Source organism: Dermacentor andersoni, chromosome 3, assembly GCF_023375885.2.
Source record: "Dermacentor andersoni chromosome 3, qqDerAnde1_hic_scaffold, whole genome shotgun sequence".
Lineage (NCBI taxonomy): Eukaryota > Metazoa > Arthropoda > Arachnida > Ixodida > Ixodidae > Dermacentor > Dermacentor andersoni.
Window position 1 is genome coordinate 171954254 of NC_092816.1, and position 72089 is coordinate 172026342.

Consider the following 72089-nt stretch of genomic DNA (forward strand, 5'->3'; position numbering starts at 1 on the left):
AGCACTGTTTCTTGGCCTGAAATGCTTTGAAGCTGAATGCGTAATATGAAGTACGATTTCATGGATTTATTTTTGTTCCACGCTAAGCCAACAGACGTGCCACGAAAGGGATTTTTTGTAATTCCGTGATTGATATCGGTGTGTAATTTCATCTACATTGCGCAACCTCAACCGGCATGTAGGCCAGTGCAGTGGTAGAGACAAGGTCTGGTTGGTTAACTCGGAATACGCATGTTTCCGAGCCCGTACTGTGACGCACTTCTAGATTTGGCTTGTGCCGGGGTTCCTGCACGGTAGTGGTGTCTAGCAGGCAACGCCGTTGGTGCGTGGCGTGTTAGTGGTGGCTGGCGTTGTCTCGCGATGTTTCTACAAAAGTATACTCATGCAGTTTTGTGAGCTGCGGCACATTGAAAGTGTTTTAAAATTGAATCTTTTCTATCACAAAGCAATTTCTGTGTGGCTGTCCATGCGTCAAATTTTTTAGCAGACAGTCTATATAATATCTGTGAATATTCTGTTGACAAATGTGCACATTACTCAATAAATAGTCTATGGATTTATGGGCGCACATCTTTTATGGATTTCGGAAACAATCGCTCACGAATGCGCTTGGTCTCGATGGCGAAATATCATATTCGAAAAAAAAAATTTGAAATATTTTTTCAAATTGTTTCAAAATGTTTATAAAATGCTTTTCAAGCCGAGAATGAAGAAGTCAATGCTATATTTGTCAAGGACAACAGACCTACACTAACAAGTGAGCCTTAATTGATGTTTCGAATGCCACAAGTTCTACTGCGCTGTTATAGTGTGCTGTGATCGCGACTGGCTGTGATCGCGTCTGTGATCTTTGTGATTTTCTCTACTTATATTTACGCACCCCCCTTTTCCCCAATCACCCCGCACAGGGATAGCAAACCATAATTTCTGGTCCGATTATCGTCTCTGCCTGTCTACCTTTCTGCTAATTTTTCTCTTCCATTTAGGCTGGTCTTACAGTATCTTATTTCGTTCAATTATTCGACTATCCTAAACGGTATTCGCTGGCCCTGACCTTGCATTATGTGATACCGATGCTGAATATCACGGTTCTGGCGGATTCACCTGAATTGATGAAAACAGTATAAAAGGGTGTGTTTCGATAGCAGCTGGTCTTGTCAGAAAAAGCGTTGTTATAAAAATAGCTCATCACCTTACAAGCTTACTTAACAACAACACACTGCCTATCATCGCGTCCTTTAGTATCGTTATGCGGAACTCGCATTTCGCGATCAGCCGATCAGGCCAACAGCGAAACCGAAAGCTTGCCGCTTCCACGCGGTTGTCAACTTCTGCGATAATATCGCTTCCGCGTGACGTAGTGATCAACCATCCAAATCGCTCATCCGGTTTTGTTCATCCAGCCAATGAGCGACCCTTCGAGAATAAGCCCCCAGGCACAGCCGAGTGAGTTTATTCGAATAACTTTTGGCGCTACTGGTGCTGCGGCATAGGGGCGCGTATTCACGCGGTGCTTTTTCCATTTCCCAAGCTACCAGTAAACCATGGAAAAAATAATTACGCAGGACATAGCGAGCCAAAAATGATGATTGATGTGATATTACGTGCCAAAGCCACGGTTTTATTATCAGGCACGCAGTAGTGAAGGACACCGGATTAATTTTAACCACCGGAGGATCTTTAACGTACCCACAATTCACGGGACACGGGTGTTTTCGCATTTCGCCCGCATTGAAATGCGGCCACCGCGCCCGGCGTTGGATTCTGCCACCTGGTGCTTAGCCGAAAATGACTGAATGGGATCTTTAAGGAAGCAATAACAGATTTGCAATCGGAAGTCACGCCCCTAATTGAAAAAAATTAAGAATTTATTATTTGTTTTTCTTGAAATAGCCGGCTAATTCATGCACCAAAATTATCCTGGAAGTGAAAGAGGGCTGATGACCGAACACCGTAATTCTCATAATTGTGTACTGCACCAGTTTTTAGTTGTGTCTGCCAGCTAGGCTAGCGTTAGCTGGGACACCCTGTATTATAGATGCGGAGCATCTCTCATAAGTCGATTTTGTTGCCAAGCAGGCGCGCACTTTCCACCACTCTGTTTCTCTGTAGCTGTGTATCGGAATGGCTCTCGTGGCGTTGCTAGGGCACCGAAGAGAGCCAGATTACGAACCTGCGCAGCGGGCGAGCAATCGTTTTTTGTCCCGCCACGCCATGTGAAAGAAGGCGAATTCTCTGCACCGAAACCAGGGGCGCTATAACGTAAAACTATTCAAAACTTTTCTATTCCAATTCCGTAATCAGCCCTCCGCGATTGGTGAAAAATTTTTTGGACCAGCCCCACTTCACCTGTCTGTCACGCGACGTCACGAAAACCGCGATAGCTCCCCATCTGATATGACGTGAACACACTGATTATGCATGATTTGACAGCACAAAATAAATATAGGTATTTTGGATTCGACGCCTTTTCGCCATGAGCCCCCGGCTATTGGTCAAAAGTTCCCACTTCCCGCCCACTTCCCGCCCACTTCACCTGCGTGTCACGCGACGTCACAAAACCGCAAAAACTCACCGCGTCAAACTGACGTGTACGCATTAAACATGCATTAATATGCCGAACAAAACTGAATTTTCTTCGCAATAGCCGCATGCTGCCCCGTTCCGAAAGGAATAAAAGATGGCTGCCGCCGAAAGCTGATGCGCTGGCTGCTCGCACCAGCCGGAGAGCATGGGCTTATTTGCGTATATTCAAGCTTTTTGCGTGGCCGTGTAACGTTTTCGAGCACTTTCGGCATGTTTACGACCTAGTTCTGCCAACTCTTCTTTGCTGAGGATCCGTTTTAGCGCCATTATTACGGTTCCGTTGCATGCCGCAGCGATTTTCGACCAGGCACCGCAAGCTAAGTAAGGGAAAGCGGACCAATCGCAGACGCCAGCACCACCCTCTTCATCCTTCTATCGATTTTCAGTGCAGTGGCTCGGCCCCATCGAATCCCTCTTCACTTGAACGTGCTCCTCGCCTCTTGTCAGCCAATTAGATAAGACAAGCCGCTCAGTGTAGGCAATGTTATTCGTTTTTGAAACAAACAAAAGTGACCTCCTATGAACGAGGAGAGCATTTGATTGGTCTGTTCCGACAGTCCTGCAGGTGACCGCCCTGTGCATGCGTCGTCGGTTAAGCAAATTTCATGTCAGGAGGTTGGAATAAAAACATATTGGAATAGTACGTTATAGGGCCCCAGCTTGCTACACCCCCTCCCCATTTACGCGCACGTCTGCAGCTTACGGCTAGTTCGGTCCCTAAGTTCACAAGACGACTTAGAGAGGCATTCAAAGAAGAGCGTGGCCAGTTTGAAGGCTCCGACAGCGAATACTTATGAGCGTCTTGCACATATGCGGCTGGAACATGTTACTTCTCGTGACCGCGCAATGGCTAATGCGTTTGAAATACTGTTGGCACCGTGACAAACAGAGCAGGCAAGACAGTGTGTGGATAATGTTTGTTTAGCAACCAGGGTCCATCAGAAATGAATTGACGTGGTGTATCGGCGACCCTTCCACGTGTTCTCATCCGAGAAAGGCGCAGCGCATTGCGGAGATTGCTCAACGTGGGCATTCGAGATTCAATGGTACGGCCGACTGGCGGCACACGTAGGTCGTAGTCGATTGGCTCAGAGAGCGATGAAATAATTATTCGCGTGTTTCTCCACGTTAACCCTCATCTGCAGTTCATGAGCCGTGATCGGAAGCACCTGTATTCCATGGTCGCCATGACAGTCGCGGACCAGACATCTGCCTGTCCCGACAAGAAGGGGCCAGCAGCCGCCTCTCCGGGCAACGGAAAGAAGGGAATACCTCGCTATGGTCCGGACAGCGTGCACAGTTGGATGACGGCTGGTAGGAAGGAAGAGCTGCTATCGCTTGTCATTAAACTACTCGCTTTTAGGAGTGGCTTACGCGTAATCATTTAGATGGGCCAAATAATGTAATGCGCGAGCATAAAAAAAATTGATGCACTTATTTTGCACTCTACCTGGGCTTACTGTTTGCTTTGTTCGTTATTCCAAATTTTCACTCTTTACCGGTATTGGACATCATCATCATCATCAGCAGCAGCAGCCTGGTTACGCCCACTGCAGGGCAAAGGCCTCTCCCATACTTCTCCAACAACCCCGGTCATGTACTAATTGTGGCCACGTCGTCCCTGCAAACTTCTTAATATCATCCGCCCACCTAACTTTCTGCCGCCCCCTGCTACGCTTCCCCTCCCTTGGAATCCAGTCCGTAACCCTTAATGACCATCGGTTATCTTCCCTCCTCATTACATGTCCTGCCCATGCCCATTTCGTTTTCTTGATTTCAACTAAGATGTAATTAACTCGCGTTTGTTCCGTCACCCAATCTGCCCTTTTCTTATCCCTTAACGTTACACCAGTCATTCTTCTTTCCATAGCTCGTTGTGTCGTCCTGAATTTAAGTATAACCCTTTTCGTAAGCCTCCATGTTTCTGCCCCGTAGGTTATTACTGGTAAGACACAGCTAATATACACTTTTCTCTTGAGGGATAATGGCAACCTGCTGTTCATGATCTGAGAATGCCTGCCAAACGCACCCCAGCCCATTCTTATTCTTCTGATTATTTCCGTCTCATGATCCGGATCCGCCGTCACTACCTGCCCTAAGTAGATGTATTCCTTTACCACTTCCAGTGCCTCGCTACCTATTGTATATTGCTGTTCTCTTCCGAGACTGGTAAACATTACTTTAGTTTTCTGCAGATTAATTTTTAGACACACTCTTCTGCTTTGCCTCTCCAGGTCAGTGAGCATGCATTGCAATTGGTCCCCTGAGTTACTAAGGAAGCCAATATCATCAGCGAATCGCAAGTTACTAAGGTATTCTCCATTAACTTTTATCCCCAATTCTTCCTAATCCAGGTCTCTGAATACCTCCTATAAACACGCTGTGAATAGCATTGGAGAGATCGTATCTCCCTGCCTGACGCCTTTCTTTATTGGGATTTTGTTGCTTTCTTTATGGAGGACTACGGTGGCTGTGGAGCCGCTATAGATAATTTTCAGTATTTTTACATACGGCTCGTTTACACCCTGATTCCGTAATGCCTCCATGACTGCTGATGTTTCGTCTGAATCAAACGCTTTCTCGTAATCAATGAAAGCTATATATAAGGGCTATTTATATTCCGTACATTTCTCTATCACCTGATTGATAGTGTGATTGATAGTGTGAATTGGACATGTAAAACCATAACTCAAGCGTTCCTAACATGCACAATGAGCTCCTCCATTTAACGTCTTTATTTCATTGCAACGAACATAGATTCTTTTCTCGTACGAAGAAATAATACGATATCTTTTAGTCTAGCGCGAAGTTGCGAACTTGCACCCTAGCTGTATTTTTTCTTCTTTTTCGTGACATTTAATGGTGTACAATTATGGCGTAACCTCACTCTAGTTGTCACAATAAAGGATAATATGATGAGAGTGGCAACATCTGCCATGTTGATACAAAGCCACCTGGCTCATTAAAAAAAATGTTGCAATCTCTCAATCACTGAGGAAAGCGGCAAATGCAACGAGGACAGCACGTCTTTTAATTCCGTGCCTAAGGTTTGGGGCTGCAATTTGGGCGCGAATACTACGCAGGTGATCTGCAACCACTGTTGACGCGAGCCGAATTCTAGTGTACAAATGCCTGCAGTTCTCAAGCAATCATGACACGATTATACCTTCTCTCACAATGTCCGCACTCTGTACAGCAAGAATTGAATCAAATAAGGTGCACTTAATCGCTGTCCTGTAAAAGTTCGCACGACCGAACACTTTCCAATAAAGCGCTAAAAGACGTGCCACATCTTCGCGTGGTACCAAATGCCGTAAAGTTAATACTACCAGCTACAGAGGAGACGCTCCCCGTAGTGCCCGTGCATTGAAATCGGTAACTGAACGGGCGCCTCCATGTGCTTCCCTGTGCAGGCACGCAGGCGCAGACAACTCGATCCCGAGCCTTCATTATATAGTGGCGATATTGAGGCACTTGCAAATGCATCGTTTCAAGTACGGTAAATTTTACTTCGAAATGTACAAATAGTAATCTGATTGTTCTGAAAAACATGCGGAATCAATTTTACACATTGTCCTTACGTACGTTCTACGTGTGAGCGCTTCTTTTTGCATCATATTTTGAAAACTTTGGTGCCACAAAAATGAAAGATAGCAGCATGGTGGCGTGTCTCTGGTTCCCAGTTTTCCTGCCAATCTCTTTCTCTAGAGTTAATATAGTAACTCTACGCTGAATGTTAGTGCTACAGAAAACTTGTGGGTATATCTATAATCTATTGCTCTGGTGTAGCGCGAAAGAAGTGGGCCAAGAATAAGCATTATTTTAAAGTTTGAATAATTCTTCCAAAATACCGTGCAGACTCGTGTAAGGGCTGCACCCGCAATTTTGGTAGCCCAGAATTTAGGAAAAATGCATTTCCAGTGGAGAGGCAATCGCGTTTGGTGCCCCGATACTGTGCGCGCGCATCGGTGAAAGTTCGCGCCCTGCGTACTTCGTCGTGCCACCACTAGATCGCGAGAGCCATTTAGTAGTGGCATATAGTGTCTAGAACCACCTAGTAGCGGTCCTTATACAGGACCGAGCCATTTGGTTCGGTCCCGTCTAAGGGTCGCACCTCGTCAAAACTGTGAAAAAAAGTGCGGCCCTTACACGAGTCTACACGTTATTAGGCAAGAACGATTTAAGCTGCTTCAGTGAAATCAGCACCGTTTGAGAAGTTTACCAACTTTGTGGTGTTTCTATTTGTATCTAACCTTTTTCGCATACCCAGAGACCCAAGTCGTCTACTAGCGTGGACCACTAGGGAGGCCTATCTGCTGGCTGCTGTCTTGCCTAGCAAACAACACGGACCAACACTGGATATGTGTCTGAGTCGATAACTTGTTGCTACCTGCTGCGTGACCAGGTAGACAACTTGGGTCACTGAGCACGTGCCCGAACAGAAAAGTACGGCACATCGTATGTGATATCAGTGTGCGCCCATTCTTGGCCAGTTCTCCCGGATGGATGTGCTCAGAGAAAATCATGTATTATGAAACCACTACCATGTCTTAATCTTGTGGCAGATATTTGCCGATATTTTGGTGGAGCCGGAAATACATGAGTCCAGAACAAACGATATTCACTGAATTCAAAGTACTTTGCGAAAAGTATTACCTAAACGAAATTTTGGTTGTTTGTAGGGGGATAAGGAAGAAATGGTAAAATAGAGACATTTTCTGTGTGATACGTAAGGACCACTTGAATAGAAACACCGCCTTTCCGCAAGTGATAGCCCGTACCGTCCCATGTTTTCTAGGAGCATGCGCTCTTGCAACGTTTTTCGGTGTCGCTGGAAGAAGATCAAGCGGCTTCTTGTACGTGGCCATGTTGGATACGTTCAACGCCACCAGGTCACAAGCTGCATGGCCCATCATATTACTTGGCGGAGTCTTGCTACTCACAGGTAAATCTCGGGAATATTTTAAGTGGTAACAGTGCCAGAGTTGCACGGAAGAGCTCAGACAGAGCGTAATAATCCAGTATTTGTATCAATTATTTATTTGGCGCTTTCGAAAGCTTACTAAAGCTACTGGCATAATGAAGTAATATATCACAAGATGACTCAGACGCTTCTGAATTCTGCGCGCGCATGCGTTCATCTTCTTGCACAATGCATTATCAAAATATTAGGTCAAAAATGTATTTGGCACTCGGAGCAGGTCAATTTTTATGCAGACAGTAGTAAAACCAAAACATGTGCATTGATGAACTCGCTATGTGAACCAAAAATGTCCTCTATATGCCTACCTAAAAGTGAAAAAGAAACAAAGCAACAGATTATCGAGAACGTCGTCCTTTCAAAAACTCTATGCGATTGCGTATCTTCATTAAAGTAACACCCTTTGCGACAAGAAACCTCGTACAATATGCAAACTATGGATGCTCTTTCAGCACATGTAGCTGCCAAAGTTTGTTCGTTAAAGTTTCTGCAGGTAGTGTGCATCCCTACCTGCACAATATCAAGAATATTTCACCATCGTTGAGCTAGTGCCAATCTTTCTTAAATAAAACAGTAGCGTACGTCGTAGCATACTAACGAACATATACCCTTGATGTGCGAATTCTGTGCCTAACAAGCTGTACTTAAAGCTGCTGTAACTTTTCAGGTCTCGTTGCTGGGCCACTAGCGCACCGGTACACAGCCCGGCCGGTGGCCATAGTCGGCGGTACTATTGGAGCCCTCGGCCTCATCCTATCCTATTTCGCAACCAACATTGAATACCTCGTTTTCAGCTTGGGCATTGTCCATTGTAAGTACGCCTTCTCCTTGCATTTAGGCTAATCCAACGAACACTATCCAAGTAGGTTTTTACAGCCAATTTCGTAAGAGCTGAATATTTTGTGAAATTCATTTCGCAGAGGAACTTTGTGCAATTTGTTTGCAATAAAAAATGCAGAAAAATACGCCATTTATTCCACGAAATAAACACAGAGAGAGAAGCCTGGTTAAACCAGCTTAGCAGGTACACTAAGGTGACACACAGCAGGAACTGACAAGCAACTTTTACGGCTTCCAAGAGAAGATAATTGAGGTCTGTGCGCAACATACTTGCACGTCGTGTGCAGGTACTTCTTGCTTCCATTTAATTATGTTGTCAAAGTTGCGAAGTACAAATGCGATTTTATCTCAGGTTACCGATATATACAGTAGGGGTATCTCTGTAAAGTACACAATTCATTGCGTAATTTACACGTGAATACATAACTTCATTACGTACTTTATGTACGTAATAGCACCATTGAGGTGTGACCTCGCGAATAAAAGGTCACTTGTGTAGCGCACTCAATGGAATCAAAACGTGCAACTACCAAAACACTCACAAAAACAAAAGTGACGACAGTGTCGAGAACCGGCTTGCAGCGGGTCAGATACAAAAATAATGGACAACATAATTATTCTAATTCTTCTACGCCATTTCGGTGTAGCGTGTTCGCGCTATCTGGGTTTGGAAGCGACGCAACGCGCAGGGCGAACATCGCGCCTGGGCTTCAGGCAACCTTTCCTTTTATCGTGCCGTGTCTGCTGCCGTGTCGTGTCTGCTGCGTTTCCTGTTTGGTTGTTGTTGTGCAGCACACTTAACGAGCACATTCCGGAAGATTGGAATCTGCAACACAGGCACAAGGTGAAACGCCAATGAAAAGAAACAGGAGAACTCAGTAGGCGTGAACTTACACAATCACATCTAATTATCTGATTAGCATTCATGTTTAGGCCTGCTAAATGCAGGTAAAGTTGGAAGGGCACGAATGCTCAAATGGATACAGTGACGCCCTTGAACACTTTTCTTTTTTTTCTACATAGGCAGTGTTGTGCTCCTGGATGCCGGTGCGGCCCATACCGGCGCCAGTAGAGAACCACAAAACGGGATCCACTCACAGTACGCTACCTGAGGTTGTTTACCGGAAAGCTATTCCAATATGTTTTTATTCCAATCTCCTGACGTCAAATTTGCGTAACCGCAGACGCACGCATCGGGCAGTCACCCGCAGGGTTGTCTGAACAAACCAATCAAATGCTCCCCTCGTACATAGGAGGTCACTTTTGCTTGCTTGAAAAACGAATAAGATTGCCGGCACTAAAAAAAAAAAACTAAATAATGGGGTTTTACGTGCCAAAACCACTTTCTGATTATGAGGCACGCCGTAGTGGAGGACTCCGGAAATTTCGACCACCTGGGGTTCTTTAACGTGCACCTAAATCTAAGTACACGGGTGTTTTCGCATTTCGCCCCCATCGAAATGCGGCCGCCGTGGCCGGGATTCGATCCCGCAACCTCGTGCTCAGCAGCCCAACACCATAGCCACTGAGCAACCACGGCGGGTTGCCTGCACTAAGCATCTTGTCTTATCTAAGTGACTCTCAAGAGGCGAGGAACACGCTCAAGCGGAGAGGGATCCAATGGGGCCGAGCCACTGCACTGAAAATCAATCACCGGATGAAGGGGATGGTGCCGGCGTCTGCGATTGGTCCGCTTCCCCTTACATAGCTTGCAGTGGCTGGTCGAAAATCGCGGCAGCATGCAACGGAAGCTTAAGAATGATGCTAAAACGGATCCTCAGCAACTAAGACTTGGCACAACGAGGTCGTAAACGTGACGAAAGTGCTCGAAAACGTTTCATTGTCACGCAAAAAGTTTTATTACATGCAAATAAACCCATACCCTCTAGCAGGTGCGAGTAGCCAGTGCCTGAGCGATTGGTGGCAGCCATCTTTTATTCCTTTCGGAACGGGGCAGCCTGCGGCTATGCAGAAGAAAATTCAGTTTGGTTCGGCATATTAATAAATCTTTAACGCGCACACGTCACTTTGACGCGGTGAGTTTTTGCGGTTTTGTGACGTCACGTTACAGGCAGGTGAAGTGGGTACAGCTCGAAAACTCTTGACCAATAGCCGAGGGCTAATGGCGAAAAGGTGTCGAATCAGAAATAACTATTTTTTGTTTCGTTCGGTCAAATCATGCAAAATCAGTGTGTGCACGTCATATAACATGTTGAGCTATTGCGGTTTTCGTGACGCCGCGTGACATACAGGTGAAGTGGCGTTGGTCCAAAAAAGTTTTCGACCAATCGCGGAGGGCTGACTGCAGAATTGGAATCAAAAAGTTTGTAATAGTTTCACGTTATAGCGCCTCTGATGCACAAAATGTACTTAGTGGCGTTTGCTTACCTACATATAAATGATGGCGCTTTCATCTGTCGCGATGTTTAATTGAAGCCAACCAGGACCTATTGCTTGTCGTATAAAACCCCGCGCATTACGTAAACAATGGCATGTTTGCTTGAGTAAAAGTGACGTGCAGGGCGGCACTTCATCAAAGCCAGTGTGTTTTGCACAGCAGGTAGCCTGTTCTGCACTACGAAAAATGCTCCAGTAAATTTGAGCTATGCATAAAATACGGCTCATCATACCTTCCGGCTTTGTAAACACATAAAAACGACACGGAATGACACAGAGGTTAAGCGACCAATAGGAACTTTGCTAATCGGCAATTTCCTCAACGTTGGCACATTCGCTGTGCTGTGTGAGAAGCCGATATTTCGCAATGAAATTCGTGGCCAGTCATTCTGTATGTCTTTTCTTGAGCTAAATAAGCTCGCGTTCATTTCACAGATTGCTGTTTCTTTATCTTCTTTCGTTATCTTTACTTCTTTATCGCACTGGACCCTGACAGAGAGGCTACTCCGAAGTGGGTCTGTGTCTCCTTTATCGAAAAGGGGCGAAACTGTAAATTGGATCAACCCGTTCTGTTGGCATAAGGAATTATCGCTTCAAATCACCACGGGAAAGTTACGAAGGTCGTTAATGGCGTCATATTCACGAGGGAATTTCACGAGAACGTTAATTGGCTTGAAACACAGAAGGATCCCAAATAAAGATCCAGTGAACAACGAAACACGAATTTGACTTAACACTTTCTTCATGGTGTGATTTGCCTTAGCAGCTGCTATTCTTTCTACAATGTCTTTATTTTCAGCAGTAAAATTGCAAGTCCGACATTAATAACTGAGTAATCCAGACCCGTTTCGAGGAGTGCGGTAAACGAGTAATTGTCCAGGAAAGCTATTGGCATAAATATCATGACCTCTGTAAAACGATGGCGGGAAAGACGAGTGGTTGTCTTTAGTTTGTGGTGTTAAAGGAGGTTCCTTTCCACTCAAAGAAAGGACAGGGTCATTGTGAAAGCCATAGTTTCTTATTTTAGTTTTTGCTCGCTCGAGGACCTGTTACTCAGGACAGCGTAAAATGAGGCATGTCAGCTGATGCAGATTACCGAAGCAATCGGAGCCGGTACTGCTGAACCGAGAGGTTGAAAAAAAAGCGTTTGGCTACGAGGTACACTTCGATTTTGCATGACCAGACAATAAAGAGTCGATTACGCACATCAGAATAAAAACTTTGGAATCTGAGTCTGTGGTACGGAACCTCATCGTGCATATACATGAAACTCCTGGTGCCGCCTGCTTCACCGCAGTTGCAGTAGAGTGGGTGGCTGCCAGCCCTGCACCAGACATTGGCTCTGGTCTGTTTTGTTGTGTCCTCTCGGATCAGTCGGAGTTGCCCATTATGCGCAACAAATTCTCAAACCATTCATCCTCTTCTTTTCAGCTATCGGGAGTGGCATGCTCTTCGTCGCTATTCCGACTGTCATCAACGAACACTTCGTTCGGTACAAGGGCTTTGCCATGGGCATCAATTTCGCCGGCGCCAGCATGGGGACGTTTGCCTTTCCAAAGTTCCTTGAAATGGCGACCAACGAGTACGGATTCAAAAGTGCCCTTCTGCTCTTCGGCGCTCTTTGCCTCAATGCCGTTGCCTTCAGCCTGTTCCTGCGTAAACCTTCGTGGCTGAAGCAAGAGCTGAAGGAACAGAGGGAAGAGCAAGTTCAGTTGGAGAAGTTTCGCGGCGTAAAGGATACTTCGGGGCACCTCGTCAATGGCGGCCGCATCGCTATTGCCAACGGGTTAGCAGAGGACAAGACGAGCTACAAGAAGATTGAATTAGTGCCAGGATCATTTCGTCACGGGCTCACTGTGTTCTCGTGCCCCATGTTTTACGTGGTGATGTACTCTTACATTGCGTTCAGCTTCGCGTTCGAGTGCTACATCTCGCTGCTGGTGGACTTCGCCATTGACCGCGGAGTCAGTGTGTCTAACGCGGTGACCGTGCTCTCCACCAGTTCTGTGGCGTGTCTGGTTGGTCGGCTAACACTTCCTGTGCTGGCAGACAAAGGATACTTCAGTCGGCAAGCCCTGATGACCATCTGCTTAGCGTGCATAGGATGCCTCTACATCATCCTTCCCTTAGTCGAGAGCTACGCGATGGTGTTCCTCATGGCAGCTTCGATTGCCTTCTGCGTCGGCATCCCTTTAGTGCTTTTCTCTGTGCTGTGTGCAGAGTATGTGGGCATCGAGCGAGTGTCTATGGCCTTCGGCATGGTGTCCGCTTCGGCAGGGATGACGTCGCTAGCGAGGCCACCCGTCATAGGTGCGTATTGTGGTCATTATATGAAGGCATGCTATTCGTTATAGGGCAACTGTATGTTTCTGGTTGGTTGCAAATGATATGTGGGCTTATAAAGAACACAGATGATTGCGTGAGACATCATACATTATGTGTACATCTAAGCGTAGAAGGAGGCAACGTATTAACAAAAGGGCAGCAGTTCAATATCGTAGCAGCAGAGACCACAATTCACCTCTCATATTCAAGATAGCGAGGACACCGACTCATAAAATATAACATTGTGTTTCACAAGTCTTTAAAAACGCAACACTGAAACCCAATTTGCGCACGTCGGAAATCAGAAGAAATATTTCTTTTTGCACGCGTAAAATGAGGAGCGTAAGAATCACATTGTTAGCTCTAAGAACTAACCCCCTATTCAGAAACGCAACTGAGTGTGAAGCCCATGCTTCACTTGATCTACATGACGCTAGGCGTCAACGTGCTGAAGATCCTCACTGCATTTCCTCTAGTGCACTCATGACTGCCTTCATTAAGATATAGTCGAGCATTCGGTTCAAGCTAAGATGCAGTTCAGAATGCCGGGTTTAGTCAATATACCTTTCTATGTACGCATCCCATCCCCTGATAATTCTAGCTTATTAAACTACACTCTAAAAACAAAGAGAGTGCCGGGCACTGTCTTTGATGGAGTAGCGGCTTGTCCCATATTTCACTCTCTTTTCGAGAGTAGATCGACCCTCTTTGAGAGAGAGCAGGTCAACTCCTGTTGACAGAGTTTTGCTACTCCACCGCAAGGGATTCCAGTACTCTTCTGCAGAGTGATAATACTCTTCCCACAGGAAGTGCTAGTACTCTTCCGCAGAGTGATAATACTCTCACCGCAGGGGTAATGGCACTCCACCAGACCGAGTACTTCTACTCCCCCAAACAGAGTGTTAGTACTCTTCCCAATACCCTCTTAGCGAAGTCCTGGCCACGCATGCAGGCAGGAAATAAGATCAAATTAGGGTCGCTGATACACCGTTCCCTAGGCGGCTCCTTAGAGTCAGTGGTCCAATTCCAAGCGGCCTTCAGAATAGGCGTGAGCAATGTTATGCAGGATTTTAAAGTCATTTTTCCTGGCTATTTGCTGCCTACCATGAGGCGTGACTGCTCGGAATCGGCCTATGCGTATGTGTCCCGAACGCCACTGCGGAGAAAAAAAAAAAGCTAATTAACATTCAATTCGCAATTACCTTCGCACATTTCACAATCAGGAGACACATAATCTAATTAGAATTAGTCGAGGGAATCACATACTTATGTAGAACCACATTGCTCTATACATCACGTGGATTCGAACCCGCGTACAGTCGCATCTATATAATTCAAAGCGCACATCCTAACCAGTACACCACAGAGCCACCACGCTCAGTCGTGTTCTTTTAGAGGTTATATACATAACAAATGTATTTGAGGAATCGGCTGCGGTGGGTGGAGTTTCTCTGCAGTGTGCTGTGCTGTTATGTACTGGAATACGTTTGCGTTTGCATCATTTCCATTCCTTGCTACGGCTAACGAAGGAATACAACGTAGACGACGACGTGAGAACTATTCACGGCTTGTCGCCACCCCAGGAAAATAACAAATATGCCGTTCAGCTCACGATCGAGTGCTTTTCCAGTCCATGCATTATATGTTCTCCGAAAATACGCTGATACAAAGTATCGTGCCAACCATCCACGTATGTGAATTTAAGTCGCGCGTATACTCGTGAGCATTTCTGTTTATTTTTTCCGCCAGTTCCATTCGTATGTGGTCAACTGCGACGCCAGTACCAGGCATTTCGACGTGCCTCACGCTGCTGTGTAGGCGTTGTTTTCAAGTGCATTAGTTTAGAGTTTGGTTCAGTCCGCTGTGAGCTGTTGTCCTGCATTAGCAGCGGATCGTTAGCGTTTTGAAGAGCATGCATTCCAGCATTTGGAGACTGCTTATGCCGATAGCCGCGTCACATGCATTGGCACGCATGTTTAAATGACTAATGTGTCTACTTGTTACGCGTGCACTGCTCGTATCCTGTGGCAGTGCTCGTTCTAAAACCTTCGAAGACCATCTACATTCACGCGTGTGTTCAATATATATGCACAGGATGGACTTGCCGGCTAGTTGGTTGAGCATTTTAGAAGAAACAGCGCAACACAAGGACGACGCAAAAACATGGACCACACCACGAAGCGCTGGTGTGGTTGATGCTTTTTTTCGTCCTGGTGTTCGCGCTGTTTCTTCTTCCACGATACACGCACACCACAGGTACGCGAAAGTTTAGGAGCATAGGGCGTTAACTTTGTTTTCCCCGTTTCCTCTCAGTGTCAATGGCACAATGCGTTGCCCGGCATTGCGCACGCTTACCCCCATATTCAGAAATGAATCATAACTTGAAGCCCATGCTTGGCTTGATCTAAATGACGCAAGTTGTGAACGCACCAAAAGAAAGGCAGTGAGCGTCTGGGGGACGTTCGCACCAGGCGTCGTTTATATAAAGTCAAGCATGAGCTTCGTATTAATATACATTTCTGAATACGGGGGTTAGTCATTTACTTCTCACAGAAAATGTCGAAGAAACGCCCACCAAAACCAGGCACATTCGTAAACTTAACTAGGCAATACGAAGCTCCATAGAAAAAGAGTGGTATTAAAAGCTTTCAGTATTTTTGTTTACTCCAAAATGGTTGCGCTCTCGGGGCTTGAATGTACAGAGATAGTGCAGCGTTAGCTAAAAAGCATGAATTTCCGAACTCCATGCCAAAATAAGCTTGTAAAATTATTTAGGTGCTAGAATCCAGGGTTTGTAGCGATCCTTGAAAACCCTTTATTTCTAAAATGCCATTTTCAAGACATTAAAAACCCTGGAATTTTTAGAAGTACTGGAAAATCCTTAAATTTGTACACTTGGCTAGACTTAGCAGACATTGCCAAGCGTTTTTATTCCCTTCTGTGACACTCTTCGCATGTCACAGAGAATTGTCTGTGGAGGTAATAGAAGGAAAGCGACATCCTTAAAGTTGAAATTACAAAGGTGCTGCAGATACCAGTTTTAGGCACATGGAACCGGCGACAAATGTACTTGGAGGAGCAGAAGCAGGAAGCACAAGAGTTGTGGCATTCAAAGAAAAGCCGTGATGAGTAAATTGAGAGCTACAGACACAATAAAAGGAAATTACAAATGACTATTGCTTATTTGGTGGTGAAAAGCTGAGGCAACTGATGACATCCCATACACTGTCAAACCAAAGAGTATTCAAAAACTGCAAATGTTGCAGGTCCAAGTAGTTAATTGTGCTATTGCAGAAAAACTTTGAGCGTTTTTTTGAAATGCTTCCTTGTGTGCGTTTAGTGATGGGCAGTGAAGGCAAATTAGCAGTCTTTCAAATGTTTGAAATCAGTGAAATGCGATTTGTTTTGTATTCTTTTGTTTGCATTAAAGTTAACGATGTTGTTGAACAAGTTATTGCCTGTCCAAACTACTAAAAAAATCGCACGAGGTTCTTGAAGTTACTGTGTCGGGGCCTCGAAAGTTCTTGAAAACCATTGCATTTTTTTCTTCAATATTGCTACGAACCCAGTAGAACAACTGTCATGGAGTAAAAACCTTGGCTGAACAGGGGCTTATACGAAGAGCACAGGAAGACTAGAAATGCAGTAGTAGGCATGGAAGGCCCTGAAAAAAATGTGCCACATCTGCTCGTCTGCCTTATGTTTCTGTATTGACTGTCACATTTTTAATAGAAGTGCACTTCCTGTTCTACTCCAATAAACGCAACATTACCAACTCCAGTGTGGGGCAGTCCTTCAGCCAGTGCAAACTTTTTCTATACATCCCTGTTAGCTCTGTCATTTTTCCAGCATTGTAGTACAAGATTTGTTAAACTGGTTTCGCAGAATATGAGCAGTATACTCTTAAATTGGCTGTTTATTTGTATGTACAAGTTCAGGTTCTCAGTTTGGTTGCATGACAAATTGCCATACCTCAATAGATACAAGAAAAAATGTTATTAGAGTTTAATAAAATCCAAACAGTAATAATCACAACAATATCATGACATACATTTCTTTTGGTATGTATACAGCCCATGTCTTGACACTGTATAAGTTCAACTATACATCGCAAGTACTGTGTCCTGACCACTATGACTCACATGTGTAAAACCATCACAGCAATTCTTCAACAAATATCACAGTGATTAGTGACACACACATTGTAACTGCTTTACATGAGCATAATGTATACAAATGGTCCCTGTGTACCTACACATGACTAGTGCCACCCGAGTACTATTACTCACAGGTGTAAAACCAACAAAGCAGTTCTTTAAAAATATCACAGCGCTTAGTGATGTACATGCTGTAACTCCCTTGTAAAAGCTTAATACAAACACGTGAGCACACAGAAAGCTAGCAGTGGGCCTACATGGAAATAACACCGCCTCAATACTAATTCACAAGTGTAAAACCAACCAAGCAGTTCTTTAAAGAATATCACAATGCTTAGTGACATACATTTTGTAACTAGCTTATATAAGCTTTATACAAACATGAGAACATACACAAAGCTATCGGTGCGCCTACATAGAAGTGCGGTCATCTGAACACTATTATTTGCAAGTGTAAGCTCAACAGAGCAGTTCGTTATAGTGACGCCCATTTTGTGACTGCCTTATACAAGCTTAGTGCAAGCACAAGAATGCGGAAAAAAATAAATTAAGAACTTGCTCTATGAACACACAAACAGATCAACACAAATGGTAAACACCGCTTTGAAGACACTTGACCGTGACAAAGCGCAGTGCTGCGCCGGTTGAAACTGCCATCCACAAAAGTATTGAGCAATGCTTAAACCACATGCAATAAAGTGCAGAAAGACTGCGTCTCTAATGTACCTATTTTAATTCAAATTTCTTGAATATAGGGCTCTCTTGCAGATAAGGCATCTGATCCAACTGACCTGATTTTACACCTGCTAAATGCATACAATGCACTCAGATATAACTGGTAATAATAATTATAAAAGGCATTTAAAAACTTGACAGTATGATGAAGATGCATGACTAGAAAAGTTCTGTCCCCGTCGTACGTGTTAAAAAGGTGGAAGTACGGCACATGCTCTTTTTTCCCGCAATTTTTGCATTAATGGACACCCAGGAACCTCGAACCCACAAAAAAAGAAGATACTGCTTTGTTAATAGTGTTATGAATAATTTTTTGTGAAAGCTTTTTACAGACAAGGTGCAGTCTCGTTTCTGGAGGTTGAGCTGTATCATGCAAAATAACATGGAAAGTGGTCACATGGGAGCATGACACTATGCCATAATGTTCGTTTCAGTTGACTCTCTTGCCCTACAAGTCACTGCTCACTGTGACCAGTGATGGAACAGCAGTGTCTGTGTGATTTTCAACACACTTCTGTCCTATGCCATCCTTACCAGAGTTGGCGGCACATAGATACCCAAATTTCGATAGTGTTGCTTTCTCAGGTGGTTGTTTTTGATTTGCTCAATATCAGTTGGCACTTCAGCTGCATCAAACTTTTTTTTTACCTCTTCAACAACAACATAAACAACAATCTTATGACACCTGTGTTGTCCTTCTAGTTGCCTACAAAGACCAGTTAATCTAACAACAACACTGACAGTCTCTACTATCTTCTAATGGAGAAGATGTGTGTTCCACCATGTGTTCCACATTGTTGTCGCTATGTGGGCTGGCTGGGGAGGCAACAACTGTAATATGTTTTCATATCTTAAAGTGATGCTTGTACTGTGTTATAACACTTAACTTAGTCTTGCACTTGCTGTACAAGAACACTGGCTCACAGTCATGGTGAAAAGCTTTTGTATGTTGAGCAAATGAGTTGTATGCACTACAAAAAAAGTCACAGTGATAGCACACATGTTGCTCTACCAGGCCTGGTGCGGTTCCTTCTGACACTGCTGCTGATGCTGACACACTGCTGCTTGCCTCGTACACTGTTGCAGCTGCAGTAGACATGGCCGTCTCTGTATCTATTGCTGCCGTGGCACCTGTCATGGTAACTTCTGGTGGTATTGGGCTCACTTCTGCAACAGAGATGTCGTTTGCCCCTTGAGGGCTCTCGTCATCAGGGCCAATAATTTCGTAGGCATTGTCTCCTGCATCGAAGAACCAATAAGAACAGCCTGAATTAATAAACATAGCTCTAAAAAGTGCGGACATCAAAACTTAACCACAAGCTTTGCACATCAGTGACCAGGCTTAATGAATAATACTTGCAGGAGGAGTTACACAATTGTGTGTGCACATTACAGTTAAGCTTCATTAGAAGAGATACTCAAGAGGCACGGGAAACATGTCTCTCGAAACCAAAGATTTTAAAACACTGAGGAGCCAGACTAGACCACTTTATTATGCATCATCACTAAAGTATGTTTAGATATATCTGAACGAATAATTGCTCAGGGTGGCTTAAAGGGCCCCTAAACCACTTCTCGACATTTTTTTAACATTTCAAGTAAACACGTGCATCAAAATCAGAATGCCGTCACAATTGACGATGCCAAACGCCACAGTGCGTAGCACTGTGGGAGCACCACAATATGAAGAAAACGACCCCGTGCGCCTCTCTGGACCTATCCTGCACCCCCCAGTTTGTCCTCATCACACAAGGAAACAACTTGATTGCAGTAATGGCTGCATGTGATCTGAGTTGATTGAAACAAACAATACGTAAGGTTTCCCTGTATGTAATTTTATCAGAGTGCTTTTTAGATGTCCTGCTGGCGATTCTGGCTGCACGATGTTTCTCATGCTGTTTGGCACGATTCCTTTCTTTTCCACTCCACTCTTTTTCTGGTTTTCTCCTCTTTCCCTTCCCCCTTGCGTAAAATAGCACACCTGAGGTATCAAATCTGTTGAATTATTGTGTGTATTGTCACGTGGTGGTGACGTTGAAGAAAGAACACAGCAGCAATACTGTGAACAAGAAAACTAACTTTTATTGGGCGAACCTGTGCCCACAAAACAGGCTACACTTATAGCGCAACGATAGCGGCGAACACGCTCGGCGATCGTCGAAAATCTGCTCAGCGGGTCAAGCGCGTCGGCTTTTATAGAGCAGTCGTCGAATGTTCCAGACTAATCGTTTGGACCCGCGTGCTTTCCACAAAGTTCTACACCATTCGCGCTACGCAATGAAATCAGATAACACAAGGTTCGGCGACAACAGACAGCCGGGTAGAAGCATCGATAACTTTCCAGAAACGTCGGATACATGCAGGCGCGTCCCGCGCTGTGCGATTGCATTTGTTAAGCGGCGAAACGTGGTCGGCCGATAAAGATAAGCACACGTGTCAATACCCCCCTCTTAAAAAGCATCAACCCGATGCTGCAAACAAACGAAGTTAATAAACAAAAGCACTCGTAGCAAAGAAAAGAACAAAAATAACGAAGTTCGTCAGCGTCCGTAAAAGGGTTTGAGGCGCACCACGTGGACCACTTCAGATCGTGCGCGGCGCCGCTGTGAATGCGAAATGCCGTCTGGCACGACCTCATAGTCCAGAGCGCCAATACGTCGGATGACCTTGTAGGGTCCGAAATAGCGTCGGAGTAGTTTCTCACTAAGTCCTCGTCGGCGTATCGGGGTCCAAACCCAAACACGGTCGCCGGGCTGGTACTCAACAAAGCGTCGTCGGAGGTTGTAGTGTCGGCTGTCGGTCCTCTGTTGGTTCTTGATCCGTAGGCGGGCGAGCTGTCGGGCTTCTTCGGCTCGCTGGAGATAGCTAGCGACGTCAACATTCTCTTCGTCAGTGACGTGGGGCAGCATGGCGTCGAGCGTCGTCGTCGGGTTCCTGCCATAAACCAGCTTAAACGGCGTGATCTGTGTTGTTTCTTGCACCGCCGTGTTGTAAGCGAATGTTACGTACGGCAGGACGGCATCCCAGGTCTTGTGTTCGACGTCGACGTACATCGCTAGCATGTCGGCGAGGGTCTTATTCAGCCGCTCCGTAAGACCATTCGTCTGCGGGTGGTAGGCCGTGGTTCTCCTGTGCCTTGTCTGACTGTATTTCAGAATGGCTTGGGTGAGCTCCGCTGTAAAGGCCGTTCCTCTGTCGGTGATGAGGACTTCTGGGGCGCCATGTCGAAGCAGGATGTTTTCGACAAAGAATTTCGCCACTTCGGCTGCGCTACCTTTCGGCAGTGCTTTAGTTTCAGCGAAGCGGGTGAGGTAGTCTGTCGCCACGACGATCCACTTATTTCCGGTTGTTGACGTCGGAAAGGGTCCCAGCAAGTCCATCCCGATCTGCTGGAATGGTCGGCAAGGAGGCTCGATTGGCTGTAGTAATCCGGCTGGCCTTGTCGGCGGTGTCTTGCGTCGCTGGCAGTCTCGGCATGTTCTGACATAACGGGCGACGTCGGCGGTCAGGCGCGGCCAATAATACTTTTCTTGTATCCTCGATAGTGTCCGGGAAAAACCGAGGTGTCCAGCGGTCGGATCGTCATGTAGGGCGTGCAATACTTCTGGACGAAGTCCTGACGGGACAACAAGAAGGTAGTTGGCGCGGACTGGTGAAAAGTTCTTCTTCACGAGGAGATTGTTTTGAAGCGTGAAGGAAGATAATCCGCGCTTAAATGCCCTGGGGACAACGTCGGTGTGCCCTTCCAAATATTCCACCAGGCCTTTTAGCTCCGGGTCTGCCCGTTGCTGTTCAGCGAAGTCTTCCGCGCTTATCATGCCAAGGAAGGCGTCATCTTCGTCATCTTGCGGCGGCGGGTCAATGGGGGCGCGTGATAGGCAATCGGCATCGGAGTGTTTTCGTCCTGACTTGTAGGTTACAATGATGTCGTATTCTTGTAGTCTGAGGCTCCACCGTGCCAGTCGTCCTGAAGGATCCTTTATACTCGCTAGCCAACACAACGCGTGATGGTCACTGACGACTTTGAATGGCCTGCCATAAAGATAAGGGCGAAATTTAGCTGTAGCCCAAACGATGGCGAGGCATTCCTTTTCGGTTGTAGAATAGTTGCCTTCCGCTTTTGACAGCGACCGGCTAGCGTAAGCTATCACCTGTTCGACTCCGTTTCTCCTCTGGACTAGAACGGCACCGAGGCCTAGGCTACTGGCGTCAGTATGGATTTCTGTATCGGCGTACTCGTCGAAGTGCGCAAGTACCGGCGGCGACTGCATGCGTCGTTTGAGTTCTTCAAATGCGTCGGCCTGCGGCGTTTCCCACTTGAACTCAACATCACATTTAGTTAGACGTGTCAACGGCTCGGCGATGCGTGAAAAGTCCTTGACAAAGCGCCTGTAGTAGGCACACATGCCAAGGAATCTACGCACTGCCTTCTTGTCGGTGGGCTGCGGGAACTTTGCGATGGCAGCTGTTTTCTGGGGGTCGGGGCGTACTCCGGATTTACTGATGACGTGGCCTAGGAACAGAAGCTCGTCGTAAGCGAAGCGGCATTTTTCTGGCTTCAGAGTGAGCCCTGATGACTTGATGGCCTCTAGTACTGTGGCAAGCCGCCTAAGGTGATCGTCGAAATTTCCGGCGAATACAACGACGTCATCCAAGTAAACGAGACAGGTCTGCCATTTCAATCCCGCTAAAACCGTGTCCATCACGCGCTGGAACGTTGCAGGCGCCGAGCACAGTCCAAATGGCATAACCTTGAACTCGTAGAGGCCGTCTGGGGTGATGAAGGCGGTCTTTTCGCGATCTCTTTCGTCGACTTCTATTTGCCAATAGCCAGACTTGAGGTCCATCGAGGAGAAGTACTTAGCGTTGCAGAGCCGAACCAATGCGTCGTCTATCCGTGGAAGGGGGTATACGTCCTTCTTCGTGATCTTGTTCAGACGACGATAATCGACGCAGAAACGTAGGGTTCCGTCCTTTTTCTTCACCAGGACAACAGGGGATGCCCATGGGCTTTTCGACGGCTGGATGATGTCGTCGCGCAGCATTTCGTCGACTTGTTCTCTTATAGCTTCGCGTTCTCGCGGCGAAACTCGGTAAGGGCTTTGGCGGAGTGGTCGAGCGTACTCCTCGGTGATTATGCGATGCTTGGCGACTGGTGTTTGTCGAATCCTCGATGTCGTCGAAAAGCAGCTTTTGTATCGTCGGAGCAGACTTCTGAGCTGCTGTTGCTTAATCACTGGGAGACTTGGATTAATGTCGTAGTCTGGTTCGGGAACCATGGTCGTCGGGGTAGATGCGGCGGAATCCGAGAGGACAAACGCATTACTTGTTTCCAGAATTTCCTCGATGTACGCGATCGTCGTGCCCTTGTTGAGGTGCTTGAACTCCTGGCTGAAGTTTGTCAGCAACACTTCAGTTTTCCCTCCATGCAGTCGAGCGATCCCTCTTGCGACGCAAATTTCACGGTCTAGCAGTAGACGTTGGTCGCCTTCGATGACGCCTTCTACGTCAGCGGGTATTTCGGTGCCGACCGAAATAACAATGCTGGAGCGGGGCGGGATGCTCACTTGGTCTTCGAGCACATTCAAGGCGTGGTGACTACGAGGGCTCTCCGGCGGTATCGCTTTATCTTCCGACAGCGTTATTGACTTCGACTTCAGGTTGATGATTGCGCCGTGTTGGTCCAGGAAGTCCATACCGAGAATGACGTCTCGTGAACACTGTTGGAGGATAACGAAGGTGACAGGGTAAGTCCGGTCGTGAATGGTAATTCTTGCCGTGCACATTCCTGTCGGCGTAATCAGGTGTCCTCCAGCGGTACGAATTTGAGGGCCTTCCCATGCAGTCTTAACCTTCTTCATCTGGACGGCGATGTGTCCACTCATGACTGAGAAATCGGCGCCTGTGTCGATTAAGGCGGTGACTGCGTGGCCGTCTAGAAGCACGTCGAGGTCGGTGGTTCTTTGTCTTGCGTTGCAGTTGGGTCTTGGCGTCGGATCACGGCTGCGTCGTGTTGAATTGAAGCTAGTACGTCGCGTCGTGAAGTCGTCTTTCGTCGGTGCAGTCTTGGCTTCCTGACTTCCTCGGGACGGTGGCGCGTCGTCATTATATCGTCGAGATGGTTTCTTCGGCGCTTTCGTCGGCGGCGGAGGATCTTAGTCAGTTCGACGAACAGCAACCGCACCTCCATCGGTTGCTGCTTTTAGTTTTCCGGATATGGGCTCGCTGACCGGCCCCGGGCTGGGCCACTGTATGGTCGGCGCTGCGGCGACAGGTAGCGGCCTGGTGATGGCGAACGCGACGGTCGTCGAGAGCTCCATTGAGTAGCGGCGAGGTAGTCGGCGATGTCACGTGGGCGCTCTCCAAGCTGTGGACGCGGCGCGTTAACGGCGAAACCTCGCAGTCCCATCTCTCGGTATGGGCATCGTCGGTAGACGTGACCTGCCTCTCCGCAGTGGTAGCAGAGCGGGCGGTGGTCAGGAGCGCGCCAAACGTCAGTCTTCCTCGGGTAGCTGCGCTGGGCGACGGGTGGGCGTGCTGGCGGCGGCGGTGGTGGTCGACGGAATTGCGGCGTTACGGGGCCCTGGCGCGGTAGTGGAAAGGGACCTTGACGGCGGGCGACGGCGGCGTAGCTCATCGCTTGCGGCTGAGGCTGCGGTGGTTCTGGTTGCACCTCAGGAACTCCAAGCGATCGGTGCACCTCTTCTTTTACGATGTCGGCGATCGAAGCCACTTGAGGCTGCGACGAAGGCAAGACCTTGCGCAGTTCTTCGCGCACAATGGCCCTGATGGTCTCGCGCAGATCGTCCGTGGCCAGTGATTGAATTCCTGCGTAGGGGGTAGAGCTTGTACGGCGGTTGAATTGCCGGTTCCGCATTTCGAGTGTCTTCTCGATGTTCGTCGCCTCACGAAGAAACTCTTCGACGGTCTTCGGTGGGCTTCTTACCATCCCGGCGAAAAGTTCCTCCTTCACACCACGCATGAGTAGGCGAACTTTCTTTTCCTCGGGCATATCCGGGTCGGCGTGGCGGAACAGACGGGTCATTTCTTCCGTAAAGATGGCAACGTTCTCGTTTGGTAGCTGCACTCGGGCGTCCAGCATAGCTTCGGCCCTTTCCTTGCGCACGACACTTGTAAAGGTGCACAGGAAGCCGCTACGGAACAGGTCCCACGTAGTCAAGGTCGACTCCCTGTTCTCAAACCACGTTCTGGCGGCGTCTTCTAAGGCGAAGTAGACATGCCGCAGCTTGTCGTCGGAGTCCCAGTTGTTGAATGTCGCGATTCGCTCGTAGGTCTCCAGCCAAGATTCCGGGTCTTCAGTCGCTGCTCCATGGAAGGTCGGTGGGTCCCGGAGTTGTTGTAGGAAAACGGGGGACGCTGGGGCAGCCATTGAGGTTGTCTTGACCACGATCTTCTTTGTCGCCTCAGGTAGAAGTCCGTGCTCTGGGGGCAGGCCTTGCAGTCTGCGGCTAGCACGCTGGTCTTGGGCGGTGTCGGTTTTGTCCTCGGGCTTCGGGCTTGGATCGCGGCTTTGCGGGGGCGTTCGGTACATGAACGCACAAGCACCTCCACCAGATGTCACGTGGTGGTGACGTTGAAGAAAGAACACAGCAGCAATACTGTGAACAAGAAAACTAACTTTTATTGGGCGAACCTGTGCCCACAAAACAGGCTACACTTATAGCGCAACGATAGCGGCGAACACGCTCGGCGATCGTCGAAAATCTGCTCAGCGGGTCAAGCGCGTCGGCTTTTATAGAGCAGTCGTCGAATGTTCCAGACTAATCGTTTGGACCCGCGTGCTTTCCACAAAGTTCTACACCATTCGCGCTACGCAATGAAATCAGATAACACAAGGTTCGGCGACAACAGACAGCCGGGTAGAAGCATCGATAACTTTCCAGAAACGTCGGATACATGCAGGCGCGTCCCGCGCTGTGCGATTGCATTTGTTAAGCGGCGAAACGTGGTCGGCCGATAAAGATAAGCACACGTGTCAGTATCAAACCTGCTAACATGCAGGCTTCGCTGTGGTCTGTGTTGTATTTTTGCGCTGTACAAGTCAATTCAAAATGAAATATGGAATGTCCCTGCCTTTAGTTTAATTGTATATATATATATATATATATATATGTGTGTGTGTGTCTCTCTCATGTTTGGAATATATGTACATTCAGGAGTGCCTCCATGCTCTTCTCCCCTGCTCCAGTGACGAAAAGGAGAGCCTTTTTATGTACCATAGTAAAACATTCACAGGTTTTCGCTGTGCCCATTACATCACTTATCATATGCATCTGTCACAATACAGAGTAGCAGTGGTCCATAATACTAACCCATCCCAACATAACTATGAATTAGCACATACCGACATGCTGTGAAACAGCTGTTGCAAAGCCGCTGGTGCTGGCAATTTCTGCAGCACTGCAGTGGTACAGCCGAGCGCCACCTGTATAGTGACAAATGCATATCCATGTTAGCAACTCACTAGTTGCTGGTGGTATCATAAGCTTTACACTACACAATAAAGTAATCTAGACAACTTTGTTGGAACAAATACACATAATTATGACACCATTTAAAGACTAACACGATTAATTGCCCCCAATCTCTCACTCACTAAGAGATAATACTACTGAAACATCGGTGGAGAGCTCAGATTAACACAGTCCATAAAGGACAAGCTTTCTTTGAGGAAAACAGCTATAACAGCGGTTAGTTTTCTTGATCATTTTATGTGCTAGCTTTGATTTAAATGTCATGCAGTACTATAAAATATGAAGTGCCGCATTTCTAGCAGCAGAAGGCGTCGTCAGCCTCATGGTACAACAGATTTTTGCACTGTTTGTGTCAGTTAGCCGACACATACAAAGAAAACCGAATTCACACATACATATACAGTGCCAAGTGCACTCCTCCTTCTGAAAACGCAGCCGCCAGTTCCAATGCTGCTGAAAGGAAAGGTTATATAGAGTGCGAGACTGCATGGAACTACCACTTATGACTGTAAGTGTATGATCCGCTGATTGGAGAGGTAGTCACATGCTATTTCTAGTCTCTTTTAGAAGCATTACTAAAGGATGAATTAAAATCTATTCATAAGTCACGAATTTCACGCATCCACAGTTTGGTTAAATAACTTGTGAGAAAAAGACATGTTTACCTGGAATAGCAACCTTTTTTCCCGCTGCAATATTTTCCTTCGAATTAATGAAATAACTTTACAGCGTCATAATATATCGTGTTTCTCGCAACTACTTGCCGGCAGTGGCGAGTTACAGTGTTTATATCTGACTCAGTCGGCGACAATACTGCCAAACACAAATGCTTCGCGAACACGAGAACACGTCTCTCGCAGAGAATAGCAACCATATATGCCTCTGTGAGACATGATCGCACCTTTGTGGTCAAAATGTACATCAGAACGACACCACCATCTCATTAAAAAAAAAGCCTCAGTACAAGGCAGCAGCCAACTGCATAATGTGAAATTGCAACTGATGTCCACTTACTGGTGGCCTGTGTTCGAGTCGCTTCTGGCAGTTGACTGGGTGCTGAGAAATGCACGTCCTGGGTTGTTCCTACAAAACATACAGGGTTATGTCAAATGTTGAAAACATATATACACCGGCATTTCATAAGTTGCAAAACAAATGAGTAAACTAATAAACAACTGTAATGTAAACAGAGTACACATGATAAGATAGGCTGTCAACTGGTAATGCATTACGCGAAAAACCTAATGCATAGGAAATACTATATTTATACACGCGAAGCTGACACACAATTTAATTCGCTCTAGGTTTTTCCGTGCAGTATATTCAATTTATTATGTCTTGTGGTTAGAGCAAAATTAGTGTAAATTACGCACTAAATTATGTACCCTGGAAAACTTTTCTTCAATATGCACCTGTGCGCGCTTCGAATGAGTAGCGTTGTAAAATTTACATACATGGCATTTAACATAGTTGCTGAACACGGATTTCCTTTGCCCTGTGTCGTGTACAGTGAGCTACATATATCTGCCCCCCCCCCCCCCCCCCCCTTTTTGTACTAGCCATACTGCGTGCCATTGCACCTATACGCACGTCAATAAACCTCACGACACAGAAATAAAAAAAAAGCGCCGATCACCCATGCCTGCATGTTGTAGGGGGCCTAACCTAACCAAGCATGGGCTGTTGCTTTTTATAGTAAACACAAGCACCGTGCTCATTGCAAGTATGTATCATTTTCACTAAGCAAATATGCAATTTCATTGTACCACTATTTTTTTTATCACATGGATGCATCTGTTGAGAGGCAAGACAAAAAGCAGTCACTTCTCAGAACTAATCAGCTTTTTTAAAACACATTTCTAACTTCTCAATGACACTTGCTGCTATGTGTTTGTCTCCCGAGAGCATACTTGATTTGACTTTCAAATCGGAGACATTACATAAATGTACCATGTTAAGATGACTGCCTGGAGCACGTGAGAATTTTCATCTTGGTGTAACATACTGTATCTTGATTTTGTTTACATTTGGTCAAATGGTACACCCAATATACCCACATACTAGTTTTCTTGTCCAAATTGCATGCCAATGTATTTTGATTTTTTGACATTGACTCCTCTGCACTACGTGAAGTCGCGCTGCAATGGCTCTTTCACATCCTCGTGTCCTTGCAGCTGCCTTCTTGCGTTATATAAAGCAGATGCCTGAAAAATATCGTATGCAAAAGTCAACACAAGGGCATGGTGCAAAACAACATCAAGACAGTCAAGGCCATGGCAATAAAAGAAAGTCTTAGCTCTTAGTCTTCTTAGTGAAATGCATGCAAAACATCCAAATGACTGCAACAGTCAACTGCTAAATTAACTTCAATTTTAGATTTACACAAAAGAAATAACGGACAGTTCATCCTCGTTCGGCACGAATGTTCGAATACTCCTGCTAATGAATAGCATATTGGTCATTTTCAGACATCATAGGTCTGTCATGAGTCTGGTGTATCGCAACACCACTTGTGACACATCCTAAGCACGTGCCCAGTGTGCCCCCCACACCATCCCTGGTTGTGCCACTGCTGAAGCCATAATTTGAGGATTATAGCTGCAAACATGATGCTCAGTAGGGATGAAAATATTGTCCTTCAGTTCAATGGATATATGGATGTGCCTATAAAAAAGGGCAACAAGGCTTGTTATGGCAAGCTTACCCACATTTCAATACTAACAAGAAAGTTCATTGCGACCTGCATCTCAGCTTACTAAAAGGCATGAACTTATTTTCATGTATGAGGTGCGCAATGGAGTTCATTTTTTACAGACCCGACTTACTGCTGCAGTTTTAAATCTAGCATTTTAGATTCTTGAAGGCATGTAAAAGTTGCAGTTAAACCGCAGTTATTAGTTTATTACAGCAACCTATTGTTCTGTGTACGATAGACTGGTAACACGGAATTAAAGCAACATTTTATTTTGATATTTTATTTCTCTACTAAAAATATTCAAGCGATAAACACATTTTGACCTGCCATGCCATAGCAAAATGCACACATTACGCTTGTAACACCCAGAGGAAGGCTGATTTAGCTATTCCTATGACATAACTCTGACACGCCAACTCATATTAGCAAATGCAAAGGCATGTCCAAAACAACGAGCGTACGCAAAGCGCCCTTGCAATTGTAATTCCACACAGCAGCCGTTATATTCGATGCCGATGCATAACTAGCTGCTCGACAATTGACCGAGTTTGTAGACATAAGCATCCTTTCAGTTTCGCACCGTGCACGAAAACCGCAACAGGAGACAAAACCAGACCTACCTATAATCACATCATTTCAATACATGAGCAAAAACAGTTCAGTCTTAGGGATAAACACTGTGAGAGCGATTTAGTGCGCGACGGCGACGAGCGACGGCTTCGAGCGACAAAACGGGCCGTCGCTTGAACAGATGGCTCGGTTCTGGAAATCTAGAAATCGTCGCTCGTCGCCCGAAAGTGCTATGAGCGACTAGCCAATCGCGCGAAGCCGGAACTGGATGTGCATCGCTCAAATACTACCGATTGTCGTCCGGAACGAGCAAATGATTCAATTTTTATACGTGCAAGGATAAGAACCTACGGCAAGACCTCCGGAAATATTTTATGCTACTTTTTATAGTAAAATACATCAACGTAAATTACTAAAGCACGCGTCACGGGTGACTGCAGCCCTCATGCCGGCAACACCGGGGAGGCGTCGCTCAATATCGTCGCTCGCACGGAGTACGACTTGTAGGCGACGAGCGAACGCGACAGCCATCTCCATCGCGTCGCTTGTAGCTGCCGCGCGCAAGATCGCTTGTAGGGGTTTATACTTTTTTCAGCATAAAACATGGATTCCTCATGCGTTTTCAGTAAGTTCAAGATAACGCGCCCAATTGACCTCTTGCAGCATGCAGCTGAATGCCTGCGGCAAAGTTCCTAACTAGCACTGGTGCTGCACGTAACTTCAGTGGTCGCAGATTCCCCCTGCGCGAGACACCGTCAAGCGCGCGGTTTATTTATAAAAAAAGCATGCTGCCAGGAAAATGACGCCTTCTGTTATGTGATTCCTTAGTTCAACAGCGTTCCGTACAGAGTATACTGCCAAACTGAATAAATTCAAACACACAAAACGCACGCTAATCACGCTCCGCATAGGCTCGGCATCACAGGCTGGTGAGCGAACCATTTTAAGCGTCCTCTCGCCTGGCGTCTTATTGAACATACCATAGTTCTGGCAGCGTTTGCGGTCTTTAAAGCTCTTGCGGACAACGGCAAAGTGATAAAATCACATGCAGTTATCGCGACGACTGGCTTTTTCGATTGACATCGAGAGACACAGCGCGTATGCCTAGTCCTTTGTCAATCGCGTCGGCTAAGCGCAGCGACGACTTCCTGGCGATAGCATGACATATACGGACAATGTGCACCTTAGTTAGAATTCACTTACCGTGGAGGATTTGCTGTTATATCCAAGGCATGACGAACGACTGTCGTGTTTTCGTGGCGACGCTAGATGGCTGACATACGATCTCCCTTGGCTGGCCTTTGCTGCTGTTGTGCTGCTCGGCGGACAGACCACCTTTCTCCGGTGCTGTGTTGTTCCGCGATCTTGAGCGCGCGCGCGCGCGCGGTGGAGCAACTCCGAGTGAAAAAGTAGAGCGCTCGCTACGCGTTCCTTTCAACTGCGGCGGCCTGTTCTCTTAGAAGGAAAACGATGTGTTCTTTGCTCAGCGTGCATGAATGAAACATTGCCACGTTCGGGGCCAGCCACCTACAGTTGAAGCAGAAGATTACGCTACGTTTTGTTCTCTATTGCCGCAAGAGTAGAACGGGCATTCTACTCTCTCTCTGAAGGGGAGAGTGAAAAGCACATTTCAATCTCTCCTTGGTGAGAGAGTGAACAATGCATTTCACTCTCCTCGACATTTTGCGAGAGTAAAACGACGCTTTGAAGAGTGAACCGACCGCTTCACTCCTGCGATACCCTTCCTAGATTTTAGATTGTATGTGCGCGGAAGTGCGGAAGTACATGGCTGCGTTTTGATTTATTCTCGCTAACCTACGTAACGAAAAAACGCTTCAAACAGAGACGCAATGTGAATGTTGTCGCCTGTACTGATGTATCCGTTTTCAACCATATGTACAGTTGCGCGTGTGTGGTTTAGCTTCAAGCCAGTTCACATTCTCGCAGTCTTCGATTTCTTTCTGTGGCTGGCGTTATGAAGGCCACAAATGCTAGTGTAAGTACGGAACTGTTGTTTTCTTCTAGACATCACTCACAGCCCATGCGTGTGTCTGTTAGAGAGGTAAAATTACGAAGTATGCATTGAGCTCAAATAATTATCGTAAAAGTGAGGAGGATGAAAATATCTCATAGAGTATCATGAGCCATGCTGTCTGTGACTCGCCCGTAGACAATTCCTAAACTTTCAGCGACCTCTGTCGCTGAAAGTTTTCACGGCTATTTAAAAACAAACAGGGTTCACTCTTTCGGAGCCGTAGAAGGGGGCGTCTCTCACCTCTTAATTTAGGAAGAGCGAGCTAAGCATTGTGAACACAATAACACACTTGCTCGCACTTTTTCGATTAAAGTCGTGGGCTCGGCATTCGCGCACGCACGTGCGGGCAGCAACAAAGCTGGCAAACTAACAAGCCGTAAACTATGATGCATAGCATTCTCTTTATTGCCTCTATCATTTTGAGTTGCTTATAAACACTGCTTCATCAATTTCGACAATATCACGCAGGTTACTTCCGGGACAAGGTGGGATCCTACGACAACCTGTTTCGCCTGTGCGGTTCTGCAGTGACCCTGGCCGCCATCACCTGGATCTTCGTTCACGTCAGGCTCTGCGTCACTTCCAAGCATACCGTGACGTTGGGAAACGACACATTGTGTGGCTCCCAGGACGCCAGTGTTAAAAAGAAGAACCAACCTTCAATCAGCCATTCTCCAAGTGAACGCAAAGTATGTGCGCGGTGAGAAGCTTGCCTGCTGTAACACTGTAGCTTAGCTCTTTTTCTCGCTGTCAGGCACTGAAGGTCTGCATCACAAATTACTTGTATCTCCCACAATTGGTGCTGGCCCACTATCAGTGGTTTTCATGGATCGGAGACCTTGAAAAGTAGGTGGGTGTTGCGGCGGCATTTCTAGGCATGAAAGTTGTTTCTTAACTTAATATCATGGAAAGGTGTGTCCGACGAAAAGATTACACTAAAAAACTTGTATTAGCAAATATACATGCGTGCACGACACAGCAGGCGTTATTTACCTAATACACGGGGAATGTCTTGGGCCGTTTTGTCATTAATTGTACGGCATCTATCGCTCTTCATCGTAAGCTGAACAACAATAAAAGCCATAACTACCTTCACACAAGGAATTGCAATAAACACGAAATCAAAAGAATTCGCTGCCTCCATCCAAGTTGCTCTTTTAAGAAACTTTAAATGGTGCGTCCGGTACATGTCAAAGTAAACATGTGCTATTACAGTAATAGCTGTAGTGGGGTTATCCACGAGCCCCGAACAGACGACGCAATTTTCTGTCATTTACATTCGCTCTCCAATCTTCTCGACTGAATTTCTTGCCTTATTCTATGACGTTTGCTGCGTAGTCGTGCTTCCCTAGCTCGATCGGTTCCGAAAGCTAAAACACCGTTGCACTTAGATTGAGGCGCACGTCAAAGGATGCCTCTGGTCCAAATTATTCCGGAGTCCCCCACTTCGGCGTGCCTCAAATCAGATCGTGGTTTTGCCGCATGAAATCCCATAATTTAATTTTTTTCTTCTCCACTGATTCGTATTGCTGTGCTCACAGTACAAGTGTTAATAAAGATGGCCATCTCTCTATCATAGTGAGAAACACAATGAATGGTGTGGTATATTTCTGTTTATATCTGAAGTTTCAAATCGCTTTGAGCAATTAGAAAGAGAAGTTTGTTATATACGAAGACAAATAGGCATAGCGCTACTTCAAAAAATAAAAAAAAATGGAGGAGCTCCTTTCTCCAGGGCATGCTGCTACCAAGAAACCCGGCTCCGGTCGACAGCTGATCCTAGGAGGTAGACTCGAGACAAATGTAGCCAACGTATTGCAAGATGCGCAGACGCTGCGCTCAGAATTCTGTCGTCCCGACGCTCTCCTATTGTTTGCTTAAAAAAAAAAAAACCTTGCACGTTGTCTCCAGTAGTTTATCCATGGATGTCCCTAGCAGAGCTATGTTTCCGCAATCGAAGCGAAGCAAAGGAATGCCTCCAGCCATCGCGATGTGAACACCAGCATAGCTGTCTGTCTGTCGAAGTTGGCAGAATCGCAGTTGCGGAGCCTGAACTCTATATTTTAGGGGAGGGGGAGGGGGGGTGGATGCAGGAGAGGAAGGATGTTTTGTTTAACGGTGTCGCGTTTAAGTCAAGTGCTTAATGCGTAAACTGTGGAAAAGTTTCGCAAGCTTACTAAATACGAGCGGGTCCACTCTATGCTGGCCCCACTGGGGACGATGTTTGCTGGAGGATCAGCTAGGGGAAGCAATATCGTCCTTCACAGTGCAATATTGTAGATACGCTTTAATTGCTATGGTACGTTTTGAGACCAATCAGAAGGGCAATTTTCGTGGCAATTTCCCGCGAATTCTGCCTGTGGCATTCTGCCATTATTCAGTGAAAAAAAAAAGCAGATAAGAGCCGCGTATTCCAGGTTTCTTTTACTGTCAGTTACTCGTTGGAACGACTTGAAATGATCTGCAAATAATAAATCAATATTTTTTTATTGTGAACCCTAAATGGTAATCTATGAATTCTGGCAACAGAGTTACCGTCGACTGAGACGGAAAACATGCTGAAAAGGTGATAAATGTTTTTCTCTTCCAAATAAGCGCCGATGTGCTCAATAATGATGTGTTTGAATTGAGATTCGTCTGAAATCGGATAAGAAATTTTTGCTTCCAGCCTTACGTTCTGTAATTTCGCCTTTTTTTCATTACCTATGGAGGGTATTGATAAATAATGATCTAAAAGGTTATGTACAAGTATCCCTACCCACTCGGCGCAGCGAACATGTGTGGCATGTTTTCTGGTTCCTGACCTTTCTTAGAATATAAATTCATTTGCATATTAAAAATACCAGCTCTAGTTATTTGTATCTACTGAACTGATATACCTTTGTGTGTACCTACATGTGGCATCTTGCCGTCATGTTCGGGAAACAAAGACTAGTAATACTTAAAACATTAGGAGACAAGCAGACAGACAGACAGACAGACAGACAGACAGACAGACAGACAGACAGACAGACAGACAGACAGACAGACAGACAGACAGACAGACAGACAAACAGACAGACAGACAGACAGACAGACAAACAGACAGACAGACAGACAGACAGACAGACAGACAGGTACACAGACAGACAGACAGACAGACACAACGAACTTTATTTCATCCGGACGAGCTATTGTCAGGACACCCTAACGGGAGGCGGTTGCAACCGCTGGCCGCAACCGCATATAGGACAGAACGTTGTGACACTCCACTTTCCTGGGCCTTCTGGATAGCCTGGGCTTGCTTTTCGTATACCGTGCTTCTGATGGCCTCTTCCCATTCGGCTTCGCTGGACAAGAGTTCGTTAGGCAACTCAGGACATCTACAGAGCATGTGAGCCATAGAGCAACAGTTTTCACTACAGTCGGGACAACCAGGGTCCACATCCGACTGTATCCTACTGAGGAAGCCGCGCAACGGGAAAAATCCCGTCTGCAGTATTCTAAGAGTAGCTGACTGACGTCTACCGAGCTCCGCGTGACGCAGAAGTTAACCTCTCTTGCCAAGTTGGTAATGTTTAGCAATTTCAATAAATGTGAGAAATAGATCGTTCTACTTGAGACTCGTGTCCGCGATGTAAGCCTCCGTCTCGTCCAAAGTCGCTCGTAGAGCTTGCTCCATTTCCGCCAGCGAGTCCCCGGGCTCCAGATAGTGAAGTCATCTGCGTAGAGTGTTTGGCCTGTGCCCCGGAGGCCGCCCAGCCTATCTGAAAGACCCTTCATAACAATATTGAGGAGCAGTGGTGATATGACTGATCTCTGAAGGGTACCCTGAGCCCCCAATCTGTACATGCTCGACCAAATCTGCCCCACCTGAATAGTAGTGGTTCTATTCATGAGGAAGGACCTGACAACTGCCTGCAATTTGACTGCCAGGCCTATCCCCACCGTGGCCTGCAGTATGTATCGATGTAACACTGTGTCGACCGCTTTGCTTCTTCAGCATTACCATAACCTCCTGCGTCTATAGACGGGGCCAAAAACCAACCACATTATATGCGAAGAGGTCCCTGCGCTCTATGTACCCCGAAATCCTGTTCGATATCGTGTGTTCCGCTACCTTGCCTATGCTCGAGGTTAGCGATATCGGTCTCACGTTGTCCAAATCAAGGGGTTTTTCAGACTCAGACATGAGTATCACCGTAGCCGCCCTCCATCCGTCGTGCACCTATCCTGCCTCCGATACCGTGTTGACCTCCTTAGTTAGTAGTTCCACTGCCTTATCGTCCAGGATCCATAATTTGCCTGTAAGAAACCTTATTAGGACCCGCAGCCGATCTGCTGTTTAAATTGTAGAGCACCGCCCTGATCTCCGATTCTGTGAAGGGCGTGTCCAGCTCCTCCACCGTCACGCACTCAATCTGCGGATAATCCTCTTCCTGTGTCGGCCTTATGGGGAGGTATCTGTCCACGACCACATTCAAAAGTGACTGTTCAGTACCTCCCTCCTGTTTGGGTCTGTGCATAACTTGACTAAGTGCTTGCCTTTGATTCCCCTTAGTATGCGCGTCACCCAGGAGGTGCTTCAGGAGGTTCCACTTCCGTCCTGAGCACATGGACCCGTCTACAGCCGCGCAGACCTCGTCCCATTGTAGCCTAATAATCTCCGCGCAATATCTCTCGATCTCTCTATTAAGCTCCACAACCTTTCTCCTCAGCCTGCGGTTTAGCCGTTGTGTTTTCCACCTCATCAGACTCGAGGATTTAGCCTCCAACAGGTGCGCTAAGTGCGGGTCCATTCTTGGGACCTCCGCTTCGATTTGTACTACCTTGGTAGCCCTCTCTACGTACTCCGTGAGTGAGTCGAGAGCCTCGCCAAACGAGCAAAATGGGCTCGATCGCTCCTTCCTAAGTTTGCTGAATTCCTACCAGAGAGTGACTCCAATACCCTGGCCGGTCGAGTGCCCGCCTTTAATGGTGCCGTAGCTATGAAGTGGTCACTTCCCAGGTTCTCCTGCTTATTGGTCCCCGTGACGTTACCTATGTTCCTTTCACATTCTAAATCAGGCGTTGTGTCCTGCGCAACCGACGCGCCCATCATTGTGGGGAACCCTGCGTCCATGTTTACCGTAAACACGAGGTTGTCCAGGATCCTCTCCAAGTTCTCTGGTTTTAGCGTCTGTCTCACTTAGCCCCATTCACTATGAGGGACCTTAATGTCCCCGGCATTTATCAGGGGAGAGTGCTTGGCTATCGACATCACCTTCCTAAGCGGGGAGTTAAATGGCTGTCTCTGGTCCGACGGCGGGCTAAAGACATTAGGCACAAAGACACTCTGCCTAAGCCACCCGTGCGGTATAACCTCCACGAAAAGGGCGTCCCTCTTACCCATTCCAGATTGGATTGGATGCTCAATAAAGAAGAATTTTTTTTGATAATCGTGGCTAGTCCTGTGCCTCCCTCGTTCATGGCCGACACAGTTTTAAAGCCAGAGATGTAGTGACGCCACATAGTGCCTCCTGGAGTAACAAAACCTGCGGCTTTTCCCACTTGATCGCCAAAAAATGCCGTAACGGAGCCTTGCGCCCTTGAAAACTAGCGCATTTCCACTGCCAGATTAGCAGCTCTGTGTGATCTCCCGCCATGATGCTTGTCACGGCTTGTCACCCGTTCGCCGTCGGCGCGAAGTCGTCGGCGGAGTATACAAGCCAGTTGGTAGTTCCGTACTCAAGCGAACACCGTGAAGAGGTCATAGTCGGGAGAAAGAAAAAAAAAGAGACATTTATCGACTGACAACGATACACAAATTAAAAGAAACACAAAAGCCCTAACACACATGCACTTAATATAGATCATTGACGACGACCAAAGAAATACAGCGAGGAATTACCAGTGGACATAAAAACTAACACTACACAAGAATGCACTCAATGGTGTTACACTAAACAGAGTTCAAAAGAAAACAAATAGGGGCATACGCATGGCCGGGCAGCAGCAGCAAGTCCGTGAAAGCGTGGAGTCGACGGCGGGGCATTCGCGAAGAACGCTGGCGAGCTGATCTCGTTGCGGTTGATGCGATTACTGTGCTGGGTTTCCCCGGGAGTTTAGATCTGACGACGTCCCTCGAGCAGGTGCAGCTAACTTCAGGGGAACTACCATGAACTTCGTTTCAGACGTTGGTTCATCGTCTCTTACGTCAACTAGCAATTCGGAGTTCCGACGCGGCTAAGCGGCCCCGGCGATGCTGGACGGCATAGCCCCTGAACGCTTCTCGGCAGATCATAGGTGCAGCTTCTAGACTGCTTAGCTAGGTCTAAAACCTGCGTTTAAATAACTTCTGTTTTCCTTATTTCCCAGGGTCAGGGAACGGCAGATATTGGTGACGATCCAATCAAGTTCACCCGATTGCATCCCGGCCCATCCCAAGGCCTTGGCCGCGCTCCTTTTAATTAGGGGCAATGGGACGGGTGATTCCTCCTTGCTGTTAGAGGTCGAGCACTTGCATTGCACCACACAGGACCATACGCACACACTTGAGTGCGTGTGCGGACCTCTATTGTCCTTTGACAAACCCAGAAGAAACGACGGCAGCTGGCCATACGGCGCCAAACGCTCTGACACACATACACTGTCAGCAATTCGCGGACACAGGATTGCTCAGGCACCGCATATTTCGGGGTATTCGCGCAAATGCCATTTTAGCAAGCTTCTCAATGCACGCACGGGGCAGCGAATACAGAGGGGTTCCCACAAAATGCTGTCGGGGCGTCACAGTCGCGCCAACAACAACAGCAACAATATAATCTCTAAACCTGCCTTCAAGTTTTTTCGACCGCTTCCCTGAGTGGCCGGCCATGCCCGTCTTGCTCGCCGGTTGCTATTCCCACGACGTTTTGGCGCCCGTCGATAGGTGCTTCGCCAATTCGAATAACGTCGCACCGTGGCAACTGCCCCCCAATTACAGAATATTATAAAATAATATGCCACTCGCTTTCACGAGTGGCATTTTCGAGAAAAAAAGAAAAACACTGTTCCATGTATACAAACCCCTAAATACCAAATATACAATATGTACTATGCCAAAAAATTAGAACACTACACGGCTATGTATACAACACAAAAATCTACAACTGCAGAATGAGCCCATCTACTTCTCAAATAATCGGCACCCACATTCTCGCTTCCCTTACTGTGGGGGACGGTGAACTGGTATTCTTGAAGGAGCAAGCTCTATCCAAATACCTGACCCTTCAGTTGTTTCGACTGTCTGATGTAGCTGAGCGGTTGGTGGTCGGTATCGACGAAAAAATGAAGGCCATTCAAGTACATGGAGAATTTTTGGACCCACCAGACCAACGCGAGACAGTCGCGTTGCACGAGACCAAAGGTAAGATACACAAAAATGCTAAAAATAAATGATGATCGAATGAGTGTGATAAATGATATCACACGGAGCACAACCGGCATGAAATGTCTGTTCGTAATCTACATCCATGATTAACGTACGTTCTACATTAACCCACGTAAATGGCTGTATTATCAGAGTCGCTCTCACACTGCGGTCAAATCTCATACCTGCGACTCACGCACTAACATTTTTGTTCTATTCTCCATAAAGGACAGGCTCCAAATAAACAACCAAAAAAAGGAACTTGCATAAATTACGCGCTCAAAACTAGAAGATTCGCGCTTATCTCTCAATACGAGTACTTCGCGAACTAACGAATCTCAACATATATACGCGTGAGACTATACTCGTGAGACATACTCGTGAGACGCGTGAGACACGCGTCTCACGCGCAAGGCAAGCCCCAAAAGAAAGGCAAAAACACTTTCCAAAATTGTGCAGTAAACCAACGGCTCTTCTAAAAAACGCGTTCCACTTTCAAAGCAAAATCTCGCGAACATTTCCGAAAAGCGAAGTGACGCTCAAGCGCGTCATCACAGGCCTCCAACGAACAATCTGGACTTGACGTTACAAGCGCATCTCTTTCAAAAAAAAGAAAGAAAAAAGCCCATCTAGGTAAAAATAAAGAGTAAGAGCACCTTGAGTAAACCGAATTTCCAAAATACCAAAAATTGATGCTCCCGCAAACCATCACTTTGAGGGTATAGTGAGCTTGCAGAACAATCTAATAAAGCTGGAACCTTGCGTATCGAAAAAAAGTTTTACCGAACACTACAATAAAGAAACAAACAACTGTTGTTTTCAGAAGACCTGTATTGCCATTTCTCTTCTCAAAAGCTTACAGCTGTGCCATATCTTTAAGGCGAACTCGAGGTGGATGCAGTCTGGAAGCTCGTTCTGCCAACGAAGGAATACAAAGGGCACGTGGGCCATTCCCCTCACTGCAGACTCCAGACACTGCATATACTGGCAACATGCTTTCTGGGCATCGTACTACTAATTCACGGCCGCGTATGACCAATTCGCGTCCTAGTACCACCTCACTCTTTTGCGTCATGCCCAGTACATGAAAAGATCCCAAGGACGGAGAAGATAATTGCCCTCTGTACTTCGTCCACCTTCGCCCCGAACGGCCCTTTCTTTTCTTCTTCGTAGAGCGGCTCCAACGCGCTCTGAATGAAAACTCCCCAAGTGACAAACGCACCTTTCGAACACCTTGACAGCGCTACTCGCAGAGATTAGAGCCTTTCGATTTAATCGGCTGCGTTGTCTTTTCTGCCACATTCCCGAATCTGCGGCGCCGCGTTTTGCTGGCGCGCTTCCTGGCGCTCATTTCCGAGCCTTCCCCTCACGTCTCGTGCTGACCGGCACTCATATCGTCAGTCACGATTTCCATCTGAACCGCACAGTCTGAATGATTTGCGGGTAAATCATTCCTAGCATATCTACCCCGACTGGCGGAGAGCGTAAAGCACTTTTGGACAATGCAGCTATCTTCATTTGCGCAGCGTTGCTCACCTACCTGGGAGCGGTCCACAACTGCACTGCCCTGCCTACATTGTGCATTAGCAAACTTTTCTGACCGATTGCGATTTACACTGGGGCTCTTGTCTTATGAGTTGGTGCCACTTAGGGCTTCTGCAAGAGCTACCTCCGCGACGTACTTCCTTGATAACGGTGCTCAATCGCCCACAGCTGGCCTAGCTACTTCTCTAGTATTCCACTAGCACAGTATCTCGGCGCGCTCAATCCGGTCCACATCAACGGGCTCCTCAGCAACTACGCTACGGTCTGCGGATCGGGCGTCAGCTATGAATATACATGCAGGCTCACAAAGATTAGCCTCCCTTTCTACCATCGGTAGAACCGTGCATGCCTTTTCGTTGCAGCTTCCGTGTGCCACTTCTACGGGCGCCTGACGCTTCTGCTGCTTTGCATTCAAGCCCTGTACTTCTAGGAGCTTTGCTAGCCCTGCTCTTGTTGCCACTTTCAATGAACTGAATACTTAATTGTTAAAACAGTATTTCCCGCTATTCGGTTTCCTTCGCCGCCACTCGCTTCTTCTCTTTTTGCCCTCGAGCAAACGCCCGCTCTTTTCGGGCTACTGTGTGTCCCTGCTTTTCCGCAGCCCAGGTCCTCAGCTCAGCGCCCTCTAGGCCTAACTGTTTGCCCCGTTATATCCAATTGTGGAACTCCATTCCCTCCAAAGAGCCTCTACACCTCCAAATCTTGCGCGCTCAAAATTCGCACGCACGTGCGTTCGACACTGGGGAACAATGTGTCAGTAGTACTAGTCAAACAATCTCCACAATTCTCGTTCTTCGTTCACCGTGCTGCTTTTGTACAGAACACCTTGTCGCGAACGCCAGTTTATGTCACCGTTTGTCACCCTTTCGCCGTCGGCGCGAAGTCATGGACGGGGTATACAATCCGGTTGGTCGTTCCGTACTCAAGCCAACACAGTGAAGAGGTCAGAGTCGGGAGAAAGAAAGAAAAACAATATTTATCGACTGAGAACGACGCATAAACTAAAAGAAACACAAAAACGCTGACACACGCAGTAATATAGATAAATGACAATGATAAAAGAAATACAACGAGTAATTAACAATGAATACAAATACTAACACCACACAAGAATACACTTAACGGTGGTCCACTAAACAGAGTTCAAAAGAAAACAAGTGATGACATACTTATGGCCGGGCAGCAGCAACAAGTCCGTAAAAGCATGGAGTCGACGGCAGAGCATTCGCGAAGAACGCTGGGGAGCTGATCTCGTTGCGGTTGATGTAATTACTGTGCTGGGTTTCCCCGGGAGTTTAGATCTGACGATGTCCCTCGAGCAGGTTGAGCGAACTTGAAGGGAACTGCCGTGAACTTCGTGGCAGACGTTGGTTTGTCGTCTCTTACGTCAATTAGCCACTCGGAGTTCCGACTTGGCTAGGTGGCTCAGGCGATACTGGGCGGCATTAGCCCCTCAACGCTTCTCAGCAGATCATAGGTTCTGCTTCTGGACTGCTTAGATCGGTCTAAAACCTGAGTTTGAATAACTTCTCCTTTCTCTATTTCCCTGGGTCGGAGAGTGGCAGATATCGGTGACGATCCAATCAAGTTCACCCAATTGTATCCCGGTCGCTCCCAATGCCTTGGCGGAGCCCCTTTTAATTAGGAGCGAGGGAACGAGCGATTCCCTCCTGCAGTTAGAGGTCGCGCACTTGTATTCCACCACACAGGTACACGCGCACACACTTGCCTGCGTGTGCGGACCTCTATTGTCCGTTGACAAACGCAGAAGAAACGATGGCAGCCGCCCGTAGGGCGCCAAACGCTCTGACACACATACACTGTCAGCAATTTATGGACACGGGATTGCACAGAGACATCACATATTTCGGGGTATTCGTACCTCCGCCGTCTTGGCAAGCTTCTCAATGCACGCGTGGGGCAAAGAATACACGAGGGTTTCCACAAAAAGTCGGAACGTCATGGTCACGCCAACAACAGCAAAAAAATAATCTCTAAACCTGCCTTCAAGTTTTTTCGGTCACTTTCCCGATTGGCTGGCAATACCCGTATCGCTCGCCTGTTCCTGTTCCCACGACCTTTTGGCAGCCGTTGATCAGTGCTTCGCCGACTCGAATAATGCCGCATCCTGACAATGCTACATTACCATGCCTTGCTCCACGCCCGGAGAATCCTCGGAGTGATTCACTGCTTTGCTTTGCGCTCGGACCTGGATCTGGATCCTCACGCTGGGCACCGAACGCCCTCTCGATCCGGAACGGTGCCTGGTTTTGCCGCGCTTCCGCGCAGCTGGCGCGCGAGAGCGGATTCTCTGGGTGCTGCGCTGCCACACAGATGGCGTACGCGAGTGGTTCCTGCCGCCCGCCGTGTTGACGTCAGTCTCTAGCTCCAGCTGCTCGACGCGTCGGCGTCGCTGCCACAGACGTGTTCTAATTTGTCCCGGCACTCCTTGGCCGCTGTGTGGTGCGGGCCACCGCACAATGTGCATTTCCGAGCACACTGGTGTCCTTCTGCCGGCGATCGTTTGCTGCAGGTGCTACACCATTTGCTCCCCGTTTGGGACACACTTCAGCCCGGTTTCCTACTCCTCCACACTCGTAGCAGACTTCCATGTGGCTTTGGTAGAGCGTACAGCGAAATAAGTTCGCGCAACATGCCACGTAGTTGGGCACCCTCATGCCCTCGAAAAGTACCACAACCACAGTGGTGTTGATTGGCGTGGCCTCCAAAGCGCCCGGATTCCGATGATTTACAATTCTCGCTCTGAGTTAGGCCTTGCTGACTTCCACGTGATCTACTCTTATGACTCCCTTACTCGTATTATCGGGTGGCGTCAGGTATGCCACCTCCCCAAACGTGCCTTCGCCGAATCTGATTTGCTGCAGTGGGACGTACGCCTCCGCATTTTTCTCGTGCGGGGTGCACACCACAAAAATGTTCTGAACTCCGTTGGGACACATCATGTCCTCTTCGATTGCGGCCAGAGCCAAGAATGCTGTCAGGGCGAAGGCGTGCTCAAAGCGTATTTTACTGAATTGTTAATTAAATTCAGGCTTTCCCGCGGTCTGAACAACGATGCGAAAAGTCTACCTGGGCAGTCGAACGAGCCTCGCAGGACCAGTGACGTGTCGTATCGCGTCGCATGGTGCGGCGGTGCGGCCGCCGTCCCTTCGTCGGCCACCTGTATTTCCTCAATCTTGAGCCGACGGATATTCTTCCCTGCGCCGGCCACGCCGCGGCCGTACGCCACCTTCCATCCCGGGTCGTATGCCTCTTGAGTAATCTCTTCTCCTTTCACAAGTCCCAGATGGGCAAGAGTAGGCCTAAACCTACCCGCGTCTTTTCGCCGTGTTTCACTCACAAAACGGCGAAAAGTACTTCAACTGACGAAAATCCGGTATTCACAGAGACCTCTTGACTTGCCACGTCGATTAAAGCACAAATAAACCGTTTCTGCAGGGAGAACCACTCGAGAACATTGATGAAAGCTGGAGCCAATATCAACACGTCCGCACTAGTCGACTTCTTCTTCGTCCTCTGCCAGAGCACTATAAAAAAATATATATTGATACATGCATATTGCGTGTTTCGTGTGGCCGATGCATGTGGGCGCCCCGACGAAGACGACGAACGCTCTCTGGCTCTCGAGATGTCGGCTGAACTGGCCAGCGCTGCAGTTACCTTTTGTAAATATATTTTGTACATAGTCTCCAGTCTTAATCCTTTGTTTGGGTAACACTTTGGTGGAGGTTGTCGTTCCCTGTCCTCGCCAAGAAACTCCGCAGCGGCCGCACCGTCCTGCTTGCCGCCATGGCTCCCGGTGACGACACCTCGTCTCCTTCTACTACTGCAATCACGACAACAACGCACGTTACCGTTACCAATCTCCGCGATCCTGGCATATCTCCATCCAAGATAATGTCGACGGTGAGGACTGGCTCAACCTGTATGCACGTGTTAGCCAAAACAACCGCTGGGACCCTACCAATATGCTAGCCAATGTCCTATTCTATTTGGCCGGAACTCCTCGTGTCTGGTTCCAAACACACGAGAACAAGATCACTAGCTGGGATGCCTTCAAGAAGAAGTTCGTCGACCTCTTTGTAAATCCCACCGGTCGGGAGCTGGCTGGTAGAAAACACCTTGCTACCCGAGTTCTGTCCTTTACTGAATCATATGTCGCGTACATAAAAGACATGCTCGCTGTTTGCCGGAAAGTCGACGAGAAAATGTCCGACGTTGACAAAGTCAGCCGTACTCAAAGGGATTGCGGACGACGCCTTCAACTTGTTGGTCTTCAACAATGTATCCACTATCAACATCATTGTCAAGGAATGCCGCCGCTTTGAGCTCGCCAAAAGCCACCGTGTCATTCCACAGTTCTCCCGGCTCTCTAACACAGCTGCGACATCGTCTTGCGTTGACCTTACTGGTTGACCTTACGCCCAGCGCCATTCTTTTCTCTTAAATGAGCACGTCAGACGTATTGTTCGCCGCGAACTCGAGCCTACAAAGCCTGCGCCGTTCCATTCACGCCCACGTGAGCCTACCATTGACCAACCAGCCCCCGTTATCTCTCTCATTCAGGCAGTTGTACAGCAAGAATTTCGCAAACCTAGGTCCGACCTGGCGCCCGACCGGTGCCGATTGTTTCACCTCACAGCGATCTGAATTCTCCTCCCAGATACCGCAACCATCATCATCATCATCATCATTGTCATCATGTCCATTGTCTATTTATGTCCATTGCAGGACGAAGGCTTCTCCCTGCGATCTCCAATTACCCCTGTCCTGCACAAACCGATCCGAACTAGCACCCCCAAATTTCCTAATTTTGTCGCACCACCTATTCTTCTGCCGTCCTATACTGCGCTTCCCTTCTCTTGGTACCCATTCTGTCACCCTAATGGCCCAACGGTTATCTAATCTGCGTATTACCTGACCTGCCCAGCGCCATTTCTTTCTATTAATGTCTATCAGCATATCGTCTATACCCGTTTGCTCTCTGATCCAAACTGTTCTCTTTCTATCCCTTAAAGTTACGCCTAGCATTCTTCGTTCCATCGCTCTTTGCGCAGTCCTTAACTTATTCTCAAGCTTCTTTGTCAGTCTCCAAGTCTCTGCATCATATGTCGGCAGCGGTGAAATGCACTGCATGTACACTTTCCTTTTCAATATTAACGGTAACCTCCCAGCCAGGAGCTCCCGATGTCTGCTGTATGCGATCCAACCCATTTTTATTCGTCTGTGAATTTCTTTCTGATGGTCCGGTTCCCAGTGATTAAACGACCTAGGTAAACGTACTCCTTCACAGACTCTAGAGGCTGACTTGCGATCTCAAACTCTTGTTCCCTGGCCCGGTTATTTATCATTATCTTTGTCTTCTGCATATTAATCTTCAGCCCCACTCTTACACTCTCCCTGTTAAGGTCCACAATCATTTCTTGTAACTCGTCCGCAGTGTGGCTGAATAGAACAATGTCATCGACAAATCGAAGGTTCCTGAGGTATTCGCCGTCGATCTTTACTCCCACACCTTCCCAGCTGAATTGCTGGAATAATTCTTCCAAGCACGCAGTGAATAGCATCGGAGAGATCGTGTCTCCTCGCCTGACCCCTTTCTTTATAGGTATCTTCCTACTTTTCATGTGCAGAATTAAGGTGGCTGTGGAATCTCTGTAGATATTTTCCATGGTATTTATGTAAGTGGTCTGTAGTCCTTGATTACGCAATGCCTCTATGACTGCTGTTGTTTTTACTGAATAAAATGCTTTTTTCGTAATCTATGAAAGCCATATGGAGAGGCTCATTGTATTCTGCGTATTTGTCGATAACCTGATTAATGACAGGGATGTGATCCATTGTGGAGTATCCTTTCCTGAAGCTAGCCTGCTCCCTAGGTTGACTAATGTCCAATGTTGCTCTTATTCTATTCGAGATTATTTTGGTAAATAATTTTATATAATACTGGGAGTAAGCTAACGGGCCTCTAATTTTTCAGTTCTTTAACGTCGTCCTTTTTGTGGATTAGTATAATATTTGCATTCTTCGAGTTTTCCGGTACCTTTGCAGTCGATAGACAATTCGTATAGAGAGCCGCCAGCTTCCCTAGCATTATGTCTCCTCCATCTTATTCAATCGACTGTTATTCCATACTCTCCTGCCGCTTTTTCCCGTTTCATGTCTTGCAAGGCCCTTCTGACCTCATCGATAGTTGTATGAGGAGTTTCTGTATCCTGTTCATTACGGTTTCGAATGAAGTTCTCCGGAGTCCTCTGGGTATTGTACAGGTCAGTATAGAATTTTTGCACTGCTTTTAATATACCTTCGATATTGCTGATGATATTACCCAGTTTATCTTTCAGTGCACACATCTACTTCTCTCCACCTTGCGGGTTTCCGCGAAATTACTACGTCAAACTCTTGCCTTTGCTTCGTGTTGTCGACAAATTCGACTTCGCCCTGCCATCTGCTAGCCACCTGGTTAGCTCAGATGGTAGAGCGGCTGCGCCGGAAAGGCGGTGGTCCCGGGTTTGAGTCCCGGACCAGGACGAATTTTTCTGCAACTATGAGGCTTTTCTTTCGAGGAACCCGTATGGGTTTCCTTTGTAGCAATTGCTACGAACGGGTGGATGTCTGACTTTCCCTTAATTCATTACTTCTCTCCACCTTGCGGGTTTCCGCAGAACTACTACGTCAAACTCTTGCCTTTGCTTCGTGTTGTCGACAAATTCGACTTCGCCCTGCCATCTGCTAGCCGCCTGGTTAGCTCAGATGGCAGAGCGGGTGCCCCGGAGAGGCGGTGGTGCCGGGTTCGAGTCCCGGACCAGGACGAATTTTTCTTCAACTATGAGGCTTTTCTTTCGAGGAATTCCTATGGGCTTCCTTTGTAGCAATTGCTGCGAACGGGTGGATGTCTGATTTTCCCTTTATTCATTACTTCTCTCCGCCTTGCGGGTTTCCGCAGAACTACTACGTCAAAATCTTGGTTTGTCCTATGCGAAGTTTCCTTGTCACTGATTTCAGGCTGCGTCTATTTTTTACGGCTTCTTCAGTCTTTCTCACGTTAAGGGGGCACGCCACCGCATCGCAACTCGTCATGCAGACGCCCTTTTTTCATCTGCTGCAGGCAATCTTGATATGGGGACCCGCCACTTCAGGCTCCAACGCCAAAAGCTCAGACTTTTTTGGGCCACACGACGTCAACGAAATCGCTTGGCTGCCAGCTGGCGACAACTACATCGACAACGACCACATCGACCGGCATCGCGGTGGCCCAGTCTGTCATCTGGCAACCTGGCACAAGCGCGGAAATCCGGTACCTACATAAGCCGCTGTACCACTGGAGTCATTTGGAGCACGCCACCGCATCGCAACTCGTCATGCAGACGCCCTTTTTTCATCTGCTGCAGGTTAGTTATCTTCCCTATGCCACGTACTGTCGCTCTAGCAACCCATTTTTGCTAGCGGTGTCGTGCCCCAAAGACGCCATCGAGTGTTGTCAAAGGATGCTGTGTATCGCTTGCTTCTACTGGCTCAACGCTCGCCTTATTTCTCTTCTCGTTTTATCTGGTGATGTCGAACTAAACCCAGGCCCGAACGGAAACGATGCTCCACCGTCTTTGGAAACAATTTACCAAGCCATATCTCGTATTGCATCCGCTCAGAGCACCGTATTTGCTGAGCTTGCCTTGATCCGGTCCGCTCAAACGAACATTGAAGACTCGGTGCATCGTCTTTCAGCGCGCGTCGAAATACTCGAAAACTATAGAAACAAGCCCAGAAAAAGTGACTGTGTCCGAAACAAACACCGACTTGGCCAAGCTAGTTTCAGACGTTAAAGCACTGGCAAACAAGTGCGACGACGCTGAAAACCGCTTGCGACGCAAAAACCTATTGTTCCTCGGACTTCACGAGGAACTAGGCGAAAGCTGGGACCCAGTCTGAGGCCCACATTACTTCCTTCTGTTCCGAACACCTAGGTATTACAATTGGTAGCCGAGATAATGAACGTGCACACCGACTACGTCGTTTCCAGTCAGGTAAAAACCGCCCAATCATAGTTAAGCTTGCACACTTTAAAGATAAATGAAGAATTCTTGTTGCAGGACAGAAACCTAAAGAAACCCCATTCTCAGTTCGTGAGGATTACTCAGCTAAAGTTCGGCTAGCCCGAAAAAAGCTGTTTTCTTATGGCCAACAAACTAACGCTTCATTTAAGATCTGCTTTGATAAGTTGGTTATCTGCAGAAAACTTTTCACTTACAACGCCGAAACAGATTCCGTTGTAGAAGTTCATTCATAGCGGCTAACGCAGGTGCCGTGCGACACTTCCCTGCCGCAGGTCCAGCTGTCAGAATGCCTGCGCACAGCTCAAGCTAACAAAATTTCTGTCCTACTGACAAATATAAGAAGCTATAAGAAGCTACCTGCCGAAAGAAAGAAATAGTTGAGGCCGTCCTCGAAGACCATAGAACTGACTTCGCTTTATTTACTGAATCTTGGCTAACACCTGATAATAACGATTCAGAATTGCTGCACTGCAACCGGTCCTTTCATATCTACAGCCGAGATCGAGTAGATCGCCGGGGAGGCGGCATTCTTGCTCTTGTGAATTCAACTTATTCATCCACTTTACTTGAGATAAGCAGCCACAGCGAAATAATGTGTCTGAAAATTTGCCTTCCCTCTTGTACCAATATGCTAATTTTATGTTATCGAGCACCTGACACGGATTATTCTTTTATTACGGACCTTCACTGCGTAGTTCAAGACTTGCAATCCCGATTTCCTCATGCCAATCTAATACTTTGCGGTGATAATAACTACCCGGACATCGACCGGGAGGCTCTTACTGCGTCATCTCGCCAATCTAAAGATTTCCTTGAAATGGTCCTCACTTCAAACCTTTTCCAAGCAGTAAACAAGCCAGCACGAGGCTCAAATATTCTTGACCTCATTCTTGTTTCCAGTCCTGAGCTAATTCAATTCTTCTCATGTTGCTGTGGGCTGAGTGACCACAATCTTTAACCTGATGATTCTTTAACCTGATGATTGAACTCTGCCCCCGTCAACCGTCCATCATATACATCCGTGATTACAATAAAGCTAACTTCGTGAGCATACACTCCGACCTCGAACACTTTTTCACCACCTTTCATCCGTCCATGGCTACGAGATCCGTGAACGAAAATTGGTGTCTTTTTAAGCACAATATCTTATCGCTCATAGACGCCTACGTCCCACTTATGCCAGAAAGCCATGGTATTCTAACTCGCTGCGTAAGCTATCACGAAAGAAGAAGCGCCTCTTCCGTAATGCCAAGAACTCCGGATCACCTGTAAAATGGGAAAAATACTTCGGCGTCCTTCACGAATACACTAGATTATTGCGGTCATCCAAAAGAAAATTCTACAGTCACGATCTTCTAGAAATATTGCGTGTTAACCCCAAGAAATCTTGGAATTTGCTACAGCCCAACAAGAACACCTCCTAGAACATATCCTTAAAAAGACAAGATGGCACAGACGTTCCGCTTTCCGAGCGATCAGACGCGATGAATTCCTACTTCACCTCAGTTTTCACCCATGAGCCAGCGGATAAGAGCCTACCGAGCCTAAATTTTATTCCAAATCCACCCATAACCATCACATCTGAGGGAATTTCAAAGCTCATCGATAACCTCAAGCCGTGCACTTCACCCGGACCTGCGAACATTCCTGCTAAAATACTTAAAGGCACGAAACCTTTCACAAGCCAAATCCTGCAACTCATCTTCGCCCAGTCCCTCAATACCAGTCAAATTCCGGATGACTGGAAATCAAGCAAGATTGTGCCAATATTTAAGAGCGGCGACCATGCTGACCCCTCTAATTATCGTCCCATTTCAATAACATGCATCTCATGCAAGCTCTTCGAACATATAATCTACTCCCATATTGCGTGGCCGATGGCAGCACTGTTGATGTCACTGGAATGTGCACTTCCCATATAAGTATCGCCGGCCGCCACGTTCCCGTTCTTTTTAGAGTGCTCACCAATTGTCGCCATGACCTAATCATCGGACTCGACTTTCTTACGGCGCATTGAGCTTTGATCGACTGTTCTACCGGTACCCTTTGCCTCGAACTTTCTCTACTCGCGCATATTCGTGCAGAACTGCCGAACAATTTTAGTACGGCCGCCTTTGTCCACCTGCCGCCTAAAGCCTTGACTTTCGTGGATTTACTATCAACTTTTTCTGTGCTCGATGGTGATTACATCGCCATACCTGTTGCTGATGTCCTTTTGATGCGCAATGTCACTGTGCCCCACTCCGTCATCACCGTCGCCGATAACCGGACATGCCTCCCTGTCGTTAATTTTGGCCTGACAAAGGCAGTTCTACCCAAAGGCATATCCGTTGCAACGCTCCGTGCTATCGGAGATGACCCCGTCACGACGTTTTCCGTAAACGTCTGCTCAGATTCTTCACCATCGCCCTATCAGTAGTTGACACGGAGCACATCACTCTTTGTCACGGAGCACATCAGAGCAATCTATTTAATATACTAATTTTCGAAAATAAATGAGTGTATCATTATTTATTTCTGTGTGTGTTGATAACCGCACTAGCTTGTGCGGCGTTTGTTTATTGTTGAGAAGAGAAACGAAAAATGGGGGGATCACTTCGATCGGAAGCAAAACACGTGAGAGGACGTAAGTGTACATGTAGTCCGTGAAGCGTAAATCTATGAGCGTTTGAGTTACTGCTGTAACTCTCGTGGGCCCATTTATAACATTGGCACAATACAAACTAGCAATTATATCAATTAAATTTCTGGTGGTTGTACCCTCAGTATTAATGTTGGTGTTTAAATCGTCAAGTATTAGCAGGTTCTCGTTTGCATGTACCAGTAACTCCAACGTTTTTTTTTATCTACCATAGAAAATTATGCATGTCACACGAAGGTGGTCGGAACACTGAGATATATATGGTATTAGACGATTCGACAGCTACATTTCATAATTTACTATTCGTAACAGAATGCCACTCCCAGGCATTATGAAATGATTGTGACGAAAGTACAGAGAAGTGCCGCCAATTCTACGGTTATCTCCAAAAAGTGACACATCTTAACACGTGCCAAATTGAACTACATCCTGTGCATTGCGAAACTAAGTTTCGCTGAACGCAGCTACATAAAATTTGCTTCTAAGGGCTCGTAGATGAACAGAAATGTCAGCACAGTTATACAACTTTGGCTTCTACCAAGGTTCTTTTCTGCGCCGGTTGTATCAGTTTTCCAATGTGTTGGTCCAAGAACTCAGCACTCTAATAGTATTCTTGGAAAGGTATAATGTTACTAGTGATCGTTTTGATTAAACATGCCAATATGCACCAGCTATTCATGAGCGAAAACTGAAACACTACTCGGCTGCGGATGGGTACTAGAATCAATAATCTTGCCTAAATCACCGTCACCTTCAATACGCAGGGCCCACTCCCGAGGCTCTTTGCGTACGAGGACTTTTCCTCCCTTCTGCCAAGCAAACCGATACCCCGTTTCTGCTGCCTTAGAGCGTGCCAGCCAGAGCAAACGTTTGTTTCCTGGTGTGACGTTATCGCAGAATCGAATGGACGATTTACTGTCTGCACAGCTTAGCTTTTTCTTGCTAGATTTCTTTAGTTTTGCGTGAGACATACCGTACCAGCACAACCGGTATGCGATTACCTTTCGCTGTCATTCGGTGTATTCCATCCGTTTGCTGCTCCGTGAAAGGGTGCCCACCAAAAGGCCCCATGAACTCATTTACATTGTGCAAGAAGTCCTCATTTTCACTGTGCAAAAGTCCGTGTATTTCAAGGTTGTGTCTCTGTTCGTAGTGTTCAATGTCATTTAGCTGGCTTAGCAAGTCGAGGATTTTGTTTTCAGCAGTGCGATTTTCCACTGGACATAAGCCTCCCTCATACTCTGTGATTTCTCGAGACTGATTGACCAAGTGCTTGTTCTACACGTGTTCTACTGAAACCTTGAAATTATCCATCATGTATTTTAACTGAAGAAAGGAATTGCGCTTCTCTGCTAGGAACGAGAAGGAAAGGAATTAACCGAGAGGCCCGATTTCTCTTATTAGTCACGTCATAAGAAGCCAACAAACACTGACACCATGGAGAACTTGGGGGAAATTACTTGTGCTTAATAAATGAAATAAAGAAATTATATATTAATGAAAATGCAAGTGGATGAGAAAACAACTTGCCTCAGGTGGGGACCGTACCCACGCGAAGGTTGTGGGTTCGCTTCTCTGCTGGAGGCACTCATAAAGACAACCTTGCATTCATAGCTTTCATTTCACTAGTAACTCTGTCCACATTAAGGTGCTCCTTCGTCAGGAATGGGCTTGCGGGAGTGTATGTAAGCCTTACAAGTCTGACAGACCACTGCAATAGTCTGCTATCAGTCTTCCTGGCGCTGAATGTCCTAGCTTTCAGGCCCGAGCAGCTACCAATCTGATAACTAAATCACATCCAGAGGCAGACCACCCACTAAACACTGCAAAACTCAGACGTCGCACACATCGCGCCCTGTGTGCTCGCACGGTTCTAGCCGTTTAGATTTAAAAAAATAAGTACGTGCAGTAACCGACGCTAACTGAATTAATGACCATAAACATACGCAACTGGAGAGGCCTATTCACCAAGGGGGGGGGGGGGGGGCTGCATGGGCGCCACTTGCCTCTCCACACTGTGAGAAGGTGAGGGGCAAAGTTTGCTATTTGCGCCTCTGCTTCCACTAATAAAGTGGGCGGTTTTGACTGCACGCTGGAAAATCCAACACCTGAGACCAAATGTTCTATGAAAATACATGAGGCGCGTAAGTACTTCTTTTCTTTATGTATCCTCGGTTTGGACAGTGAAGATTGTCTTAAGTACCTCGCCGCGACAGGCTGTAGCAGACGACGAACGTGGTGCGCCTGTGGGCAAATGTGTGAGCGCAGGTCAGCCAGACGTATTGAGGAATCATCAAAGACAGAGATGAATGAATATTTCACGGACAGGAAACGTGGGACTGGACACAATCTAAATGCAGATAGTACACGATACAGTGGTGCCGCGCTATTATCACAAATCTCAGTCCAGTTCTGCGCCACTTACAGTTCCAGTGGTAGTCGATTCGAGCCGCAGAGGTTGAGTAGCGTTGGCTGGGGCGTAGCTCAGCCGCAGGTAGCTACGAAAGTAACGCGAGCCGGAGCGCAGTCTGGCCTCGGCGCTTGAGGAACGGCGACGAATGCCGTATTGCGGCCTATCTTGGCAACATAGGAGCCGGGGCACAGCTCGGTCTCAACGCGGCTGCACGTCGATGAACGCCACAGCACAGCCTGCCTCGGAAGCGTCAGGAGCCGGGGCGAAGCCCAGCCTTGGCAGGATCCTCCAGGTAGCCTCCGAGGACAGCGCTATAAGCCGGGGCGAAGCGTGATTCAGCAGGGGCAGGACAGGGCTTGTCGGGACGTGGCCCGCCCCTCGATCCGCAGTGCTTGGCGAGAGCTTCTCTTCCTGTCCCGCTCCGCTCAGCCTGTCGGCCCCGTCGCTCGAGCCGATCTTGCGGAACCCGCGCTGCAATCATATGCACAGTCGCGCTTTTCGGCCCCGCACACCGGCACAAGCACCGATATTGAAGCCAGCGCACTTTAAATGGCGTCCTCTACTGCAGCGCCGTACACACGCTGGCATTGTAGAGAAGCCTGGTACTGAATAGCAGTCCCCGGAGCGTGACAAGTGTTGAACGAGCGGCATGAAGCTGATGTAGCTGACTTAGAATAATTACAATTGAGACCGAGGAAAAATATTTGCTAGCGTATGAGGAAGACTACGCCAAGTTTGTGTACGATGTTATATCCGTGTTGATCAAATTCAGCTTTTGCAAAAAAAGTATTTAAAAGAATTTGAAAATCTTACGCAAGCGTTCGAAAGCGTCAAGCTGGCGTTATTCGATGCGTTTCCCAACTTCGCTAAAGTACTCTGCATTTTCAAATTTAATAATTAGCTGGAATGAACGCAGGTTAGGTGCAGTGTGTCGCGAAGTTCTAACCTTTCTGGCTTAGTTAGAAGCATTACGAATAATTGTCGAACCCTTGATTTTCCATTATTTTTGTGCATGATATGTATTTGGTTCGCTTAGCGTCCTCAGTAAAAAGACAAAACAAAAAAGTACAAGTCACCTTCTTCATGTTTGCTGACAGTAACGAAGATGTGATGGGTGATGGGTATAGACAAATGCCAAAGTGGGTGGCTAATTGAGGCTGAGGTAATAAACTGCCTATGTAGCTGCTCTAGCGTTATGACAATGTCTAAGGAACGGACCTGAATATAACCATTGCCCTGGCAAAACTACAAATGCCACGATGACCAAATTTAACGCAAATGTGTGGAACGATATTGAAATCTCTGTGCAGAGTTAGACGAGCTGGATCGAACATAGCTTTTCTAAATAAAAATGTTTTAATCAAGTATTAGAACGTGTGATATGGCCGCTATCAGCTGTGCTTCCTATTGTCTCGACATAGCTGCATGCTGCAACATGTTCATATATGGAGGAAATTGGATGGATGGCCATGGTAAGTGCCATGCCGGACAAAATTTTCGCATTCCTGGTAAAGTTAGAAACCTTCCAAATAGTTACTGAAGCTTCGTTTCAGAAACCGCATTTCCAAGCGTCACAAGGCGTCCGTAGTTGGTTTCAGCGGGGTCCTGTGTGAGCTGCAGAATGTGGTCGAGAGCTTTATCAATGTGCTTCTTGAACAAAACAAAATTTATTGTGCTGCTCTTGGTGATCTGGGAACTTAACGAAGATAAAATATAGCAAAGAGAGATGGGGATGTTATGTCATCAGCTGTGGTTAATGTTCTGCCGAAGCTAGATGTGTGTTTAGCAACTATTGGCGTTCCAGGATTCCTATCAATAAGAGCTCGAAAGCGCTAGGTACAAGCAAGGTTTTAAACGGGACCGAACAACTTTTTGATGTGTAAATACAGGAACTTAAATGTTATATTTGGAGAGGTCGAAACAAACAATTTCGCGGGAAATTAATTTGTAATTCTGCAGGGTCGTGAGCATCCGCTTACGTTTTCTTTTTGGGTTTCCTTATGAATATTGTAAGTCTTTTATGTTTTCTTCTTTGACGTGCATAACCTCGACAGTACAATTACCTTAAATAGCGATACACTTGTACTGTAGATTAATACACTAACAGCATTATTTGTTGAAATAATAAAGTTGTAGCAATTGTTTATTTTTATGAGCGTCCTACTGCTGCTACTGAGCCTGGTCAGGGACTTCTGTAAGACACTAATAGCCTTTTGTCACTGCATCACTTAGAGATTTTACATAATTTCGGGAAATATATTCAAATAATTTTTGGTCCGAAATGATTCACCATGAGTGATTGATAATGGCACGCATGAATGGTCATTATAAAAAAGTCGCAGTTCCACCCGAAAGGAGAAGCTTCTATTTCAATAGCAAATTAGGAGACAGCAATAAGATGTAAGCATAATACTCTTATCGGCCGTATAAACTTGTAAGCATTCGCTTGCTAACTAAATTAACAAGCATAACGTCAGCGCGCATAGCAAGCATGAATACATTATACTGGATGGCTGCAGACACTCGCTGTCGACATGCTGGTGGGAGCAAGCGCGGCAGCTGTGGAGTGCGAAGTCACCTTTCTGCAGTCTATCGGAGGGCTTTAAAGCACATCGAGCACAAAGATATGCGCTGTCTGCTAATCCCATTCCAGATACGACACGCGCGAACTGGTGCGGCCGTGCAAAGTACTCACTTGGTGGCGGAGTCAAAGCCGCACCCCCTCCCCTCCCTCCCGCGCTGCTTCCCCGCTTTCATCCCTATCGCGCACGAGACGAGATTGAGCCGCGATCGTGAGTTCCCCTTGCGCTCTGTCGCGCAGTACGCAACTGCTGCCAGGAGTCACCAATAACCGATGATTGGACATGATATATACAGCCAGCCCGCTGCGACAGCGAGGAAACCAGAGCCGCAGCGCGCTGGCTTGCCCGCTGATGGCTGACGGAGTAAAACAAAAACATGCAGACATTCGGTTCGTGTGTCTTATTATTTCTCTAAGCTTTAATTCGTCTATTCAAGCAACATATTACACAAATAACAGATGTGGCCTTGAATAATTCTCGAAATTACTTGTCACCACGAGCGATGTCACAGTCCAAACAGGTGTACGCAGGCGGAGTAGCACGTGGGCGTCACCTTCCGACTAGGAGTCTGACGCCGCGAGGACATGACAAAACGGCATTCGGTTTGAAACTTCAGGTCTTTCCAAGGCGCGTAGCGATGTAATACTTTGCAGACACGATTGTTATCGCGCAATATATGGTCTGCGCTTGTGAGCTCAAGTAGTTAGTCCTGAGGAGGGGTCCCTTTAAGGCAGCTTCACACCGAAGGCCAAGGCGGGAACGCAGAAAGAGGCGTAAACGTCCTTTCTCCCGGACATAGCAAGCGCAAAACGAGGCGGCCAGTCCGTTCGCTCCCGGACAGATTTGTTCCACCCCACCGGAGCTTCCCGCTTTCCCGTAGCCAATCAGGGCTCCAGGAGAAAAACCCCCTCAATGTGGCGTCCAGTGAGATAGCTAGATTTAGCGTTGCACTTTAAATGAGTGCAATCAAAAGTTACCCTATGCTGTACGACAAGAGACACGGGAGATACAAGGAGACTAAATACCAAAATCAGATATGTGATAGCGCGAGATCTGGGCGTGAATGGTAAGCCCACAGGGTACTTCGTCTGTGTACTATCGCTATAACTATAAATTAAATTCAGAAAATTTGCGTACGGAACTGCAAGATCTGTTTTTGAAGAACACCGTACTGAAGTACTCCAGATTAGGTGTGAGCACCCAGAGTTATCTAACCAGGACTATATCAAAGTACATGAGCGTTGTTGCGTTTTGTCCCCCTATAAATTTGGACGCCATGGCCGGGATCAAACCCTCAACCTAGATCTCAGCAGCGCACGCCATAGCCACTGAGCTTCAGCGGCGGGTCATCATTGCATTCAAACATTCAATGGGATAGTATAAAACGCTGAGCACATTATACGTCTGTATACACCTTCTTATCATGTCTAGTTTTGTCACGTAGGCGCACCAATATATCAGCGCCATCGCTAATAATTTATCATCGTTGCCAGTTTCGTTATACGCAGGTAAAGACAAAATGACAGAGCAACTGCATACGGTCGCTTCCCGTCTGTGAGTCCAACATAATGGATGTTGGCACAATCAATTTTAAATACCACGCACATATAGTTGCAGCTCTCAGTGCTGCTAGGCCATGCAAAGATCTCTTTTAACAGCACTTGCGTCATAGCACACTCTGGGACGCGGTAATGTACGCCGTGCTGCGTTCAGGGAATGTGGAAGGCCATCCACGAAATACGCTGTCAGAGTGTTTCCGAGAGCGGACGCGTCGCACGACGGCCGACCGAGGGCGTAAAGGCGAGCGCTGATAGCAAAGTCGGATATCGGAACTGCAGCGAAGAGCATGAAGGGCCTCTTGCTGTGCAGTGAACTCCAGACCGTATAGAGAGTCTACAACTGACGTAGACGTTAGTATAGCGCGATTCTTTCTGTCATAGTTATTTTTCTCATAGGTGTCTCTCTCCGCACGTCCAGGAATGCACTCACGTCACAAGTGTCAGCTGCGTAGCGTTTTTCTTCGTTTGGTTCTATGTTTTGTTTGAGGAACGGTAGTACTGTGCTGTGCCTGAGCGCAGCCTCAACTGCCGCCGGTTGCGGAAGCGTTCAAGAAGAATGACACCGCTTTTTGGTCGATGTCTTTTCTTTCTTTTCGTATTCATTCTGAAATGTGACGTTTGAAGCCGCCTGTTAGCGGTGCGACGGCATCGTCACTGTTGTCTCTTCAGTCTGTCTGGGAATACGTAGAACATTGGCTCTGCATCTGACGCTAAGCAACACCGTGGGCGGAGGTTCTCTGCGGCACAGGTGGCTCTGAGGCCGAGGAGGTATGTAACGATTTATGTTAAGTTCACACAGCATATCTCCTCTTAAATAAAAAGAGGTTCAACATTATCAAGCAAGGATGTTCTATTTTCTGTCCTTTTTTTTCGTAATTAGGTAGCAAAATGATCGCCTTCATTCTGGGCGCATGCCACGTAGCTGGTTAGAACCAAAGTAATTTTAATTGCCGTCGCTTGAGGATACTTAGATTATTTTTTGGATTGCGCCTCAATTACATGACTTTTCTTAATTAATTACTCAATTGTCGAATATTATAGTTAAAAGAAAATTATCAGTGAGAAACTTGCAGAGCCTTATGGTAAACTCCCGATGCAACTTTATGTTACTCAATACATACGTCCTACATCAAGATATTTTTCGGAGCATGAAAGAAGCCCGCGAATGCGGGCAAAGCGCCTCGAGATGCCGGTAGCACGGCAATTTGGCATGCATTTTCTTAGAGTCGCGCTGAATCCGTTCACGACAATGGTATAGAGGTGCTTTGACATTCTCCATGCGCCTCGCGGGCAACTTGGTCGTCACGTTCATCGCCAATAATGTTGCAGTACCCACTGAAAAACCACGTTGTGGTTTCTGTCCACCGCTTGATGGTAGTGTAATCACGTTTCTATCACCAATTGTTCATGTGCTTTCCGGCGCAGAGCTGATTAGAGTGATTGCAAAGCTGATAGCGCACTTTATCTTTTGATATCCTGTAGCGTTTGAGCCCAATGATTTGTTGACTGTTGATGCGCATAAAGCAGTGAGCTACGGAAGGCTGCAAATTGGGACCCGGTCAGCGTTGAGACATTACCGATCTTGAACTTCGTGTAGTTTGACGTAGTTGGAATAACCACCGGACCAGTAGAGCTGGTGAGAGTTGAAGAGCCTTCTGTATAAATGTGGACTCGATAGAAGTAGGAAGAGTGCAGTACATGTAAGCGGCTTGATTGAGGGCACAAGTTAACAAACCCGACTTCATTCCAACTCCAACAATGGCGAGCTGCAATTGTGGTTGCCGCAAACACCACAAAGGACATGGTGATCTTGCTGCACTTGTGAAATCAGATGTAAGAGAAGATTGGTATGAGGCTACAATGCTCGAAAAAGTTGTTTCTAGTAAAGTTATGAAATAGACGCAATGAGCTGCTACTACCTTCGCAAAATGTGTCGAGCATGAGTTCTAAACGTGTCTGTCACGACATACGTACTGACGGAATGTTCCCTGGCGATGGCAATTGTTGCGACTCTTGAAGCGGATCACTGTATTCAAAGACAGGTTCCAAGAGTTTGGGCTTGCACTCTCTCAAGCACTCTGAGATTTCTGTTTTGCGTGCCTGACAGCATCGGGATGCTGTAATGCAAGACACCCATGAAGCACGCTTTGTAGAGTTCAAACATATAACTCACCGATGGTGTTCATGTTTTTTAGCGATGGTTTTGAAACGGTGAGTCCAGAAGGGTATCTTCTTAAGGTACGTCAGATGGGGCTCCAGGAGAGGTCGCGGTCGACACAGATCCCAAATGATCGATATGTTCTCTTGTATAAGATAGGCTTGCCATTGATAAACACCGGGTATCCAGTCATTGATTTTCGTGGGAAGGCGACTAATGCGCATTTTGCTTTCGAGACGCCGAGGCCTTGTCTCTGAAGATAAGCACACGTCAGGGTTTCAGCCTTTTGTAAGCTTGCCCGAACATGCGGGCGAGTTACTGTTGAAGCCCAGATGTAAATTTCATCTGTGTACATCAAGAATGGCCGACAGTGGCAGGGATTTTGCCAGCCCAATAAGGGCTAGGCTAAACAAAACTGGGTTGCACCTTGTGGAACTCCACAGCTGGTGTAGTGGTCGGTAATCTGGCCATCCTAGATGAATACAAAGAAGCTCCTTCGGGTCAGGTAGCTCCCAATCTACCGAAACATGCGGCCTCGTATTTCAGCAGGCGCGAGTGCGTCAAGGATGCCTTCTAGAGAAACATTACCATAAGCTCCCTTCACGTCTAAATACGATGCTAGGTAGAGGGGTTTGATTATTTCTGTTGTTGCATCGAAGACGCAAGGTCAATGACATTGTCTACCAACTAATGGCCACGCTGAAAGCATGTCATCACGTTTGGGTAAATATTGTAATATTCACGAAACCACTGGACGTGCGGGCAGATCATCCTTTCCATCAACATTCCAACACAGCTAGCGAGTGCAATAGGCCGATGTGATGTTAGGTAAAGGGGCGACTTTCATTTAACATTGGAACAAGATGGCTACGCTTCAACTCAGAGGGAACAAGACCGTCACTCCATGAACTGATTGATTGATTGAAAATTTTATTACTCCACCGAACTGGGGTGCCCGCCTCTTACCCTACACGCAGCTAGGGGGGAGGCCGAAGCAGTTCCCGCGCGTTCAGGACGGTGAGTTTTCACGGCCAGGCGGATTGCTGGACGCTGGTCGCCTTCAGTCTCGCTCTGGAGCAAGGCCTCCGAGGCTTCTCTACTGTCAATGTTTTCTTTGGCCCCTGGGGAGCCAGCACATTCCTATATTACATGATCTAGCGTACCTTTCTCATAAATTTTGCAGAGAACGTCGTTATAGTCCTTCGTCTGAGTTAAGAAGATCCAGTATAGTGATGTATAACTGTTTCCTTGGAGGCGCCGCCAAATGCGCGCGTCCTCCAGAGTGAGAGACCGATGAGGAGGCGCAAAGATTCTTTTTTCATCTTTGTAATAATCTACAATTTCCCTGTACTTGATAATGTTATCTTTGGTCTATGGAAGTGGCTGCTCTAGAGTTGCCCGGTGGTAGAGTGCTTCGGCGAGCTCGTGAGCGTCTTCGTTACCTGGAACTTGTTCATGGGCTGGAATCCAAATAAAAGTTATGTCCCTCCTAGGAGGGTTTCGATTAGAATTTGGAGGGCCTCTTCCGAGATTCTCCTTTTGTTAAAATTTCGGATAGCTAATTTTCCGTCTCATAATATGATTCCCGCTTTTGTACACGCACAAGCGAGCGCCACTGAAACCTCCTCAGATGTCCAGACATCCCTCGTGCACGTGGAGCACGCTATCTTAACGCACCCGTCGCCATCAACCACCGTCAGCCCTGTCTCTGTCGCAAGCGGCGACCACGTACGCTACTTTATGCGCCGTTTAGTTTTTATGTTTATTTACTAGAGCCACGGGAATCTTTAGGAGAGTTTCACTCAAAGGCAGGGGCCTCAAAGAGAACAGCCTCCTCAGTCTTATGCATGCCTTTATTACCAGACGAATAGCGTATGCCACACCGTATCTTGTGTTTAAACGAGAAAAAGAGAAAATAGTTGCGATTATTAGAAAGAGCGTTAAGAGAGCCCTAGGGCTCCCAGACTCGACCTCGACATACCTCCTTCTCAAAATGGGGGTTCAAAACAGGCTAGTTGAGCTCACTGAGGCACTACGAGAGTCTCATTTGGAAAGATTAAGCCAGTCCAAAACAGGGAGAGAAATAATGGAATTGGTAGGAATCCAGTGTGACAGGGGTGCCCGACTGGCAAGAAGGACATTCCGTTGGACGTGCGTAAACGCTTTCGAGTTGCCCCCTACCTAAAGATATGCATCCTGTCTACAACAAAAAGAAGAGAGCTCACAGCGCTAAGACTCTAGTAAATAAACGTAAAAAGTCACCCCATGAAACGTTGACACGACGTAGTAGGATCTCTCGTGCTTCATGGTCCAGGCTGCGTAGAGTAGTGTACGCTTTATCGTCAGGTCCGGGCAAACGGCGAGAGCGCATGCAAACGGCGACAGCAGCCTCCAGTTCTTCTAAGGCAAAAGGTTCGTCAATTGCCGAATCTTGGATGAAGGCATCTTTAGTAACACTCTTTCACATGCAACTGTCTCACAAGTCTTTTCCAACGTCCGCTTCTCGACAGCCTTGGTGGAGAGCCAGTGTCTTAAAGGGGATCGTGAGGCTTATAGCGCGTGAAAAAGACAAGGACGAAAGTGAGACGTGACACACACAGACGCTAACTTGCAACAATCTTTATTTCGAGCAAGGGACGTGGGCAAAGCCGAAGGTGCCTCAACGAGCGTTTAAAGGAACACCGGTATAATGTAGCAGAAAAGCGGGGTGGGTTCCTTGACGCCCACTGCAGGCATTGCAGGTGCACTGTTGCCGGGGTGGATGATGGTGACCACTCGACGTGTGCTCCAGCATACAGAGACTGCTCCATTGTGGAAGATAACTCGCGAAGTTTTAGAAGCAGAAATGATTGATAGGCTTGGGGATAACTGTGTGTCTAAACCATCGATTGCCCATTCCCGCAAAGAGTTATCGTACCTGCGCAATGCTGTGTAAAAGCTTTTTTTTGCAAACAGCGCATGTGTGATGTACGCAAAAACTTGTATGATGTACGCGAAAAGTTGTATATATGTATGGGTCCCTTGCTCGAAATAAAGATTGCTGCATGTTAGCGCCTGTGTGTGTCACGTCTCACTTTCGTCCTTGTCTTTTTCACGCGCTATAAGCCTCACGATGTCTTACTAACAAGCCCAAATCACTGCTTTACAGCCTAAAGGGTAGGCGTTGCTGAGGAGAAGAGCGAAGGCCCTGACAAATGTCGCATAAGCGAGAGTGATTTGTGGGGGATCAAAAGATTAACGAATGATCTCCATCGTTCGCTGCCTAATTTGTCCATGCGATAACGTATCTTCCTCTGGACGCGTCTGGCCTCCCTAAGTTCGCGTATCGACTGTGCGCATCTATATCTCTTCTCTGCGCGCTGACGTAATGCACAAAGCCTTTCCAATTGAATGTCAAACTCCCGCGAGTAGCTGTCCATGAAAACGAGCGCGTTGAAGCATGGTTTGCGTCCGCGGTTACAAGCTCTTTGATGCGTCCAAGGCCGCCATTGTATTTGGCGTTAATAGAGGCTTCAAATGCGGACCAATCAACTGTTGGAGATACCATAGGTGAGAAAGTATTGACCGGAGCTTCGACGGCAACGTAAGTAGGAATATGGTCATTTTCACGCTGTTCCAAATCAGTAAACCAGCATATGTTCGAGGTAGGACATAGTGATACTAAAGTCACATACAGACGGCTATTGTACGACGACCCTCTCAGGCATGTCGGGCTGCCGTCGTTCAAAACACAGAGGTCGTAGTTAGAAGCAAAGAATACAAGAGTCCTGCCTCTTAGATTGGTTCTTGTAGTTTTCCAAAGAGGGTGTTGAGCAATAAAAAATCTTGCCATTATTGAAGGGCAGGAGCTCGTGCTCAAAACATTTTGAAGCTTTTTGCAGCCAAAACCACTTCATGGGGAATTGTTGCTTGCGACGGCTGTTACCTTGCCACTCTTCTTTACGCTAAGGCACACATAATGGTTGTCGTCGTGGAGGGCGAAGCCTGAGCCACGTCGGTGAGCGCCTTGCAAACATAAACGAGGACCTTGCTACTTTTGTCACAGGTGGCAGAAACAAAAGCTTCGTATCCACACAATCTCAAAATATTTGGCACGTTTGGTTCAAAGATGACATGCACCGGGAACGGGTTTATTAAACAAATGCATTAAAATTGGAAATACGTGACTTGAGGCCTCCGGAATTTCACTGAAAAATCGGGGTATTCTTGTCTTTTTCTTTAAAGGGTCGCTTCTGCAGAAGTGGGCAAGCCATGTTTCTAATGCAGGCTTTCAAGCACAGGAGGGAAAGTATCCAGCACTTGCAAAACACATCCAGGAGTCGGAGTTTGTCCATTCGCCAAAAGTGTGCGAATTGCAGTCATTACTGAGTTAAGCAAAATAGCAATCTTTACATCTTATTCAGACAGCTTGTCGGTAGCAAGAGGTAGGCTTGATGAAGGCGATGTACCCTACTCAAGTTGCAATTGCCAGACGCATCGACCAGTCGGAGTTTGTTCATTTGCCAAAAGTGTGCGAATGGTAGTCATTACTGAGTTCAATAAACTAACTCATGGTACATCTTGCTCAGGCAACTTGTTGGTAGCAAGAGGTATGCTAGATGAAGGCGACGTATTCTACGCAAGCTCAGCAGGTGTTCATGCATTTGGTAGTGTAATTCCACCAACGTCATAAGCGCTTTTCTAGGCTTCTTCATTATTCATAACGTTCTGTTTGGTCTCCCTGAAATACTGCTGTTTTAGAATGCAAGGTGATGGCGCCACTGGTCTAGGTTGGCGCTGTGGAAGAGGGGGCCTTTATATTCCTACAGAAGTACGTATGAGTGCACATAATGTGATTTCAACGACGCCGCCATACCTTCACTGGCAGGCACACGCCCGCAAAGATTATCCTTGCCACCTTGGTGTAGCTTTTAGAGCCCAATGTCTATGCATACTCTATGGCTTGTTTTCGACGGTGGCGCTCATCAATCTATAATTTTGTTGATCTCGTTACGTTGGTATAATATCAAGAATCACATAAACATATGTCTGCCGCTGTGTTCCTAGGTGTAAAGGGGGCACATAACGCCTTCTATGAAGCCATTCTCAATGTTCTTGGTATTGTCGGCGATTATTTTTCGATATTTCTAGTTACTTCCTTAGGAAGTCTTTGTTCGTGCGTACCGAAGATGGCCTTACCACGTGACACTGCACCTCGCAGGCTTTTCTCAAGCCTTCCTTCCCCCTCAAGTCCTCATGTACGCGAAATAATTCAAAGGCTCTTACTTGGACAACGTAGTGCCATTGCATCCCAGCCCTGAACATATCTTCAGACAGGTGGACTTCGTTGGCGCTTACACTCTAGACAGCCTTGATCAACAAACTGATGATTTCCTATAAGAAGGACGCACAGATTTGTTGGTGTTACCACTGGATAAAAATCGCCAATGGAGCCCTCGTGTAACCTACATAATAGAGCGTGCGCCTGACAGGAATTTTCCGCGGTGTTGAAGTATCTAGAACGAAACAGATGGAGGAGATCAGTCGCAAGCATTGTCGAAATTCCACGGGGTTCTCTTTCTTGGCTTCTTGAGATACAACTCCTCCATGTGGGCGTTCACTTGCGGGACAGATATTCGTTTGCTACAGGCGTTTTTTGGCCGGATCATAGATTTCGTTTTGGTTTGCCAAAAGGGGCATCAACAGCAGCAACTATTGCTGTCACCGGGGACCATTTTATACAAACGCACATCACCATAGATGTTTAAAGAGTGCGCATTAGGCATTTTTCTGCAGTGCATTCCCACCATTTCGCTTCACTGCCATGCAAAAGCGAGGAAAATAGGGGAAACCAAGGGACCCGATTTTTCATGGTCATAAGAATAGTACCGCACCGCATAAAAGCCCCACACGTGTAATTCGAAAATCTAGCTTTGGTCTCCACCTTTTAGTTGCCTTTTAGTCACTTTGAATTCCCTTTACCTTATTAATTATCCATTTCACTGAAACATAACGCATAACTAATCCTATTCATTCTGTCACTTCATTATCTGTCTCTTCTGATGACTGTCCTTTCAGAAAAGTAGCAGATGTAATTTAGCGCTGCGATTCCTGCTTATCGCACCAGCCTTTCACCATGCCCACTACTAAACCATTGGTTCTCCTTTCATATCCCGTTCACCACAGAGTGCACCTCACCATATGACTGACAATTAAACAAATTCAAATTTCGCTTTCCATTATTAAACCACTATCACCGTACTTTCGCGTGAAAGGTAGACATACTTTGTTCACTTCATTACAAAGGACTGAACCACCTGAAGTGTTCAACCAGGGCCGTTTCTTTTTTCAAGAAAAACGTTAGTTTGTGCTAGTTAGTAACTTGGGGTAACAGATTACGCACGGAAACAAAATCTCTGAAATCTGATGCATCGTCATGTCGAAGTCTACGTGGCACAGAAGAGCCCGCCAGCCACAGAAATAAGGGTGGTCGCACTGCTGTACGTTTACAGAGTAACACATGGTCTAAAAATAACGTAAGCACGCAAACATGCCAAAACTGATAAAGTAGTCATACGAAAAGCCATCGTCCTAACCTATCATGCCTTGAAGATGTCCTAGTCAAAATTCCACTGTGTTGCCCAAGGCGATCTCCTGAGGAAATTTGTCGCTGCGTCAACGATAAGTTGCGGCAGCATGACAACAGTGTGACGATGGGGTTTGTGGAGCACTTAGCCGAGCCTCGCAAGGAATATGGCATTGAAACTAAGTTTGAGTGGTAAGCTCTATTTCTGAAAAATATTGGGAGCACGTGCCACTCAATGACACACTATGGCACAGCATGCGTTAGCTTGTCGTCAATTCCTTTATTACCAAAGGAGATGGAATCTTTTGGTGTTTCACTTGGAAGCTTTACCGCTCAGCCAAAGGTATTATATGTTTTGTTTGATTCTTCTGCTTTGCATATTTACCTATTACTCTTACAACTTGATTTTGCTTCTTTATGCGTTATTCACTTGACCAATCTGAAAAAATAATGAAGCTGGTCCATTGGTCCTTGGTCCAGTCATTTTATGTGTCCATCGCTTTTGGCTCACGCTGCTGATCTATCACCACCGCCAGTTTCATAGCATGCCACCCGACGGCACCGACAACTATTGAACTTGTGGCGTCTTGAGCGGCACTTTATCCTGTCAGCCAAGAACCTCGAAGGTGGTTCATATCCTGCACCTTAATGGCAGCATTCAGCTCTTTATTATTACTGCTGTTGCACAGAGCACATGAAGATCTGGTGTTCGATATTAGAGAGATTGAAATCGAAGAATGGCACTATGTTACATTTGAGAGCAGTTCAAGTAACTGCGAATATAAGGCCTACGCTGTGATTTATGTTGGCATATTGATCAAGCTGAAAGATATCTATAGCGGCTCCACAGCCACCGTAGTCCTCCATAAAGAAAGCAGCAAAATCCCAATAAAGAAAGGCGTCAGGCAGGGAGATACGATCTCTCCGATGCTATTCACAGCGTGTTTACAGGAGGTATTCAGAGACCTGGATTGGGAAGAATTGGGGATAAGAGTTAATGGAGAATACCTTAGTAACTTGCGATTCGCTGATGATATTGCCTTGCTTAGTAACTCAGGGGACCAAATGCAATGCATGCTCACTGACCTGGAGAGGCAAAGCCGAAGGGTGGGTCTAAAAATTAATCTGCAGAAAACTAAAGTAATGTTTAACAGTCTCGGAAGGGAACAGCAGTTTACAATAGGTAGTGAGGCACTGGAAGTGGTAAGGGAATCCATATGCTTTGGACAGGTAGTGACTGCCGATCCGGATGATGAGACTGAAATAATCAGAAGAATAAGAATGGGCTGGGGTGCGTTTGGCAGGCATTCTCAGATCATGAAGAGCAGGTTGCCATTATCCCTCAAGAGAAATGTTTATAACAGCCGTGTCTTACCAGTACTCACGTACGGGGCAGAAACCTGGAGATTTACGAAAAGGGTTCTACTTAAATTGAGGACGACGCAACGAGCTATGGAAAGAAGAATGATTGGTATAACATTAAGGGATAAGAAAAGAGCAGATTGGGTGAGGGAACAAACGCGAGTTAATGATATCTTAGTTGAAATCAAGAAAAAGAAATGGGCATGGGCAGGACACGTAATGAGGAAGGAAGATAACCGATGGTCATTAAGAGTTACGGAATGGATTCTAAGGGAAGGAAAGCGTAGCAGAGGGCGGCAGAAAGTTAGGTGGGCGGATCAGATAAAGAAGTTTGCAGGGACAACATGGCCACAATTAGTACATGACCGGGGTAGTTGGAGAAGTATGGGAGAGGCTTTTGCCCTGCAGTGGGCATAACCAGGCTGATGATGATGATGATCAAGCGGCTAATAAAAGATAATAAAGCCGTTCATCTGCAACGTGTTCGGCAGCATAGTGATTATTCGCCTGCCGAGTAAGCAAGACAGACGCTGAACCCGCACTCGCCTCCCACGGGACACACTTGACACACTTCTTAGTTACGCTGAATACTGTACAGCCATGCATAATGTTTTGTGATGGTCTGGGTTCAGACCCAGCATGGGAACTGACAATCACCTTTGATTGTTTCAGAGGCTTGTATGTCAAAACTCACGAAGTGGACTGCCAGACTATATCCTAACTTGCTCTGTAGTCCACAAAGAATGGTCGTGTAGCGCAAACAAGCAACGACGAAAGGGGACAAGGGAAGCGTCCTTCCGTCCTTTCTTTCTTTGCGTACAACGACCAGAAATTTTATGGTCTACAGAGCAATATGAAGCAACTTGCCCAACAGGATGTACTTCTGGATTAAATCCTAATTCCCGATAGGCGGGAAACATTTGACAATGTCAAGGAGGATCACATTCTCTCCAACAAAGCAAGAATAAATCCTAGCCGACGAGCACTCAGCGAAATCGCAAGGTTTATGGAAGCAAGACCCATTCGACTTCCCAGCAACAGCAATACCTTCTCTCCACTTGTAATTTGCTATATCACTCGAGGCACACCCCAGGGCTCGATCTTGACCCCCTGATTTTAATGTGGCCGTGTTCCCTGTGTCCCTAGAACTTGAACCAAGCACAGGCATCTGCTATACTAAATATGCAGACGACTTAACCATTTAGGCTGAACCGCGAGACTATGGCGGAAATACACAACACATCGCAATGGAACGTTAAGCTGCCCATAACACTTGAAAACGCTCTTCCTAAAAATAAACTGCACTTTAGCACCGGAAAAAACGTACCTTCTATGTATCAATGGCAGACGAAGCGTCATGCTGCCACAGCACGCAATAACCTTAGTACTCGGACACAATGAAGTCAAAGCCACACGTTGACATGGTAATATTCTCGGGATACCGACCCCCAGCTGCAATGCAGATCACTTTAGACCACCGAGACCAAAATATCATTACTGAGGTCACTGTAAAGAATGTATAGTAATGATAGTAATATATTTATATTTATTTATATCAATATAGCAATTATATAAATATTATTACCAAGGTCACCCGAGAATACCGCCCAAGCTGAGTAGTCGGCACACCGTGTTGTGTGCCACGTTCTGCTCGAACACGACGGACTTCGTTCGCATCGCAGCCTGCTAGCGGTTTGTGTCGACTGCGTCGCAGTTTCGACAATTTCACGACAATATGAGCGAATCAAATGGAGAGTAGAAGAAAAATACCGTCACATTGGCACATAAGGACGCTATCGTAAAGGCTAAAGAGTCGGGTGTTGCACACGCCGCAGATTCTTTCCTCGTGTTTCCCTAAAATTTCATTGCATACGCGGTTGCGTAGTCGTTGGGAAGGCCGCGGAGCCGTAGCTTCTTCGCATGTTTAAAGTTGTGTGCTGGGTATATACTTCAGCAAAGGGCAATAATAGATATAGCGAAGTAATTTCGGTTTCTCCTCCAAATTACTTGTATTCAGGTGCGAGTGTATAAGCAAATTGAAGGACTTGACGTCCTTGTCGTCCATCGAAGATATCCTCAAACACGCGCAGGCATAATTCCGTATTGACTGCATCTCAAGACAAAGGACCAGATGACCCTGCTCTGGAACAGCCGACGCGTTCGTGTAGAACCCCGAGACACTGCAAGTAAAGGCACCGTCCTTGCTTTTCCTAACTGTCTCACATCTGCGCCACTGGCAAATGGGGCCACAAAGGCCAGGCAGCGACTCATCGGTACAATCAGTACAATCACGATGTAGCCACGCCCTTCTCGATCGCTACTGCCTGGACCTGGTCTGGTACAAACCCTCCACCGGCGAATACAGACGCTACATTTCCACACTGAACCACACGACCCCTGCACAGGCGCAATTTATTTGCCATCTGTACTACCTTAAAAGAAAAAAAAGCGCCATCCATCACCTACACAGACTCACTTTACGGAATAAAGGACGTTAAGACCCCAGCATGAAAAATGACATGACTCTACGCATCCGCCAGATTCTCGTGTAGGAATGGAATAGTGGAAATAAGGCTGGGGTTCCTGGCAGTCATGACATGTGGCAGCTCACGGAGAAGGTAACAAAGTGGCTCATAGTACTGCCACCTCACATTCTCGAGTTCAACTTTATCATGGCCAACTTTTCTTATGCGGGTCTTCTGATCTCGTTTACCGCCCATACGTGGATTTGCCGACGAACTCTCACTTCCAAATGTCATGGTTACTTCGCTTCCTCAAGTATCTTCACTCGGAGAGACTCAAAGAAGTCGTTCCTCCCCACACTTTAGGGACTTCCCTCTCAGCTGATCGCAGGAAACCTTTCTCAACAAAGTACTTGCATATACAGCCACAACTCCTGCATAATTCACGAATTGCAGAACCTTGGGGAACGAAGGAAGGGCATTGACGCATCTGCCCCCCTGATACTGTGACAGAGGCAAGATATAGGCGAAAGATATATTTACAAAATATTGACAAATAACGCTAGGGCAAGAAAAGATGTCTGAGCCTGCCCACGTGCAAGCGACCTCATCGTCGTTTTCATCGCTCTGCCAAACCTCGGGTTCATCCATGTACCGATCACTCCGTAACATCACCCTCCGGTGGTGGTAGCGCTGTCCTGGCGCTTGCTACGAAGAGGAGGCCGGGAAACGCGAACATCAGACAGTAGCGAGGAGGTCGAAGAAGCGGGGCTCAGGGTTATAATCTCGTAATTGACATCACCGAGTTGACGCATCACCTTGCTCACACAATGGAAACAATTGTGTGAGCAAGGGCAACATAGCGGATGACAGTACATAGTAGTAGTAGACGTAGTCGCCATCGGCAATATCATGAGAAGACATCAAAGTGACGTATGCAGAAGCTTGAGGCGGCAAGCGAACGTCATGTTGAGAGCATAAGCGTGGTGGCATGTCGGCTGGAATATTGGGAATATGGAGCAGCTCAAGATGAAGAGCACCGGTCGCACAGTCAATTAAAGCAGAATGACAAGACAAAAAATCTAAGCCGAGGATTAGGCCATGGGGGCACTCCTCAATGACGGCAAATTCGACTGAAATGAGATGACCAGCAATGCAGACGCGGCCGGTGCACACCCCCAATAACGGCAGCAGTCCCTCCATCAGCGACGCAGAGGATGCGGGAGGCGACAGGTGTGAGCACTTTATGAAGGCGACTAGGAAGATCTGCACTCATCACAGAGATGTGCGCCCCAGTGTCGATGAGCGCAGAAATGGTGACGCCATCAACATCAACGTCTAACAAGCTTCGTCTCGTTAGTAGCGTGAGAAGAGGAATTGTGGTGGGAGTCGTCAATGCAGCGTCACTTCCGGGCGCTGCACTGCGTAGTTTTCCTGATCGGCTCGTGCAGGGTTCAAGGGGGACGATGGGCCGTCAGTCTGCGGTGAGTGACACGGCGGGCGACGGGTCGGAGGCGAGCATGACTGGAGACCACGCGGCGACGT

The 72089-nt window shown here is 46.9% G+C and overlaps 1 protein-coding gene across 1 annotated transcript; it reads left to right on the plus strand.

Annotated features, from left to right (window-relative positions):
- Window positions 1–3773: 3773 nt before the first annotated feature.
- Window positions 3774–32551, plus strand: LOC126524157 (monocarboxylate transporter 12-like). Its single transcript, XM_050172507.2, has 6 exons — window positions 3774–3900; window positions 7385–7531; window positions 8235–8378; window positions 12236–12534; window positions 12601–13114; window positions 32285–32551. The coding sequence occupies exons 1-6, from the start codon at window positions 3774–3776 to the stop codon at window positions 32518–32520; spliced, it is 1467 nt and encodes a 488-aa protein (XP_050028464.2). The 3' UTR covers window positions 32521–32551.
- Window positions 32552–72089: the final 39538 nt, after the last annotated feature.

Excerpts from the sequence above, each read along its gene's own strand:
- LOC126524157 (XM_050172507.2), top strand. The coding sequence starts at position 3,774 with ATGACAGTCGCGGACCAGACATCTGCCTGTCCCGACAAGAAGGGGCCA. Across the intron at positions 7,532-8,234 it reads CGGAGTCTTGCTACTCACAG|GTCTCGTTGCTGGGCCACTA; the intron begins GTAAATCTCGGG and ends GTAACTTTTCAG. Across the intron at positions 8,379-12,235 it reads CAGCTTGGGCATTGTCCATT|CTATCGGGAGTGGCATGCTC; the intron begins GTAAGTACGCCT and ends TCTTCTTTTCAG.